The sequence below is a fragment of the Zingiber officinale genome, chromosome 6B (assembly GCF_018446385.1).
Source record: "Zingiber officinale cultivar Zhangliang chromosome 6B, Zo_v1.1, whole genome shotgun sequence".
Lineage (NCBI taxonomy): Eukaryota > Viridiplantae > Streptophyta > Magnoliopsida > Zingiberales > Zingiberaceae > Zingiber > Zingiber officinale.
This window is the reverse complement of record NC_055996.1, coordinates 123,613,985-123,686,073: the sequence shown is the minus strand read 5'-3', so window position 1 is coordinate 123,686,073 and position 72,089 is coordinate 123,613,985. Positions and strand designations below refer to the sequence as shown.

General features: G+C 36.0%; 4 protein-coding genes across 8 annotated transcripts in view; 2 read left to right on the top strand and 2 right to left on the bottom strand.

Annotated features, from left to right (window-relative positions):
• The window catches only part of LOC121989342 (SUMO-conjugating enzyme SCE1), a 15,645-nt gene extending 795 nt beyond the window's left edge, over positions 1 to 14,850 (top strand). Inside the window, exons 3-5 of the mRNA XM_042543327.1 lie at positions 14,101 to 14,253; positions 14,342 to 14,455; positions 14,543 to 14,850. Coding sequence (XP_042399261.1) covers positions 14,101 to 14,253; positions 14,342 to 14,455; positions 14,543 to 14,605 — 330 coding nt within the window. The 3' untranslated portion in view covers positions 14,606 to 14,850. The remainder of the gene's footprint in view (positions 1 to 14,100; positions 14,254 to 14,341; positions 14,456 to 14,542) is intronic.
• A 3,879-nt stretch (positions 14,851 to 18,729) lies between these two features.
• On the bottom strand, positions 18,730 to 23,721 carry LOC121989341 (tobamovirus multiplication protein 2A-like). Of its 2 annotated transcripts, none has more exons than XM_042543325.1 (7): positions 23,594 to 23,721; positions 23,180 to 23,463; positions 21,972 to 22,071; positions 20,777 to 20,857; positions 20,577 to 20,681; positions 19,043 to 19,252; positions 18,730 to 18,948 (listed from the first exon to the last, which is right to left on the bottom strand). In XM_042543325.1, the coding sequence occupies exons 2-7, from the start codon at positions 23,425 to 23,427 to the stop codon at positions 18,841 to 18,843; spliced, it is 852 nt and encodes a 283-aa protein (XP_042399259.1). In that variant the 5' UTR covers positions 23,428 to 23,463; positions 23,594 to 23,721; the 3' UTR covers positions 18,730 to 18,840. The 2 variants fall into 2 exon arrangements, with proteins under 2 accessions (XP_042399259.1, XP_042399260.1); XM_042543326.1 differs by having other exon boundaries at positions 23,180 to 23,460; positions 23,594 to 23,706.
• A 734-nt stretch (positions 23,722 to 24,455) lies between these two features.
• On the top strand, positions 24,456 to 40,666 carry LOC121989340 (phosphatidylinositol N-acetylglucosaminyltransferase subunit P-like). 4 transcript variants are annotated; one of them, XR_006114229.1, is made up of 7 exons: positions 24,456 to 24,724; positions 24,805 to 24,877; positions 26,382 to 26,500; positions 27,107 to 27,250; positions 39,297 to 39,395; positions 39,497 to 39,629; positions 39,724 to 39,853. XR_006114229.1 is itself a non-coding variant. In XM_042543323.1 (5 exons), exons 1-4 carry the CDS (start codon positions 24,511 to 24,513, stop codon positions 27,214 to 27,216), a joined length of 516 nt encoding a protein of 171 aa, XP_042399257.1. In that variant the 5' UTR covers positions 24,456 to 24,510; the 3' UTR covers positions 27,217 to 27,250; positions 37,346 to 37,761. The 4 variants fall into 4 exon arrangements, 2 of the variants coding, with proteins under 2 accessions (XP_042399257.1, XP_042399256.1); XR_006114230.1 differs by lacking the exons at positions 39,497 to 39,629; positions 39,724 to 39,853 and adding an exon at positions 40,649 to 40,666; XM_042543323.1 differs by lacking the exons at positions 39,297 to 39,395; positions 39,497 to 39,629; positions 39,724 to 39,853 and adding an exon at positions 37,346 to 37,761.
• On the bottom strand, positions 38,782 to 41,224 carry LOC121989338 (putative disease resistance protein RGA4). Its single transcript, XM_042543321.1, has 3 exons — positions 41,176 to 41,224; positions 39,039 to 41,027; positions 38,782 to 38,860 (listed from the first exon to the last, which is right to left on the bottom strand). The coding sequence occupies exons 1-2, from the start codon at positions 41,179 to 41,181 to the stop codon at positions 39,051 to 39,053; spliced, it is 1,983 nt and encodes a 660-aa protein (XP_042399255.1). The 5' UTR covers positions 41,182 to 41,224; the 3' UTR covers positions 38,782 to 38,860; positions 39,039 to 39,050.
• Positions 41,225 to 72,089: the final 30,865 nt, after the last annotated feature.

Here is a 72,089-nt window from a genome sequence, read left to right as displayed (position 1 = left end):
ATAGTCATTCAGGAGGGAGGTGGAGGCCTATTGCCGTTGGTTTACTAACCAATGCAGAGAAAGGAACTAGCACCTAAACTATTATTTTTCTTATTTCACTGAACACAAGACATATTTCTGCTACTGTATGTCAAATTTTTTGTTTGGTCTCACACTTAATTCAATCCCCATGCATCTATAGGTGCACAACGTTTACATATAAAGATATAATAGTATCTGTGGTGTGCCATAAATAATTTTGCAGCATATTGTCCTTGTGAGCTCATTGTTGTTTAACATTTCACTTAATTTTTTTCTTCCCTTTAAAGTTGGGCATTCACATTGTTTCCTGTAATATGCATATATTGTTAAGATATGTAATTGATATCATTATCATGATGATGGTGGATGGTTTCAAAAATCTTTATAGAGTTCTTGGTTTTGTTCATGTCTTGAGCACTTCATATGGTGCCTTCTGTAATCAAATTACTTCTGATGAGAGTGGCTTGTCATCTTTGAATGATAAATTAGTTAGGACCATTAAAAACTTAATTCAGTCTTGCTAAGAACATCAATAGCCTGTTACTTGTGTAACAAACTGTCATGGGAATAACTTTTGGCCAACTGAATTTGTAGAATTAGGAAATTGACCTGCCTCAATGGCAGCGGCTGGTGGAACTTGAGATGCCCAGGAGATCCAGATATGAGTACCTCATGTATGCATGTGCACTTGTACATGTGTATTTTATCTATTAACTTCTCTTTTAGTTTGGCTTTCTTTGAAGAGGTTGAACATGCACAGAAGGATGCTGAGTGATTTGGATTCTTTTTTTATATTCACTTATAACTAGACCCTGAATAGTTAGATCAATTCCATGACATTTTGCCCTGTCCTCTATCCGTATCCCATACATTCAGATGAGTTCATTTCTATTCACTTTTCTCTTATCATTAAGTCCAATTTTATGATGGTGCGGCTTTTCATTTTGTTTATGTTTGACTAGGGTTGGGTTGTGGATCAGGGAACAAAATTTATGCATAAAGGAAACATCTTGATGACATAGATACTTGTATCTTGCTGATTTCACCTATTGATCATCTAGCACTTTGTGTTTTCCTTTGGGTTTTCTTTATTAATTTTCTTTCTATCTTCTAAAACACTTCTCTAGAAGTTTATTTTTTTGTTTATTTATCTAATTTAATTATTAGATTTTGTGAAGGGGAGTCTTGGTGCAAAGATAAAATTGCTAGGTTCGAATTGTGGAAACATCATCTTGCAATGCAGGATAAGGTTGCATATAATAAATTTAATATGATCCAACCCTTCTTTGGAACCGCGCATTGGCCAGAGCTTCATGAATCGTGCCCTTTTATTTAAACTAATTATAATAATAAATTTTATTTATCGTGAGAATTTCAAATTATGCAATTCTAAAATTTTTTCTTTTGGATAAAAAGTAAGTGTAATTAGTCATATATATATATAAAATAGATAACTAATTATATATATTCTATGTAGTTATATTCATACTAAGATTTAATTCTGTCACGCCCCGAGGGTATATTTGTCCGCTAAACTGGACGGTACCCCCTAGTGACAATATAGGAAATAATCGATATCAAACAAATTTAAGCTAACACAAACTCCAATGCAATATAATAACATCAAGTCACAAACGACAATGCGTGTATGTATGTATGTATGAATAGGTGATCATATTAAATTAACCAAAAACATAACTACAACATAAATATTCGATACAAAAGAAAACCAAAATTTCAAAACAGCGAAAGGTACACCAACAACTCAAACAACTAAAACAGAAATCCAACTCTAGTGGGATCGACAGCCAGGACCTCTGAGCGATTCAACACCTCCTCCATCTATTAACCTGGAAGTCAAAGGAAAAATAAGGGGTAGTGAGTACAACAACTCAGTGGGTAGAAGAAAATAGCATATGAATAATATACTAACAGGAGATCAAAGGATGCAATCTCAGATAAAGTACTTACTAACCAATGTAAGTGCCCCAACATAATCCTCTGCTAACTAAAAGTATAACCAATAACATGACACTACACTAACCTGCTCAACCAAGTATAACCAACAAATTGGGAGTACATACCGCACATCCAAAACCACCTGCATAAACTCAGCACATAAGAAGCATATAACAAACGTATAACAAAATCTTGACTGCACGCAACAACATGCTACCACGAATGGGTCTCGTGGGCAGCCAGGGTATCTACTATCTGTGGGCGACAATACATACTACCACCATCTGATCCAGTGGGCAGATAGGGTGAGGTAGCTATCTAGCTCCTCAGCTACTGACTGCGAGCGACAATACACGCTACCACTACCTGGTCTAGTTAGCAATCAGAGCACATGAATGCCACTGTTTGCGGGCGACAATACACGCTACCACTATCTGATCTAGTGGGCATACAGGACGTGTAGCTATCTAGCTATAGACTACGGGCAACAATACATGCTACCACTATCTGGTCTAGTGGGCAGTCCTATGTATCAACCACGAATGTGAGACAATAGTCGACAGGATAAACCAACGATCACTAACGACTCTCTCAACCACGAATGAGAGACAATGGTCGTTACGATATACCAACGGTCGATAAGTAGAAAATGAATAGTCACATCCAATATAACACTCTATAGCCACACCTTAGTCTAACCTCACTAGCGTATAGTCATAGGCCTAAATAACAAGGGTCTAGTAGGATACTCACTATCCTACACTACGGTATGAAATAACAAATAAAGCTTTAGCAAGATGCTCGATATCTTATACCTCGGTATGATCATCCTAACAATAAGTACAAATTCAAATCATCTACCAAGGGATCTTAGCAAAGTATCCAATGTCCTACACTATGGTATGGTAATATTGTGCATACATATAAACACAATCACAAATAATAAACAAGACTACCTAGCTATCAACAATAGGTCAAATATATAAGGACAACCAATAAGGTATCAACTCAGGAGCAATATAAGACAGATTTAAAGTAGGCGAGTAACTGTAACCTCATCAAATATAGCAGTAAACAATCATGCACTATAATCAAAGCTATCAAGAAGATAAGCAGTATCTACCCACCTCAAATGTAGATCATATCATAATGGTCTTCAAGTAAAGGATTTGTTTCAAGCTCCAATCCTCTCGTTACTTATTGTTCATCATCGTCGTCGCAAACGGCAGCCGAAGGTCATTGGAGATGGCTTGGGTGGCCGACGGTGAAACAAGTCCGGCTAAAGAGTGAGACGCGACATCGGCGGCGAAGCGTTGCGGCAGCGTCGCACGGCTACTTGACGTCAGATCGCGCGGAGCAACAATGCCTTGAGAAAGAAGAGACGTGGATGAGTGACCGGGCAGTGGGTGCGGCGGCGTGAAAACACGGCACCGATGTTGGGGTTCGCGGCCAATCGGCGCGACGACACACCCACCGGGAACCTGCACGTGCACGAAGAGGAAACAACGAAGGAGCAGCTTCCGGCGGTCGGGGAAGGATAGGGAAACGACGCCAACATCGCCGATCGCGTGGGCAAGGATGCAATGCCGGTGGTCGGAGCGCTGGCGACGTCGCGCGCGGTGGGCAGATGCGGTTGTCGTGCATGTGGGGAGGGAGGAAGGAAATGCTAATTTGAACTTAGGATTTGATAATTGTAAACTTATGTTTATGTTTAATCAACTCCTCCTTGAAATAGATATTTAAAATCTAGAAAAATTTCAGTAAATTTCATAAATTTATATAAACTGGTTTACTGATAAATTATCCATTAAAAATATTTATTTCTCTTAAAATAATTTAATTATATCAATCTTTAATTATTTTAAATCCTTATCTATAATTTTTTTTTGGTATATTACAAATTCAATTAGGAAGGTATCATAAATTGGATTAACCTTTTTCCTTCACTAGTTAAATCAAAGGATTGTTTCTATTCCGTATGCTGGTTTTCCAGTTGGTATATTTATATATTTTTCTTTTTCTAATGCTACCCAGTGCTCATTATATGAAGTGGTATTACGATCACATGTGAAACCCATATTTAATTGGTATTGAACTCATCTAGTAATTTTATTGATGTGATAAAAAAATATGTATGATTATGTACTTATCACTATAAGAGCGACTAGAAATGTAAGGGTGCGTTTGGTACGCGTATTTTTCATTTTCATTTTATGAAAAACGCGTGTTTTCTAGAAAACAGAAAATGACTTTTTGTCATTATCTGTTTTTCTAGAAAACGCTAGTTATTTTTTTAGAAAACAAGCACGAAAAACGCAAACCAAACACCATTTTTCAGAAAACGTGCGTTTTTCAGAAAATGAAAATGGAAAACGCGCGTACCAAACGCACCCTAATAGATGATTTATTTTTATAACCATAGGTTTACATCTAGCATCAACATAAGTTTGTATACTTTTATGTTAGTAGATGAATGCGCCAACCATATATATGTATTTGCAAAACAATATTGTATTAATTGTTAAGAATAGCAATAGAAGGAATTTGAAAGGTGAATTATGGAGAAAAAACTTTAGAAACCAGAGGTTTCTAGCAAGGTTTAAAATATCGACCCATGCCGAGATTTCGGGTTCGTATCGTGCCGTGCCGATATGGTTTCGATATTTTTTAAATATAAAATATATTAATTAAGAATAAAAACTAATCTAAATATTTAAAATACAAAAATAAAATATTTTTTTTAAATATATATATATATATATATATATATATATATATATATATAAAGCAATAATTTTATTAGGGTTTAGTTAAGCCTATTTAAAATATCCATGCTATAGCTAGGAGTTGATTGAAATTATTAAACTATGTTTATTTAATTTTATTGTTTGAACTGTTATGCTTGTGAGAAGAGTCTGCCGTAGTCGCGAGGCTTGCGCGACTAGTCCACCACGATCGATTGCACGATGAGTTTGCCATGACCGCTGGGCTCTCACGATGCATCTGCCGCGGCCTCTGGGCTCTTGCGGTCGGTGGGATCGCGCGATGAGTCTGCCGCCGTGGGACTCGCGCGACGAGTCCACCGCCGCGGGGCTCGTGCGACAAGTCCACCGCCAGGGGGCTCGCGCGACGAATCCGCCGCCGCGGGGCTCGCGCGACGAGTCTGCTGCCGCGGGGCGTACACAACCAATCCGCTACGGCCTCGGGGCTCTCGCAACGAGTCTACCGTGGCCTCAGGGCTCGTGCGACAAGTCAACTACAAGACCGCCGCCGCGGAGCTTGCACAATAAGTCCACTGTGGCCTCAAGGCTCGCACGATGTCTTCTCCGTGGGGCTAGCGTGATGCCTCTGAGTTCAGCCATGGGCCTCTGAACCTTTGGAATGTCGTTGCCGGTTTTGGTCTGCGGGCAGAACGGTAGGTTCCGCCTGTTTTGCCCGGTGAGGAACGGTATTTTAAACCCTGGTTTCAAGTTAAGTGGAACTAAGATTGAGTTTAGTGGTTAAGATTAAGTTAAGTGGAACTAAGATTGAGTTTAGTGGTTAAGATTAAGATGAATAGATATGAAATGTCTATTAGGATTTTATATATATTGGATTATAATTTAATGAGGTATTGATGAAGATATCATTAATATGCTATGAATGAATGTTGAAAACAAAAAAGTGTTTTGAGCCTTGTGTGGTGTGCTCCTCAGTGTTGTTAGAGGCGTGAGGCGCAATGTTGTTTGAGACGCGAGGCGCACCGAGGCGCAAAGGGCTCCTAGAGCCTGAGGTGCTCGTGAGGCACGCCCGAGGCACGAGGCGCGCCCCTCTTGAACATGAGGTTGATTACTAAACTACTAACACACTCATATAATATGTCATATATGATAACTATTAATATTCCACACACACAAATATCAAACCACTAGCCATAAGACACATAATATGACAAGCAAAACAACACCATAATAAAATTAATAAGAGTTTCAAACTTTCAAGTTTCAACTTTCTAATCTAAACTAGCGAAGTTCATCAAAACAAGCGTAATAAGTTAAATTAATCATCAAGTTCAAAATCATCCTTATTGTATTCTTCTTTATCTTAATCTTCTTCAAATTCAATTTCTTCTTCTTCTTCATCTCTAAGTCTTAGAGATGAGTGTCTCATAGAGGAAGATGTATTTGTTGGATCGAGTCGCACGTGAGGGGGGGGGGGTGAATCACGTGGTTTTAAAAAACTTGTCGTTTTCGTTTTAAAAAACAAGAGCATGTAGCGACGGATTTATTTGGTTCGGAGCCACGACTCCAACTCCAAGACTCAGGTCTCGTGAACCTATCGATGGGTAATCCATTAAATATTAAATACCTCTTCTGGAATCGCCGGAAGAGGGGATCAAGTACAAAAAGAGTCGAAGAAGTGTAACACGCTGTGCACTTCTCGTTTGTATAAATTAAGTATAGTAATTAACTTTTGTTGCCAAACACTGTTTGTAGTCGGTCGGCTCGAGCTCGGTGTTTGGGCGACTCCTCAACGGCAATTGGGCGCAGCAGCGTCATAACAGAGTTATAGCAGGAAGCCGGAGCAGTCGGAAGGCCAATCGGACGCTTAGAAGCTCGTATGGAAGTTGTGTTCAAAGCCTTGGGCGAGCACCTCTTTTATAAGATGTGGAAGGCGCCTTCCATAGCGTTGAAGGCGCCTCCAACGGTAAAAACTTATCCCGAACAACTCGCTCCTTATCTGCGACGAAGTCTGAATTTTATCGGAAGGCGTCTTCCATAGCACCAAAGGCGCCTTCACAATGTGAAGGCGCATTCCCATGTACAGGAAGGCGTCTTCCTTCACCTCGAAGGCGCAAAATGTGTTAGTCCAAAACCAAAACATCTAACCTACAAAACAAAGTTTAGCACAGTAATAATAAGCAATAATAATTAGTTCTTGTCCTCCCAGGATCAGGAACTAGTCAAAGTTCCAGTTTAGGGATCCAAAATGGACCTAAACTGGATCGACGCCGAGACGCGTCCTCACTAAGTCACTCTCCTTCAATGACTTAACTCACTTACCAACTTGCTGTCTGTTGACTAGCCTCTTGATCCACCAGGTCTTCATGCTAGTTGTCAGGTCCGCAAACCCAACTTGACTTCAGCCGGTTGTCAGGTCCCGCGGACCCAGGTATCAGGTCCTCCAGACCCGTCAACTCCTGCACACTTGGTAAAGCAATTAGATCACAAAAACACCTAACTTAACTCATTTGTCATTCATCAAAACCTGAGTTAGACCTTTAGTGCAAACTGCACCAATAGTATTTCCCTTCTCGACTTGTTTAGGCCTAGCATGTGAACTAGAGGCCATGGATACGATGTTTTTTCCTCTAGTACAATATTCAGGCTCTTCAGCTCCACTAGCCCTAGCAACGACATTCCATGTCAAGTCATCACCTTCAAAAACCAACTCATCTTCTTCATTATCACTTTCTCCATTCATTCTATCCATCAACCATTTATTATTGTTATCAATATCTGTCAAAGAAATGAGATCAATCTGATCACATGCATCATACCGAAGTTTTTAGGCACGATTGTATTTCACAAATACTAAATTATTTAAGCATTGCGGAGATAGCCTATTCCTTTTTTTACCGTGAATCTACAAAATGTCAAAAATCACAATAAGTATAATAAAATAGCAAAGAATATTTTCTATTTATAAAAGTAACATACTAATAGTATTATACATTTATATTTATTACATACTTGTTCAAATACACTCCAATTGCGCTCACAGCCAGAAACACTACAAGTGAGGCTAGACACTTTAATAGCTAACTTTTGCAATTCTAGGGTATTTGCTCCGTAGCATTCCCACCATTCTGTTGGAGATAATGCTCTTCTATCTCTAATTGCCACATTCCTCTCAAATAGCCCTTCTGCCTTTCGATATATAGAGAGCTGGGTAGTGATTTTATCTTGCTAAGCAGTGCTTGAAACCAATCTCTCCATAGTTTCAAACAAACTATTTACCACTTCTCCACATATATTTGAATCCGTGTATAAATAAAAATATTCTGGATTTAAATAATGTCTTGCAGTATGCGGAGGCCGATGACGTTTGCATTCTCATCTCTGATTAATGATCTCAAACACTTTGTATTTCTCCTCAAAGACCTTCATAATTGTTTCTTTCGCAATCAACCAGAACACGGACACATAAAGGGTCATATATCTTTAAAATATGCACAAGACTGCTCCAAAATCTAGGTGTCATGATGATTTTAGCTATCTTTTTCCCCCTAGCTTCTTTTGTCCATTTACTCTCTGTCCAATCCTTTGAAATGAATATTTTTCTTAAATTTTGCATCTGTAGGTTCTTCCTTTTAAGAGTAAGAAAAGTAGTAGCAAATCTTGTGACACCTGACCGACAAATCTCTTTTTGTCTTGTGAATTGCCTCAACATATTTACCATACATGCATTCACACTCATTGCCTTCTTCAATGTTGCTTTAAGATCAAGTCGACGCAGTGAGCAGCACAAGGAGTCCAATACAAGTGTGACATTTTTGCTTCTAATAACTTTCCTACAAAAGAAATTAAAAAGCTAGATAAGTTTAACATATATAAGAAAAAACATATTGATAAGAAAGAATTAAATAGATTCTTACCAGCAAGCACATTGTTACTTGCATTATCCGTAACAACTTGAACAACATTTGCTTTTCCTACACGTTCCACAAATCGATCAAGCAACTGAAATATTTTCTCTCCCGTCTTTACATAATCAGAAACATCAATCGATTCGATGAAAAACTGAACTTTTAGAAGAATTCACTAAAAAAATTAATCAATGTCCTCTGTCTTTTGTATATCCACCCATTTACCATCAAACTACCACCATACTTGGCCCATTCTGTTTCACACGACTTAATGTAATCATTTGTCACACTATTAACAACCTTTTTTTAGAAAAGGAACCCGCACCTCATGATAATTAGGCCCTTTTAGACCTACATCATATTGGCCAACCAATTCCAACATCCTTTTGAAGCTTGAATAGTTAACGACATTAAAAGGACTTGCCGCATCATACATCCACTCAGTTATGATCATACAAGCTTTTTCCCTCAATTCTTTCTTGTATGCCTAATTTATCGCAGTTTGCCTCTCTTTACCCTTTCCACTTTCAACATTTTTGTGTACATTTGGAGCAAAATACGTATCTATTGGACCTATTTGTCTTGGCTTTTTTTGCATATTCACTGATCTAGAACTCGGCATAGCTTTAGCTCCTATATCATCCATATCAATATCATCACCAAGAGGGTCTACATCCTCAAAGTCCAATGTCGCAAGTTTAATAAGATTACTTTTCTCCGTCTTTTTCTCCATGAAATTTTTAATTTCTTCACGTACATGAGCCAGACATCTTTTGCAAATCGTAGTATTTCGAAACCCCCAACAAGATGTTTTGCATGATAGATACCCCCTTTTGTAACTTCTTGACAAAAGTTACAAATCAAGTCATTTTTGTTATCCGGATTAATTCTTTGAAAATAATTCCATGCTGGATCTTTTGATGCATATGTTGGAGCATCACTATTATCTTCCATGATAATTGAACAAGAAAATAGCTTGAAAAATCAAAAATAAAATAAAATCAACACTCTACCAGCAATAGAAAAACATGACAAAAAAATTGGAAAAACAAGAAAAAAGCTAAAACCGGACAGCAGCAAGAACACGAACCAGCAACTCAACAAGAAGAAAAGAAGAAAAAGAAAAGAAGATACCATAACAATGAGAAGGAGAAGAAGAAGTAGAGAAGAAAAGAAAATAGAAAAGAGAAGAAGAAGATAATAGAAGAAAAAGAAAAAGAGAAGAAGAAGATAATAGAAGAAAAAGAAAAAGAGAAGAAGAAGAACAGGAAAAAAAAATGAAAAAACACATACCTAGGTACGGCGGTGCGACTTACGCAACGGTGGCGGCGGACGGAAATGCTCCGGGTAGGCTCGGGTTCAGGTTTCTTCTTCTTGCGTTCTTTTCTTCTTCCCTTTTATCATTTTCTTCTCCGTGCTCTGATTCCAAACCAAATGAAATGTTTTTTTTTTGGTTAAAATTCCAGAAATTGTTCACGAGACGCCCCTTGATCGCCCCTCAGTTGAGGTGCAAAGGCGCACTAAGCGCGCCCAAGCGCGCGCTTGATGAACAATACCCACCTCGTGTGGGAAAAGATGCTTTTCCCAACGCCTTGTGCTCCTCATGCCTCGAGCGCGCCTTGGGCACGCCTTTAACAACACAAGTGCTCCTTAAAGTAAAAGGAAATTTTGTAAGATTGTGGTATGACATCCCAACAATCGGAGTGCTAGACTATCAGGAGATAATACACATGAAAAGTTAATAAAATATTTATGACAACCCTACCATAGATGTGTTTGGTCACTAGAAATGACAAAAATAAAAATATTGTAATATTAGAGAGAAATTAGCTCTAATAGTTACTAAAATAAACTTAGAGAAAATGAGTTGAAATGGTATATAGACATTTCAAACATAATCAATAGATTGTATGGTTAAAGGAGTTGGATTAGAGCAGGTGTAGAAAGTAGAGGCCTAAGAAAATTTTCTTTAATGTACCCAAAAAAATGATATAGCAGATTTGAATATGCATAAAGCTCAATGGAAGATAAGATGAACCACAACTAGATTTGGATGTTGTGTTAAACTTCTAGATTATTGTTTGTACATGTCGCTTGTTCATTGATAGACATCTTGCTAGATTTTCCTTCCCTTTCTCTTTTACCTCCAAAGGAAGGTAAAGTGTAGTTGGTTTTTTTTTTTCTTGCTTTATTTCGTGTCAAGTTTGCTTCACTCATAAAGCCCCTGTCTTCTTGCTTTCTATTTGTTCATGAATACTTTTTATAGATTCCGTCATTATTACTTTTTACTCTTCTTTCAACTTAATAATTGGTGGTAAAATATTTAGTCAATTAGTGTTGTTTCTATATGATTTTCTCAAACTGTCTCTTGCAAAGTTTGAAATTGATACTGTTCGATTTTGATATTTGATTATATGTTTTGTGTTGTTTGCGCTTTGACACTTGACATATATTAGCATGTTCCAAGCATGCCGAGATGATTTAAAATGAGGTTTGTTCTATAATCCTCACTCACTTAGCTCTTCTATTTCCAAATTGAAATATATAACAATTCAAAAATACATTAAATTGAAACTTTAGAGCAATAATTTTTGAACATTACAAGCGATACGGTGTAAATTATAACATATGATTATATTTTAACTTATAATTGAAGAATTACTTGTGTATTATCTTACTCAATAAATTATTGTTAAAAATAATACTTGTAAATTATAATTATTAGAACATAAGAAACTAATATTGATTAGTAAGATAGAGTTAATTATTTAAAATATTAATATTAACCAATATACATAATATAAATTTAAAGTTAATTGTTAAATGTAGTTTATATTGAAGTTATAAATATAGCTTAATTATTCTGTATAGCTGTTTTAGATTTGTAACTTAACTATAACTTACTATTAGAAGCCAACAAGTCATAACTTATAGCTTAAATATTACTGATTAATTAGTACGTATAGCCTAAAGCCATTGGAGAAAAACAGCTGGGAAAAGAAAAGGGTTAGGAAAAAGTAGTTCTATTGGAACAGAGGGAAGGGAAGATGGATTAAACTTAAATTTAAAACTTTATTTGGTTAAAAAAGCAAATTTAAAATAGATTTAAACAAATAAATTTGTTTTTTTTTAAGGTATGATTTGAGCACCATTGCATGCAAAAGTTTTGTTTTCCTCTCAAATTGAATTTAGCTGGGAAAAGAAAAGGGTTAGGAAAAAGTAGTTCTATTGGAACAGAGGGAAGGGAAGATGGATTAAACTTAAGTTTAAAACTTTATTTGGTTAAAAAAGTAAATTTAAAATAGATTTGAACAAATAAATTTGTTTTTTTAAGGTATGATTTGAGCACCATTGCATGCAAAAGTTTTGTTTTCCTCTCAAATTGAATTTAAATAATATAGAAGAAAAGTGAGAGAAATCCCTAGTATTTTCCTTCCCTTTCTATTTTGCCTCGTAAGGAAGGTAACGTGCAGTTGGGGAATTTTTTCTCTCACTTTATTTCGTGTCAAGTTTCCTTCACTCATAAAACACATGCCTTCTTTTTTTTTAATCTTATTGATAATAATTTTTTATAGATTTCCTCATTAATATTTTTTGCACTTCTTCCAACTTAATAATTTGTGGTCACTACATTATGAAAATATTTAGTCAGTCAGTACCATTTTTATAGAAATGGCTTTCTCAAATTGTCTCTTGCAAATTTTGAAATTGCATACCATTCCGGATTTTGACCTTTGACTATAGAGTTTTGGTATCGTCCATGCCATGCTGACACTCAAGGAACATTAGCACGCTCTGAGCATGCCGAGATGAAGTAAATTGAGGTTTAGTACATTAAATTGAAACTTTGAAACAATGATTTTATGAATATTACAAACAATAGGTTGTAAATTACAACATATAATTAACATTTTAATTTATATCTTAAGTATTACTTGTGTATAATCCTACTCAATAATTATTGTTAAAAATAATACTTATAAATTATAATTTATAGAACATAAGAAATTAATAATAATTATTAAAATAGAGTTAATTATCTAAAATATTAACATTAACCTATATACATCATATACATTTAAACTTAATTGTTATGTTTAGTTTATATTAAAGTTATAAACACAGCTTAATTATTCTGTATAGTTGTTTTAGAATTGTAACTTAATTATAACTTACTACTATAAGCTTACAAGTTTTTAACTTATACCTGAAATATTACTCATTAATTAGTACATATAACCTTAAGGCATTGGGAAAAAACTGGCTAGGGAAAGAAAGGGGTTAGGGAAAGGAAGTTCTGTTGGAGGGAAGGAAAGAGGGAGGAAACTTAAATTTTAAAATTTTAAAAACTTTGTTTGGTAAAAAAATAAATTAAAAATAGATTTGAAAAAATAACCTTGATTTTAAGGTAAGATTTGAGCACAATTGCACGCAGAAGTTTTATTTTTCTCTCAAATCGAATTGAAGTAATATAGAAGAAAAGTGAGAAATCATTAGTATTTTCCTTTCCTTTCCTTTCTCTTTGCCCTTCAAAGGAAGAAAGGTAAGTTGGGAATTTTTTCTCACTTTATTTCATGTCAAGTTTCCCTCACTCAAAATAGATGTCTTGTTTTTTTGTTTGTCGTATTCATTAACAAATTAGGATTAATTAATAGGCACTTATGCTTTATAAATTAAATCTATAATTGTATTAAATAAGTCAGGATTAATATTTTAAACTTCATAATAATTATTATTTGTTATATAAACTTATATTCTAACTTTATTAAACCCCCACTCACCTTGTCAATACCACTCGTTATCTTGGGTACTGCCTACAATGAGCTTTCCTACTGCGAAGAACCACCTTTCTTCCCCTCCCACCTCTCCTGTACTTCTAGTTGATGCTCTTTGCTTCTATATCTGGGTACGAGTATTTACTTTATCCAACCTCTTCTCTTTGTTTTGGTCAATAAGACAAAAATGGGTTAGTATTCTGATACCATTTGGAATTGCCTTGGTTTTGGTCCACATGGATGGCATGAGCAGCAGAGTAGTATTTGCTTATGCCAACCATTGTCTGGTCTCGTTTCCCGCACAGAATGATTAATCTTGGTTGTGCCAGTTGGGGTGGCTCTTGATTTTATTCCATGGTCTCTGACACTTGTCTTTTGGATTTCATCATCGGAACTCGAAGTCGTAGACATGGGATACTTCAACCAATTGTAAATAGACATCTAAGTGAGCAATTAAAATGGCTTAAAATTTCTTCCATTTAAGTTACTTTTCCCGATGACAACTTTGTACCACCTGTGTGTTGAACCAGTGCAATTTTTGTCTCCGGTTTAACATTCAAGAATAAATTGTTTGACAAGTTTTTAGTTACTTTTTAATATTCCCAACTCTTCTAATAAGGAGCCTTTTATTTTATTTTATTTTATTTTATTTTATCAAAAAATTACATACGACTGAAACAAAAATACTGAAGCAATGTTTGCCATTTACTGCTGCAGACGGATTGGGAAGGTGGTTATTTTCCTCTTACTCTTCTTTTCAGTGAGGACTACCCGAGCAAACCTCCCAAATGCAAGTTTCCTGCAGGTTTTTTCCACCCCAATGTCTATCCTTCTGGAACTGTGTGCCTATCAATTCTCAACGAAGACTATGTAAGCGAACCATGGAAATCTTGATGAGATTTCACGCTCTCATCCTTTTTGATGTGAGAATAGCATAATTATTTGCACTGTCTCTCAGGGATGGAGACCAGCCATTACTGTGAAACAGATTTTAGTGGGGATACAAGATCTGCTTGATCAGCCAAATCCTGCTGACCCGGCTCAGACAGACGGTTATCATCTATTTATCCAGGTTTTGGATATTTCATCCTTGGTTCTCATTGATATTTTATCGTCTTTAATAAGATTGGTTCTTTGATAACAGTCGTAGAATTTGCAGGATCCAGTCGAGTATAAGAAGAGGGTTCGTCAGCAAGCTAAACAGTATCCAGCGCTGATCTAATGTGAGCCATGTGATTATATTCGCTACTATTTGTCATCGAACTCTTTGAATGCGATTGGACAAGAACGATGTGTTCTTATACAGCAACAAACGGTATATATTGTTCAAAACTAACTGATCAGGGCATGGTTGTTTTGGTTGCCTTTCACTAGCAAACCTAATTGATGAGTAACTCGTCTGTATTTAAGGTCATCCGCCAGGATGTGGAGTTGTATGCTATTTCACAAGACTGTTGCTTTGGTTCCTGCTTGTTGTGCTGAAATTTTCATATGCGAGTATTCTACAGTGGGAGTCGGAGCATTCTAGCTTCATGGAAGTATTTCTTAATTGCTGTGTTCCAAATGGCCGTTGCTTAGGTACTATCTGTCTTAGGTGGTGCTTAGGCGGTAAAAGATTAGAGGTTGGTGAGGCAGACGAGATGGCAGGTGAGGCAGTAGATGATAGGGGTGACAATTCGGTTCCGGTTCGGATTGGTGGGTTGACAAATGATAATTTGAATTCGACCTGATTATTAATTCAGGTCAAACTAGTCAATCTGAACTTGATCTGTTTATTTGCATTTGATCAGAATCTGATCCGTTTAATCCGAACATGACCTGCATTCATTAAAGAAATTTTATATATTAAATTAAAAATTAAAAATTAAAAATAATATTTATCTACACAAATTAAAAATTCATATCATAAATGATAAGTCATAACAACATTGCAATCAATAGCATATCTCTATGTTTAGGATTTTTAACTTTTTTAATTTTGTAATTTAGTTTAAATTTATAATTATTTATAAATGGGTTCGCGGGTTGTAATTAGGTCATTTCAGGTTGACCTGAACTCGACCTGTTTATTAATTGGGTCAATTGGATCGATCAATTTTGACCCGAACTCAAAATTATCCAACCTTAATATGATTTTTTCGTGTTCGGTTCGGATCGTGTTTTCATGTCGGATCAAAAATTACCACCCCTAATAGATGAGACGGATAACAAAATTTAAAAATCTTAGATATATTAATGCATTTTCTAACCCTTTCAAAATATAAATAATTCCACCAAATTATCATAACTAACCCCACCGCCACTGTCTTGACCTATTATCGCTGTCGTTGCCGTCATTTGTTGTCATGAGCATAGTAGGTTAATAAGTTTTTATTTTTATCTTTTATTTAATTATTAAAAATTAATGGCGGAAAATTAAAAATAACCGGAGATAGAAATTGAAGTTAAAGTCTAATGATATTACTTGAGATTATGAGATATTGTATTGTAAAAAAAAAAAGATTGGATCACATATAAATTATGTGAGAGACTTATTAAGGGTGGAATTTATAGGATGAAGCACCGTCTAGCTATATAAAGAATTAAGGATGGAATTTATCTGATGAAGCACCGTCTAGCTATATAAAGAATGATGACTATTTATAATATTATATATAAAAAATAATATAAAAAATTTTAACTACCTAAGCGATGGGTAGCTACTAATTGTTATACCACCATCTATCCTTATTTACAACACTGCTTAATTGTGCTTTAAAAGGTCTTTAATGGATTTAAAAAGTTATTGGTGGATCTAAAATGTTCTGAATTTGAAAAAGTTTCTAGCCACTATAGTGTTATTTGATTATGATGATAGAAGGATTGCAGATATTTTGCAGCATATCAGACCAGTTTTTCATCTGTTCAGGTAGCCTTTTTGCATTGTTGAGAGGCACTTGTACTTTAAATAACTCTGCAGTTGAGTTCAAATGCCTTGAGAATAAATTGTCTCAAAATGTAAAATAAATGCCTCAAGAAATTTTTTGTTGAATAGCTTGTTATTTATATCTGGTTGATATCTTTCCTATGATTAAGCAGAATTATGTCTTTAACATTCGATTAAGATTTTTTTTTTAAAAAAAATAAATAATTGAAGGCCAAAATAGAGATATAACTTAGAATAAGATTATTTTAATTAGACATATTATGGTTATTTAGGATCCTCTGTGATTTCTTATAAATGTAAAACATATTTTAACATTTAAATAAAATTTAGTTAAAATTTAATGGTACTAAAATAGAGCAATTACTTTGTTTAGATGCATTAATCATATATATCATAGATATTTTGGACCAAATATCTATTGTTTCCCATAATTATTTATATAATTCCGTGTAAAAAAATCATTAAACAACTAAATATACAAAAATAAGATGATAATAATAAATAATTAAATATTCTATATTATTGAGGTATAATGAGGTTTAAAATTAAGAATGAACGTCAAAAAATATTTTAGCTCAATTTTAACCATTTGGTTTGATGGTTAAGTGATTGATTATGTTAATGAATGAGAGCTCTCAACTTTAAAACCCTCTCATTATAATTTTTTTAAAAAATTATTTACAAGTTATTTTAAAAAATAATCTATTGGCCACAAATGATGGTCTAACCTAATTGTCAATGGTGCTAGCTAGTCAACAAGAAGAACTAGCAATGTTTCGTCATGGTGCTCTAACCAATTCACTGTTGGCAATGCTCTAGTCATGTTAAGGAATTTTCTAGGAATATAGTATAAGTGATATTAAGGATTTTAAATTATTTTTTTTTAAAAAAATAATAGAGCTCTAGTAGGACAATTATAAGAAACAAGATCATTCATGAGAAAAATATAGGTCAAAAATCAATTTTTTTTAATCAAATCATTAAATAGATATTCTTTGTTGATTTTTTATTAAAAGATACTCTATCTTCTTATAAAATGACACAGATACATTTTGATCCATTGTTTACTTTTGACACATGCATATTTCTGACACACATCTCCCACCTAAATCTTGATTCGAAATGATGTTACAGTAGCTATGTCATTGCAGCTGTTTTAGCTACGATTTTATAACTATTATAATATGAAAACTAACTATAATAAAGAGGACTAAAGTTTTTTAAAACTCTCCAAAAGATTTTAATTGATGTTTTTTGAATTTAAGACAAGTCGTTATGAATCGAGAAATTAATCTGATATGTATATCTTTAAATTCGATTCTAATAAATTAATCCAAGTCTGAGTTGAAAAACTAATCTGATGTGTATATTTTTGAGTTCATTTTTGATAAACTAATTTGAGTCTCGATCTAAAATCTAATCCAATATGAGTTTTTCAATTGTCAAGGAGTCTTAAAATTCTTCAAAAAGATAATTTAAACTGTGTAATTCTTTCGGAAAATAATGACTGTTAAAAAGCTCTTTGCATTAATAAAAGAGTTTGACCATGTCGTCTAATTAATAAAAGATATGCCAAGAATAGATCTGAAAATCTTTCATCAATATCTTAACTCACCACTCTCAGTTGTAATAACTCTCAGTTGTAGTAATTATGAAAACATAACTCTCATTCAAGATTTAAATGGTATTTTAAGCAGGAGATACGTGTATCAGAAGTAAATATAGTATCAGAAGATAGTCAGATATTATAAATGGATGTGGGATGCCCTTTAAATAAAAAATCATCTCGATGATTCCAAAAAAACACAAAAGACGCTGTTTTCACTTTTGCCCAAAAATATTTATGTTTTATTGTATTTACTTGTTTTACCTTTTCCTATTCTCTTTTGTAAGATTCATAATTCTAACCTACTCACTTTATATTATAGAGGTTGTCAAGTCAAGTAATTTAGTTCCATTGCACTCTTTTCCCGCTACTGAAGCACTGGAAGTTTGGATGAAGATGGGGGCTACATGAAGGATACCATAGTTATCAAGGTAAGACTGATTGGAATCCCATTATTCTGTAGGTTTGTTGACTGCTACAAACAATTTGATCGAGCAATAATCGCACCAATGATGCTTTGTGCCACCCTGAGTTGATGGTACAATGTGATGTTGATGAAACCATCCCAGGTGTGATAGAACTGCAACTCGATGAGCTACTCTAGAAGTCAAAACAGAGATCTTCACTTCGGATAAGTTGTCCCTTTGAAGCTGTGGCAGAAGGTCTCTTTTTGGAGAGAATCCAATTCGATTTTTTCACCCAAAGGGGTGCTGGCAATCAGCATTCAGCAGAAACAGGAAGACAAGAAAAAGTTGCATCACCAACTGACGCTGAAATCATGAATAATGAAACGAAAGAAATCTAACAAAGAGCAAACAGGGAAAACTCTTAAAAGCTTCACATAGAAGAGATGTGACTTGGACACTGTGCATCAAAAAAGTTCACCCAGAAGAAGAACAGTCGTATAATGATACAGCTGCGATGGTCACAAAATGGTACAGCGGCCCTTTTCTTCTGTCTGTGATGCAGTGGCTTGTTGGTATCTGTTTGGGTCTGATGGGTTGTATGTAAACTCAGAAGTATCGAGACCATACTGTTACAAGCATAGGCAAAGAGAAAATCAGTAAGAACAACATTTTTTATAAGTTGCAAAATATATTGAAATAGTTACACAGGAAACAATTTACTTTTTCTCTCATTCTTTGGCTCCAGGCATCATTTCTGCTTGGACGGTGGTCAAGACTGCCAAGCACAGGTGCTCCGCTTGCTGCAGCTCCTTGCCAATTCACTAATGGCTGTCGGATGGTAGATCTTGGAGCAATAAGCTCGTCATCACTGTCGTATTCAGCTGGTCTGTTTGCAGATCTTACTATAAGAGCTAACACAAATACAAAACCCTGCAGGTTGTAGATTGTATTATCATTCTTGGATTGATAAGGTAGCTCAGCATACACATCACATCACATCACACGGTCTATAGGTATATCAGAAATAACGTTCAAATGCTAAGGGACTAAAAATATATAATGCAGCAGCTGCCATGCACCAGAAGGTTAAAATTGACAGGGAAGGAGATATTGAAAAGTAACACAAAATGTATATGGTGATCCATGCTCCATGCATTCTTTTGTATCTTTCCCTTACCCCCGGCGTGGGAGCATGACATCTCTGGCATAATGGCCAGAGGTCGATTCTTAGTTCAGTTCCTGGGATTTACCCACCATGCGCCTAATATCTGTGTACCTAGATTTACCTCATTCTATATCCGTGCGGCCGACACTAGGGGGGCCGTTAAGGTAGCGGACCCCCTCCTATCTTTCCAACCAAGTAAACCTAACCTCAGTGTTGATCTGAATAATTGATTAATAGAATGAAATTGAAGATGATTCGCTCACACAAATAAAGTTGTCTAGCTACTTGCATAAATGGAGAATCACGACTATGCACACAATGTGTCATCAGGTATTCTAAAGATGCAGTAACTCAACAAACAATATTGGGTAATCATAACATTTTGGCTGGGTTTCCTATTTTGCATCTCACCTTAAACCCAGCACGAACCTGATTATCTGGTCATTTTTCCAAGAAATACAGACCCTCAATCTTTCAGTCTCACTCACTTCCAAAAACACAACCGGAATTAACAAGTGTCAATTTTTTGTAGGATTCTTTTGGCAAATTCTTAATACAAGCGCATCCAAAAAGTAACATTAATACGGTAAATATTGAGATGCATTAACCTTGGTTATATAGTTCTATTATCTTATCTTGGCTATACTAACATTTTGTACAGATTGTTTCCTAACTGCCAAACAGCACAACACAATCACAAGATTCCAAAAGATCTTTCATTTTAACTACTCTTTCTTATTCTATAAATGATATCCTCATCAATGCATCCTAGTTGAATAATAAATCCAGATATCTGAAATTCTTGCAAAAAATTCCTATTCGTCCATCTTAATCATTCTTTCACTTCTCTTATGGTTGAAATTACATTTTGTATTTGAAATTAATTTCACTTTAAAGAAGCTATACTTTAAATTATAGTTCAAGTAAAAAGAATTTCTACATGATAATAATTTTACCATGAGAAACGGGTGAATTAAAAGCTCAACACTATCAAAGAACATTCATCAACATAAAAGAAATGAGAATGAGGTACTGATAGAAAGCTCAAACAGTTACCAATAATTCTAATGCTTCATAAACAAGACCTACCTCGAAAATGACAGCTCCAAGAGCAACCCACTTAGCTATCTTCCAGTTATTATCCAAGAAATCATATATTACATCAAAGTCCCCAGTTTTATCATCAGGGATAAGCTGCAGAGTATCTACTGTTAGAATTCGCTAAACAAAGAAAAAAAAAAAAAGACAAAAAAACAAAAGAGAGCAACAGATGTTAAGAAGAAACTCACTTCCTTCCAGCTATGGTCAAAGAATATGAAAGCTGCAACAGCCAACTCAGCTACGATCAACAAAAACACTAGGAAAGCATACTAAATTCATATTAAGGAAAACATCAACTCCAGGACAAGAATGTTTGAGAATAGGAAGTAATCTGCCACATCAAGAAAGATTAAACAATAATATCCTACTTTATACAGGTGAAACGACATTAGTTCATATAAATTGTTGTGTTCCTATAAACAATGCAAACCTATCTGTGTAATGTTTATGTACTTCTAGCACAACAACATAATGAAAAAAAAAGGCAGCCTGGTGCACGAAGCTCAAGCCATGCGGGGTCCCAGGGAAGGATCCACTGTACGCAGCCTTACCCTGCTTTTTGCAAGAGGTTGTTTTCAGGATTCGAACTCATGACCTTTTGGTCACAAAGCAACAACTTTACCGTTGCGCCAAGGCTCCCCTTCCACAACAACATAATGCAGCAAGAAAAATTGCACCCCAAAAACTTGATACTCACTCCACCGAAGAGCAAAAATATTATTAAGTTATCCATTACAAGAATCTTTACTCCTTTTATAAAGAGACTATATGATCAATTCTTTGTAAAATAATGGCCTAGTTTATTTTATAAACATCTCTAGCAGACTTCTCTAAAAATCTAAACAAATATTTAAAATAACTATCAGAATTTTAAAACGAAAAAATTTAAAGGAATCCAAATTGATCCCCAAATCTCAAACTTCTTTAGGATATCTTTCCAGGAAAACTAAAAACATGGTTATTTCACATAAGCAATGGTTTCTATACATATATGAACAAATAACAGCTTGCCAACAACTAACAGTTTACAGTTCTTTCTCCATCCTTCTCACGAAATCATAATAAGAGTTTAATATGAACCATAACTCTAAAATAAGAGGATATATAGAGAGTGAACTTAAATCCAACTATGTTATTATCCAATAGAGAGACAGAGCAGGTTCTCTATTTCTGTATGATGACACTCTTAAGGGCAAGAAGAGGCCATGGATGAACCTTAGGAGTGAAGGGCAAACGAGCAACTAAGCTGTTGAAGACAATGCCATTCCAGTCAACTGTCAATGATAATTTTCCCACAATTCAAATTGGTGTACTTAATTAAGTTTTTTTTCCCAAGTTGATATAAATAAGTTTGAAATCAAAAATAAGTTTGTGTAGGGATACAAAAGACAGGCAGCAACCATTTCTTGACACTGCTCCTATGCAGCCAAAGCATGATATGACAAAAACAACAGCTCCAATGCCAATAAACAAATAAATAAACCTGCACTTGAAAAGATATATTCAAATTAGATAGAAAAAGGCTTGATAATAACAAGTAAAAAGTATATATATCAAACAGTAAGAAAAAGTTTGTCCAAGATATACTATGTTAGTTTGACTGGACAAACATAACTAAAACTAGAAACAATAAGAGAAACACCAACTTTTTTTTATCATAAGATGGAACATTAAAGAAAATTTAAAGAAAATACTAAACCAATGAGTACCTAAATCAAAGTTGAAAAACAAAAATTTAAGAGCACAGAAAAAAAGTACAATAACTGTTTCCTAGATGAATAACAAATACAATGGTGTTGACGATACATTGGAGCATATCCGGCATGCACTCTGAGATTAGACTTAATTAGATCCTAGAATAGGTGTGTGAAAGTAGGATAAGAAGCAATAAACATTTATAGCCTGTCATAGCATCCTTATCCAGTTAATTAACCAGGAGATGATATTGCAGTATATGAAATTGCTTCCATAATGCCTCTTTATTTGCAAGAAGCAAGCAACTGAAATCGAAGCCATTGTAGGATGATTGTCTTTTGATGGTTCCATAAAGCACAAAGAGGCTGGAAAGGAGCCATAGATGAAAGGGCATTGGGTTGCAGGTTTCAGCTTGTCCCATTCGAAAGAGGCTGAACTGAATACTAGTCCAGTTCAACATTAAAAGGAAGTTTGGTAAAAAGCTAATCATATCCAACGGGCAAACCAAGATAGGTCTCACTGGATTGTTCTATTTATAAATGACTAATTTTTTACCCAGACTAGTTGAAGCCATCAAAAACTAATAGTGGATTTGGTTCGCACACTGGTCCAATTTGGAAAACATTATTTGAGCATAATCGCCAATTATTATTTTCCTGACTAATTCAAGCAGGGAATTCTGTTTACCATTGCACAGGATTTCCAGGAAAGAGAAAAGGAGGATGACTAGTAATATAACTCAACACAAAAGCCGAAACAAAATCAAAACTTGTTTGGCAATCATTAAATAAACATAAAGCCTTGACAAACCAAAATTTCATGTTTATTGCAACAAAGTTATCAAATACACAAAATGCTTGACAGAAGAAAAAATAAGAATCAGATCTATTCCGTACCAAGCTTTTGGGAGATGGTCAAGAAAACTGGATGAAAAGGACACAGCAACAAGCATAGGCCGCCCAAGCTTCAAGAATTCCAAATCGTTGCTCGCCGGCGGAGCCGCGTCGTCACCGCCGCCACCAGCGGCAATTTTATTCCACTCTACCAGCAAGTAAATCCCATATCCCACCATCGCTAAACCAGTAACCGTCAATACAAAATTCAAAAGCTTTAGCAAACATTCCCAGAATCCCTTGCACGCCATGATCAGTATCTAAACCTGCTCCCAACTACCGGCCTCCTAGTACAAGACCCGACAGTTTCAATCAAACAAACCCAACAGAAACCTCAGGGGACATATTGGAATAACGCCAATAATTTTTTGTTAACAAAACATTGCAGGACAAATCACGACTAGGAGAGGAGACTACCTGAAGAAATCGTACGTTCCGCCAGAGATTGCGAAGGTTGGCTTGTCGCCCTTCTCTTTCCCTGCCGAAGATCGTGTAATCGTGTTTGCTCTCTCTCCGTCCCCCAACATTTTCCTAGGAATTTATTCATTTATTTATTATTATTATTATTATTTTATTTTATTTGCATTTCGTAAGGTGGAGCCTGGAACAATGTCCCACCACGTGGCGAGCACCGGAGAGGGTGGGCGATGTGATGGACGGTTGAAAAAGTTGAGGAACCAGGAAAGCGGTGGGTCCCACTTCATACATATATGATAACAGTCCAGGAAATGAATGCCACTAGTCGGTGAAATTAACCGGACGCGAAAAGGTAGTTTTCAAAATGATCCTCAATATTTATTTATTTTTTTAAAATGCTCTTTATAATTTGAGTAATATTAAATTTTTTCTTAAGATTTTTTCTTTGGTCATTAAAATACCTTTTTTAAATATTAAATGAATAATTAACAATTTTTAAGTTGTACTGGTATTTGATCGGAAAAGTTAAATGAATCGAATGGATAAACTAAAATATTGTATTGGTTTTCCTTTTCATTACATCATGAAAAAGAAGGAAAGGGATAAAACAAACCGACCTACATATTCCCGCATAAATAAAATATGAGTTAATTATTTAAATTCCCATATGAGTACACAATCCTTAATTCTAATATCATATTTAAAATTTTTAATTAAATATATATTTTGTAAATAAGTCATGTGATTTTCAGAAATCTGTATTCATGGAAGATTACGGAAACCCCCCTCCAACATCTAGACGATTCCAGCGGATGTAATCTTGACGGTCCACAAATGAATGGTCAGGATTAAATATTTATGAACAGAAAAGGAAAGAAAAAGGAAAAGAAAGGGGAAAAGGAAAAAAACAGGAAGAGATGGAGTCGCCACCGTCGTCTCCGACGTCGCTGGTGGTTAATAGTCCTCGGAGGACACTGAGCCTCCTGAGAGAAAGGAGGCACAAGCATCCTGCTATAGATCCAGACGAGAAGCCCGCTGTATCATTCGCTGCGGGGTTCGCCGAGGAGCACGGGCTGAAGCCCTCGGAGGTCTACGGCTTCGTCGGATCCATCACCACTGTCCTTGCCGCTGGTAATCTCCACACAAAACCAAGTTTTTCTTAGAAGGAAATTACTTCTCAAAAAATCTTATTTTCCCCCGTCTGTTGACAGTAATCTTCGTAGTTTGGGCGTACACTCCTGAACCGTGGTTGCATTATTTGGGAATAACGTACTATCCGAGTAAGTAAGTGAGTTTTACTTATGTGATTTCCTTATTACGTGAGAATTATGTATTTGTTTTCAGTGATACGATAAGATTCTTGACATGAGATCTGTGCTGATGTTTATCCGGACGGCCTTTGTAATAATTGCGTTTGTAGAAATGGCTCACTGAAGTTCTCAAAATCAAATTACCATGACTATGTTATTTGGGTGACCAACCAAAATATTTTCGTTTTTATTAATAGTTCATGAATGATATTAACTGAAAGTGATTATCAAGCACGTGTAGCTTTTTGCTTCATATCAATTGGATTTAAAGCACATTATATATTTTGCACCTAAATTTGCATGGAGAGGTTCCATCATTATTATTCATGCATCCCGTCTTAGTTGTCTTAGGGGACCAAAATAAAGCTATGGTTAGATTAAACTTCATCTCTTTAGGAATAGAAGCTTATGTATGCTGTTCAGAAGACTTTGATTCCTGGTCGCTCTTTCACGACAAAATGTTCTATCTATGTATTTAATTCATAGGCTATATCCATTGCACATCTTTCTTCTTTTGGATTCATTCACCCTTCTGATATTTGATAGTACTTACATTGTTGGCATATTCTTCTAGATCTGAGTCTTACAATCTAGATAGAGCCCAACTACTATTGATTTTATCCCTTCACCACTCTTGCAAGGTCTTTTAGCCATGGATTTTTTTTGTCAATTAAAGGTGCAACATTTTGTTTGGACTTAATGGCAGACTGCACAAGACATTCACAAGATTAACGGAGGAATCTTTAGCTTAGAAAGAAGGGAGGCAACCAAAAGTGCAAGTGTTGGACATAAAGTGGTTATGTATTGTACATGAACTCATTGCATTGTTCTTGATAGGATGTACATGAAACTTTGACTGTCGTTAGAGAAAAAACTTATAATGAGCATGCTAAAATGCCATAAGGAGTTGGTTAGATGTTTTTGAATTCATTTGATAATCTCTTTAGCTTTGACAAGATGGAGGTAATACAAATTTGTGTTGCACAAATAGTTTACATATTGTATATTAAGGTTAGCAGTTTCTCTCTGGAAACCATGACCATTTAAACCCTTGTTTTCTTAGACCAAACACTTATAAAGGGTGCTCTGGAATGTCACTAGGACTTGGGGCGATGGTTATGAATTTTAATGGTTCCCTTTTCCATCATTTTTTCTTTCTTGTCCTGCAACTATCATATCGTTATCAGTGACCATAATGGACAAGAGTGACAACTAGAAAGTCCAAGTTGTATAAATCTCTGATTAAAATGAAGAAGAAAAATGTTGTTAATCAACTCTATCATGAAGTTATTATCCTAGTTTGAGTCTCTTTCATTCTTGGCCGCCTTATGCTAATTATTAATAATATATTAACTATTTTGCAATATGACTAAGAAAACACATAATAATGGTAGATTCTGATTAAGATAATTTATTATGCTAATTTTACCCATGATAATGGTTACTAATCTCAGTTTTTTTGTTGGTGTAATAATTAGGTATTGGGCAATTGCAATTCCATCGTTTATAATGGTAACAGTGGTTTTGGCAATGGTATTTTACTTGGGATTGAACTTCATGGTGACACCTTCTCCAACTTCATTTAATGTATTGTTTGGTAAGTGTGCTGTCATTTGAATTGGTAATGTTGTGTTGTGCTTGTTGGTACTTTTCCCTTATGGACTTGGCTCTGTCATCGCAGCTAAATCTAGACATTAGTAATTGCCGCATATAATTAACTCTTATAATCTTAGATATGAAATTTTATTTGTCCAAATTTTGTCAAATATTGGTAGTTTGAACAGAATCATTGTCCACTGATCCAAATAATTAAGACTCATTGTTTCTTACTATTTCTGTTTCAAGAGTGTTAAGAGATGAGAAACAATTTAGTAGATTAGTTCAACTAAGATATAGGACGGCCATAATTTGAGTTCTAAAACTGATGTCTTTGCTTGTTTTATTGCTTATATATCCTCTAGCTTAGAAGAATTTTCACCAAATATGCTGCATAGCTGTTTATTTAGGACTGCAAATCATTTTTTTGAGGTTGTTTATGAGGCTATTTAGAGGTTTGTGTCTATCTTTTGATAGTAGTAATTCCTGATACAAAATAAATATAACTTAAATTTTATTTGTAGATTTCTTTTTATAATTCAATTGAGATTTCAATGTTCAAGAACTACATATCTTTGTAGCTTTTGTAATGTATTACTGTTTGCAGATGAACATAGCCGAGAGCGCCCTTCAGTATCATTTTTAGGAGAGGAACAACCTATAGAGCCCATCTATGATATTCCAGTTGACCAGATTAACAATCTTATATTTGGATGACAACAGAACAAGTCATTGAGCCAAGAAGGAACTAGTATGTATAAAAGTATCTGCACTATATTCTCTGACAATCCAAAATGTTTGAGTCGTGGCAATTTGTCTTCATCTTTATGTATGGTGCTTGCTCACTAGTCACTACGTTAATATTTTGATCCACCTATCAGTTTTTTTTCCTTTTCTTTTTTTTTCTTTTTTTTTTGGTTCCAATGGTGGATTTTGCCTCAATACTAGCTTCCAAATCTAGGTTGTGTATATTAATGCATGTTTTGACTACAAATCTTAAATTGTTCATTACGTATCGAGTCTCCATAACCTTGTCTTGAATTTCCCATCTAATGCAATAGCAATCAATTTTGATGTGCTTTATTGTTTAATCGAATGCTGAAATTTGGAAAATATAGATTGCTGCTTGATTGTCATAGTAGAGATTCATGGGATTTGTAGTCTTAATCTTAAACTTTGGACTAATGCTTTCAACCCAACTTAACTCAGTGGTGGTATTAGTCATTGCTCTTCACTTTCACTTGATCAAGCAACCACATTCTGTTTATTTTTTTCCAAATTATATTTCCTCTAATAAATAAGCAATGGCCTGTAGTATATCTTTCAGCCAAACTCTGGATTATTGTTGTTAGAGTGTATACTAAAAGCCTAGCTTTTGGTATAAACATTTATCTAGAAATAAGAATCACATTGGTCAAATATCTACATTTATGATAAATGTAGTTGTTCAATTAATTTATATTGTAGATAACATGGTGTGTGGTGTCACACACAGAGGATCATGTTATCAGTACCTTATAAATTATAAACAGTAACTCACGACCATAATGGAAAGGAACAAACCATTGGAAGGTCGTAGTGTAATTAGGTATTAGTTTATCTTAACTATATAATTACACTAGTACACTTAGAGTGTATTGAGTAGGACCATTTGAGGTCGTTTCTTTTATACTGGCTTTATAAAGAAACAAAGACCTCGGTTATTATGGAAGTGTGTACTCTTAATCCTAATATAATAACAAGCACATATATTTGATATTTATTTCTTTAATTTATCAATGGGTGAGATTTAGTTCGATAAATCAATAAGCCCGATAAGTTGGGAAATGATATCACTTATAGTGTGTGTTGTTGATTATAGAAGGAAACTGTGTCCTAGAGATACTAGGTTGATAATGTCCTCAAGAGGAGCTCATAAAGATTGTCATGTTAAACCCTGCAGGTGGACTTAGTCCGACATGATAATAAGGTTGAGTGGTACTACTCTTGGACTTAGATATTAATTAAATGAGTTGTCAGTAACTCACTTAATTAGTGGACATTCGATATCTTAAACACAGGGAGACTAACACGCTCATAATAAGAAGGAGCCCAAAATGTAATTTGGGATTGGTGCGGTAGTTCAATAATAGTTCTCTAGTGGAATGAATTATTATTGATAAAATTAAGTTGTGTGTTCGAACACGGGATGATTAATTTTACCGGGAGACCAAAACCAATTCCTCCTCTCGGTCCCTATCGCCACCTCTTATTTATAGAGTACTATACCCAAAAATACCCCCCTTCATCCCCACATTATAGGGGCCGGCTAAGCTAGCTTGGGGACCAAGCTAGGGCCGGCCAAGCCTTGGTCCATGGGTGGCCGACCATTTAAAATACAAAAGTAATTTTAATTTTAAATTTTGTCTTATGTGAAAGATATAATTTATCATAGAGATTAAAAATTAAAATATCTCATTTTATAAGATTCTACAAAAGATTAAGAGAAGAGTTAAATCTCTTTCCTTATTTGTAGATTAGAAAGGATATTTTATTTCTCTTCTTTATAAATTATTCACATGTTGAAAAATTAAAATTATAGAAATTTCTTTTTATAAACCAATCATAAAAGGGATAAAAATTATTGGAGAAATTTTTTATAAAATTTCTGGAGACAAATTAGGAAGTTTTAATTAATTAAAACTCTCCTTGTTTTGTTTTTTAAAGTGGCCGGCCATTGTGTTTAAAAGAAGAAAATTGTTTTAATTAAAATAATTTTTCTTTACATGGAAAAAGAATTAAGGAAATTTTGTAATTAAATTTCCTAATTTGCCTAGGCCAAGGAATATAAAAGAAGAGGTGAGGGTGCCTTCATGGGAACAACCTCTATTATTTTTCCTCCCTCTTTTCCTTGGTGTGGTGGCCGGCCATCCTCTACCTTTCTTCCTCTTTTGTGGTGGCCGAAACTTATCTCTTGATTGGAGTTCTTGTGGTGGCCGGATACTACTTGGAGAAGAAGAAGAAGAAGGAGAGAAAGCTTGTATCCCTTGGAGTTTGGTTGGTGTTTTGTTCTTCGTCCTTGGTGAAGCTTCTTTGTGATTGGCCGAACCTAGCTAGGAGAAGAAGAAGGTGCTTTGGTGGATTCTCATCTCGGAAGATCGTTGCCCACACAACGTCCGAGGTTAGAAGAGGAATACGGTAGAAGATCAAGAGGTCTTTCTAAAAGGTATAACTAGTATTTTTTCTTTCCGCATCATACTAGTTATTTTTGGAAATAATACCAAATACAAGAGGCTTACGTTCTAGAATTTCGAATATGTTTTTTCGAAGTTGTGTTCTTTTGTTTCTTTCTTTTCCTTGTGATTTGATTGTTCTCTTTGGTTAACCTAAAGTTATTTTAGGAAATTAAATATTAGCTTTCTATTAAAGGTTTTGTCTAGTCGGTGGTGGTTGCTCCCATATCCAAGAAGGCCATGTGCCTCGCCACGTCAGTACTGGGAACCTTTTATGGAAATTAATATTTAATGGAATTAATAACTTAAGGAGACTTGGGTCGAACGTGTTAAGTTTCGCAGGAGATCCAAGTCAAAACCTAAAAGAACAAATAGATTAAGTTTTGGATCAAATGTGTTAAGTTCCGCAGCGATCCAAAATTTAATTTAAAAGAACACATGGTAGCTAGGAAAGGTTCGGACCTTTGTACAAAATTTTTGCATAGTGGACCTATAGATTTTTGAGTAGCAACCAACAATTGGTATCGAGCTAGGGTTTTGCTTCATGTATTTGGTATTAGTTTAATTACGCACATGTAATATAGAGGCAGTTAATAGTAGGATGTGCTAACTTTGTGGATCGCAGGATCCAACTATTATGGCTTATAGTTATTATGTGTGTGATTGGACCCTGGATGTCAAGGGCATTTTATTGTGTGCGCATGATTAAAATACAGCAGGAGTCGTATTTAGTTTTATTAGGATTTTATTTTTGATCTAGATACATGTACATTCCTTTTATGGAATATAGGATCAAAATGTAAAATTCTATTTATGTCATGGATCTAATCTTGCAAAGCGTGGAACCTTCGAGGACGCGCAGCGGAACTAGGAGCAAGATGGATCGACAACTAGACCCGATAGCGGTGGCCAAATATGGCGTGATTTGGGATGACAACACACGGAGGATAACTAGAGATAAAACCATAATAGTTGAAAATTAGATTTTCTATTTATTGCTTTTATATTGTCTTTGTGTATCATGTTGGTTTACATATTTAGTAGGCTAGCATAGTTAAAATTCCTCATTTATAAATAACTAAGTGGGAGAGGGATTTTAAGTAAATCCATGGTCTCCATTATTGGTTTGTAAGTGATGCAAACAAGCTGCGCGTTGGCTCTGAGTGCCTTCCTCCATAACGGATGAGCTTGTTTGTGGATCACTAGAAGACTTCCATTTTGGATGACTATAGGAAGTTAATTAAGAGCGTGTGATCTTCCCCAACGGAAGGGGCATAATCTTATTAATGAACTTAGTGTCAAGTAATGGTATACACTTAGACACATCTAATAGTATCCTCCCCATCGGAGTCACTGCTATTATTTGTGTGACCAAAGAAACCAACTATTAATTTGTCATAAACTAGGTTGACAAGATAATAAAATTAAAGGGTTAAAACCCTCTTACAAATGATTGATTTTGTATACGTCCACACTAACGTGGCATACAAAATTAACGGTGTTTGAGATAATTTTATTTGTCATAAAGATACGTTGACAAGATAATTAATGGGTAAAACCCTCCTTTTACAAATGTTGAATTTGTATACGTCCACACTAACGTGGCATGCAAAATTCACGGTGTTTGAGGTGTTGGTAAATTTAAATAATATTGTTTGAGGAATCAATGTTATTTTAAATTCAAAGAGTTTTGACCAAATATTTGATCAAAGACAGATCAACTATTAATTTTATTCGTCATAAAGTAAAGTTGACGAGATAATAAAATTAATGAATAAAATCTTCTCTTCGATTTTGTATACACAAAATTCATGGAGATTTTAAGGAGTTGATCTTGACCAAATGTTTTTGTGATTCTTAGGATGTTTGTCAATCCCTAATAGTCATACTATAGAAAAAGACTTAGTAGTCCCAATTGCAATGATTGGAAATAGGACTTGGACATTAAGGTAGACTGTCTTCTTAGAACTAAGAACAATTTAGGTGTTTTTAATTCATTAGTTGAAACATGTCTAGTGGTGTTATCTACCAGAACCTGGAGTGTAGATACAAGATGCCATTAATCATGTCTGCAATTCATTGCAGGGTTCCAGGAAACCCGACAACTAAATGAAAGGTAAATCACCATCCACATGGGCACTACTGTAAAAGTGGTAACTGTTGCAGTGGGAGATGTTTATCCTTTGATAAGAATAAAATATGGATTATAAGTAATTGTCTTTACGTACCAAGTTTAGAAAGAACCTGATTTCAGTTTCTAAACTATTATAGATATTATGTCTATTTTGATAACAAAGTTGTTATCAAGAAAAATAGGAAAGTTATCTATTCTGGTATGATGGTTGACAATTTATAATCCAATAAACTTCCATGATGCAACAAATGGAAATTAGTAACACATCTTCTAATTTTAAGAGAAAGCAACCTTCGGAAATGAACCAATTATATCTTTGGCATCTAAAGCTAGGTTATACTTGAGTAGGATTCATTGGTAGCTGATGAACTTTTGGGTTCATTGGTAGTGGAAATCTTTCCAACCTACGAGTCTTACTTGGAAGGAAAATAACCAAGAAGCTTTTAAGTCCAAGGGGTATGGAGTCAAAGATATGTTGAAAACGGTTCATTCTGATTTGTGTGATCCTATGACTATCCAGACAAGAGGTAGTATTGAATATTTTGTCTATTTAATAGACAACTATTCAAGATACAAATAAATTTACTTAATGTACCGCAAGACTAAGTACTTTGATTAGTTCAAAGAGTACAAGGTTGATGCGGAGAAATGTTAAAGTAAAAAGTCACTATGGAAGATCGTAGTGGCAAGTACCTCTTGAGAGATTTTAGGAGTCACTTATCAGAAGTTGGATTTCAATCCCAACTAACTGCATCTGGTACACCCCAACAGAATGGTGTAGTAGAAAGAAGGTAAAGGACTCTTATGGAATAATTAGATAGATGATGAGTTATTCAGAAAATTACCAAATTTGTTTTAAGGATAAACTCTGAAAACGAAAGTGAACATAGTACCTTCCAAGTTAGAACTCTCTACTCATATAGAATTGCTGAATAGGTGAAAACCTATTTTGAAGCATATTCGGATTCGGGTAATCCAGCACATATGTTAAAGAGAAACAATGATAAGTTGGATAGAGTTCACTTGTTTATAAGTTATCCTAGATAAACAAAAGTAGGTTTATAGTCTTAAAAATTCGAAGGTCATTGTTAGCATCAATGACCGATTTTTAGAAAAGGATTATATAATGAACCACGTGCTCATAAGTAAATTTGTTCTTAAGGAAATAATAAAGGACATATCTAACCTAGTACCAACTGTACAAGATGAGATACCACAAGAAACCGCAACACGTATCACAAATGATACACAATTGCATAAAGTGTCTTGTCATAGTGGGAGGGTTGTTAGGCAACCTAAATAGGTTCATGTTTTGGGAGAGTTTTGGACTCGATCCCTGGAGGACATAAACCCGATCTCGGACGTATGACGAAGCACTCCAAGATAAATACGAAGATCTTCGCAAAGAGTAATGAATAATAGAATTAGAATATATGTATTCTAATAAAATCTGGAAGCTTATAGAACCACCAAGTGGTGTAAAAGCCTTTGGGTGTAAAAGGTCTGTAATAGGAAAAGAGGGATAGACAGGAAGGTTGAAACCTTCAAAGCAAGGTTTGATGAAAAAGGAAACTTTTTTCACTGGTAGCCATGCTTAAGTCTATCCGGATTCTTTTATCTATTTGGCAAGTGGATGTCAAGACAGCATTCCTTAATGGAAGTCTTGAAGAAAGCATCCATATAAAGCAACCAGAAGGGTTCATTACAAAGTGCTAAGAGCATCTTGTGTGCAAGCTCAATCAGTCTATGGACTGATACAAAGCTTCAAGGTCTTGGAACATCCAGTTTATCAAAGTAATCCACACCTATGGATTTATTGAGTAAACGGATAAAGTTTTGTGTATACAAAAGATGTGATGGAAACGTGGTGGTATTTCTTGTACTATACGTAGATAACATTTTTGGTAGTTGGAAACAATATCAAAATGTTGTCAGAAGTAGGGGTATGGTTGTCCAAATAATTCGATATAAAGGACTTGGGAAAATGTATATATTCTTGAGATCAAAGTAATAAGTGATCGCAAGAAAAGAATATTTTACTTATCCCAAGCTTCATATATCAGAAAAATCCTTGCTCGTTTTAAGCATGCAAAACTCCAAGAAAGGTTTCATAACTTTTCAGGATGGAGTAACTTTATCTAAAGATATGTCTCTGTAGACATCAAAGGAGATAAAAGAAATAAAGGCAGTTCTTTATGCTTCGACTGTCGGAAGCCTAATGTATGCTATGCACGAGATCAGAAATCTGTTTTACCAAGGGCATAGTTAGCAGATATCAAAATAACCCTGGACAAGGACAGTGGATTGCAGTAAAGCATATATTGAAGTACCTTAGAGGCACTAGAGAATATATGCTAGCTATTAATTTGGTCCTTGTGGGTTGCATGGATTTTGACTTCCAATCGGATAGGGACAATAATAAGTCAACCTCGGGATTTTGTGTTTACTTTAGGAGGTAAAGTCATAACTATGGAAGAGTGATAAGCATAGGTGTTTTTCTAGACTCCACCATAGAAGTTTAGTATATGGAAAGCCTCTGAGGTAGCCATAAAAGCTGAATGACTCAATAACCTCAAGATAGACTTAGATATGATTTCTAGTTTGTCCAAAGATTATTACAATTTATTGTAATAATATTGGTGTAGTAGCAAACTCGAAGAAACCATAAGTCTATAAAGGCAAGTAGAGCGCAAGTACCACCCAATACGAGAAATCGTATAAACGAGGAGAAGTTGTTGCCGCCTAGAATGCATCAGATGATGACCTATAGATCTTTTCACTAAGGTCCTTAAGGCGAAAGCTTTTGATGGACATGCTGAAGGGTTGGGAATCAGATGTATGACATCAGATATGGCAGCTTAGTCTTTTAGTATAAGTGGGAGATTGTTAGAGTGTATACTAAAAGCCTAGCTTTTGGTATAAACATTTATCTAGAAATAAGAATCACATTGGTCAAATATCTACATTTATGATAAATGTAGTTGTTCAATTAATTTATATTGTAGATAACATGGTGTGTGGTGTCACACACAGAGGATCATGTTATCAGTACCTTATAAATTATAAACAGTAACTCACGACCATAATGGAAAGGAACAAACCATTGGAAGGTCGTAGTGTAATTAGATATTAGTTTATCTTAACTATATAATTACACTAGTACACTTAGAGTGTATTGAGTAGGACCATTTGAGGTCGTTTCTTTTATACTGGCTTTATAAAGAAACAAAGACCTCGGTTATTATGGAAGTGTGTACTCTTAATCCTAATATAATAACAAGCACATATATTTGATATTTATTTCTTTAATTTATCAATGGGTGAGATTTAGTTCGATAAATCAATAAGCCCGATAAGTTGGGAAATGATATCACTTATAGTGTGTGTTGTTGATTATAGAAGGAAACTGTGTCCTAGAGATACTAGGTTGATAATGTCCTCAAGAGGAGCTCATAAGGATTGTCATGTTAAACCCTGCAGGTGGACTTAGTCCGACATGATAATAAGGTTGAGTGGTACTACTCTTGGACTTAGATATTAATTAAATGAGTTGTCAGTAACTCACTTAATTAGTGGACATTCGATATCTTAAACACAGGGAGACTAACACGCTCATAATAAGGAGCCCAAAATGTAATTTGGGATTGGTGCGGTAGTTCGATAATAGTTCTCTAGTGGAATGAATTATTATTGATAAAATTAAGTTGTGTGGTCGAACACGGGATGCTTAATTTTATCGGAGACCAAAACCAATTCCTCCTCTCGGTCCCTATCGTAGCCTCTTATTTATAGTACTATACCCACCTATACCCACCTTCATACCCATTATAGGGTGGCCAAGCTAGCTTGAGGATCAAGCTAGGCCAAACCATTGGTTCATGGGTGGCCCTAGCTTGAACCCAAGCTTAGGTGGCGGCCCTATTTAATTTAAAGAATTTTAATTTTAAAATTTTCTTATGTGAAAGATATAATTTATCAAGAGATTAAAATTAAAATATCTCTTTATAAGTTTACTAAAGATTAAAGAAAGAGATTAAATCTCTTTCCTTATTTAGATTAGAAAGGATATTTTATTTCTTCTTTATAAATTATTCACATGTTGAAAAATTAAAATTATAGAAATTTCTTTTATCCAATCATAAAGGGATAAAATTATTGGAGAAATTTTTTATAAATTTGAGACAAATTAGGAAGTTTTAATTAATTAAAACTCTCCTTGTTTTGTTTTTAAAGTGGCCGGCCATTGTGTTTAAAAGAAGAAAATTGTTTTAATTAAAATAATTTTTCTTTACATGGCAAAAGAATTAAGGAAATTTTGTAATTAAATTTCCTAATTTGCCTAGGCCAAGGAATATAAAAGAAGAGGTGAGGGTGCCTTCATGGGAACAACCTCTATTATTTTTCCTCCCTCTTTTCCTTGGTGTGGTGGCCGGCCATCCTCTACCTTTCTTCCTCTTTTGTGGTGGCCGAAATTTATCTCTTGATTGGAGTTCTTGTGGTGGCCGGATACTACTTGGAGAAGAAGAAGAAGAAGGAGAGAAAGCTTGTATCCCTTGGAGTTTGGTTGGTGTTTTGTTCTTCGTCCTTGGTGAAGCTTCTTTGTGATTGGCCGAACCTAGCTAGGAGAAGAAGAAGGTGCTTTGGTGGATTCTCATCTCGGAAGATCGTTGCCCACACAACGTCCGAGGTTAGAAGAGGAATACGGTAGAAGATCAAGAGGTCTTTCTAAAAGGTATAACTAGTATTTTTTCTTTCCGCATCATACTAGTTATTTTTGGAAATAATACCAAATACAAGAGGCTTACGTTCTAGAATTTCGAATATGTTTTTTCGAAGTTGTGTTCTTTTGTTTCTTTCTTTTCCTTGTGATTTGATTGTTCTCTTTGGTTAACCTAAAGTTATTTTAGGAAATTAAATATTAGCTTTCTATTAAAGGTTTTGTCTAGTCGGTGGTGGTTGCTCCCATATCCAAGAAGGCCATGTGCCTCGCCACGTCAGTACTGGGAACCTTTTATGGAAATTAATATTTAATGGAATTAATAACTTAAGGAGACTTGGGTCGAACGTGTTAAGTTCCGCAGGAGATCCAAGTCAAAACCTAAAAGAACAAATAGATTAAGTTTTGGATCAAACGTGTTAAGTTCCGCAGGCGATCCAAAATTTAATTTAAAAGAACACATGGTAGCTAGGAAAAGGTTCAGACCTTTGTACAAAATTTTTGTACAGTGGAACCTATAGATTTTCCGAGTAGCAACCAACAATTGTGATTCTTCATACAAATGGCTTTTCCTGATTATCCTTTTAAAAATTTCATAATCCTTCCTATTTCCATCATGTGACTTGTGAAAGAGGATACATGAATTTCTAATTCGGCTAACAAGAAAAAGAATATTTGCTCGAGTGAAAAGTAGCTTAATGATCTTATACTTGCTAAAGATGCTATGTTTTTACCCCTTTTAAACTTGCAAAAATTCATGTATATGTTTTGTTGTATCTGCAGTGGAAGTTTATCAATATATATTTTATAACAGAACAGTCTTTTACCCTGAGGATGTGATATATGATCTGAGGTATGCTTAGATTCCTGATCATTCATAGAAAGCCATTATATGTAATATATATATGTCATTCTTTGATCGAGTTAGGCCTACTGAGAGATGAATTTTGGTGGCCATAGACAAGTATGCACAGCCTTTGCAGCCTAAAAATTGATTCTTTCTTCTCCTCACTCTACTCCTGAGCTTGAAATACATTTTCCCTCAGGGAGTTTTAGTTTCCTTTTATCAAGGATTGAAGATGGCAAATGCTCACATGTTTCTATGGCATATAGGAATGATCTTTGCGATTAATGGAGCAGTATTGTAAGCTTGTGATTTTCTCTCGTAAATGTTTATCAATGAGATTTTCACAAAATAATTTTAGTACCTTTTGTACAAAGATCGCCAACCTCTTTAAAATGGTTGCAAATTAACACAAAATAGGCCAAATTTCCAACTCATGTGAGTTGCCCTTGTCTTCTCCCAGAAGAAGCTTGTGAGCTTTGATGGGTCTTAGCTTCCATGTTCTTTATAATTTTAGTCAATTTTATAAACATCAATGTGGAACAAGGCTTCTCACGGTTCTGGCTGGCGTAACATAAATACCAAAGAAGTTAATTCATTCATTTGCGTGTAACCTTAGCTACCAATCTATCCTTATTTTTCTTTAAATACTACCTTCTTTCTGTTTTTCTGGAATACCTACTTGCGACAAATTAGTTTGCTTCTTATTGCTAAATGAATTAAGAGCCACATTAGTAGCTTCTTTGAAAGAGGCACATCTGGTTATAACATAACTAACCGCTTTGAAAGTGGTAGAACCAAAACTATTGTAGCAATTGAAATTTGTGAAGTAACCTTTCTTACAAGTTGATTCACCCAACAGCATAAAGAAGTTTGTTTCAAATATGTAAGTATTTTAATGTGAAGTAACCTTTCTTTAACTTGAATGCTCTTTTGAACATTGTTGTTATAAATATTGGATTTTCTTAAGTTCATGGACTTTGTACTTTGTACTTTGTAAAGGCATTAGCTTTATCACATCAAAGCTGAAATTTCTTGACTTAATATTTTTTAAAAATTTTTATTTAAAAAAAACATTTTGATAGAACCTTCTCTCATCTCTATTTTATACAAAAGGGCATTGTCATATAAGAAAAAAAATGACAATATATACAAATAACCAATATTAAATCAAAACTATCAACCCAATATCAAGTAGTTTATGCATTACACGACATAATGTATCCAACAATAAAATAAAGTCTAGTGTGACATATAATAAATCACATATATAATACAACAACAACTAAGCCTTATTCCACTAGGTTGGGTTGGCGAAAACCACATATATAATATCTGAAAATAAAAACTAAAACAAATTTTATTGCAATACAAAGACTTCATAAGAGGCTACATACACACCTTTGAGCAACAACTAAGATATCATGCCCAGTCTTGACCCTCAGCTTGCAAATCTAGAGGTCAAAGAAAAACAAAGCACAAATGAACTTAATGAGTCAAAAGAAAATCATGATTAAATATTACAATAACAACAACAACCAAGCTTTATCCCACTAGGTAGGGTCATGATTAAAAATGAAAGAAAAAAAAGGTATATATAATTGAATTACTGCATATCCAATATGATCTTACCTGTCACTATTATCACATTTGAATTACAAATGCATTTATGTTGCACATGCTCCTTAACTCTTTCGGTAGCTCTTGAAGTTCCTCATTCCAACTAAGATTGAGATACTGTAAATTGTGGAGAAGGGTTATGGAGTTGGGTAGAACTTCAATATTGTTCCTAGATAAGTTGAGGTACCTCAACTGTATCAGATTTCCTATTGATTTTGGCACCTTCTTGATCTTATTACTGCTTAAATCTAACACCCTCAAGAATTTCAGTTCTGAGAAGATGATTTCAAGTAGATTTGCATTCAGATACAAATAGCAATCACTCAATATAAGGGTGCGCAAGTACAATGGCTTTCTGAGTAAGGCCTGGTAAGCATTTGATAAATTTTTAACATATAAGAGCAAATGATATGTTCTGTTTCCAATATCTGTCACCAAGTCTTCTTTAACATTCCAATATACATCTCCAGACACTGATCGTGCCAGGTCATGCATCAAATCATGCATCATGCACTTGGTTACATGACTATCATCTCCAAAATCATGCTCCTTGGAAGGTGTCAAGAGAAAGAATGACCTCAGTACTAGATCATCAAAGACACGGTTGCCCATTGTTTTAGCATCGACATTTCCTTCTGATTGTACAAAACCATTTGCCATCCACAATCTTACCAATTCATCCTTTTCGATCGTATAGCCCTTTGGGAATAGGGAGGCAAATGCAAAGCACTTCTTTGACTGTGGAGGGAGAGTGTCGTAGCTCCATTTTAGCGCAGCTAACACTTTTTGTTCCTCATCTCTGAGCTGCCATATTTTACTGTTCAATACCGAGGACCAATGAGTTTCATCTTGAATGTTGTGAAGCATGCTGCCAAGGGATATGATAGCCAAGGGCACACCACCACATTTCTCAACAATCTTTCTGCCAATGTCCATCAACTTTTGATCCTTTTCTTCATCTCCAAAAGCAAATTGTTGAAACAAGGGCAGACAATCATCTGGGGGCAACTGTTGTATTTGGTGGGTAATGAATGAGTTCATTATCGAAGAGACATGTAGGCTACGACTTGTCACTAAAATTTTACTTCCTCTTGCCCCACATGTTAAGGCTGCTCTCAGTTCACCCCATCGTGTTGCATCTTCATTCCATACATCATCCAACACGAGCAGAAATCGTTTCCCTGATAATGTATGTTCGAGCTTCTGCCTCACTGAATTTATTTCTGTGACGGTGGACGGTGCATTAGTAGCCTGTTCTAAAATAGACTTCATTATCTTTGTGGGATCAAATTCCATCCCAATAACTGTCCACATTCTCCAGCTTGCAAAATGAGCTTTTACCTTCTCATCATTGAAAACAAGCTGAGCAAGTCTAGTCTTCCCCAGGCCACCCATCCCAACGATGGCGATGACCTTCATGGTATCTTGGTTGTTTTCGACATCATCATCATCAGTTAACAAGTCGACAATTCTCTGCTTCTCTGTTTCCCTGCCCATAATGTCTGAGCTAATACTGGAATGCGTCGTTTTGTAGTCACTTGGTGATATGTAGAAATTGCCTTGTGACAAATTCAAAAGCTTTGACTTTTGCAGTAAAATTGAATCCAGACTATCTGTTACAGCTTTTATCATGCTGCCTAGCCTACTCCTAAACAAAATTTGGTTATTAGAAGAGAAGAAATCATGCACCGACCTAAAAGAAGCTCTTGATCTCTGCTTGCGCAAGACTTCAGTGTCATAGCAATCCACAACATCCTCTAGATCGTAGACCAAGTACCTGAGCTTCCTTGACAAGATCTTCACATCATAAGTGAAAGGGCGGGACTCGACATCTTGGATCACCATGTTAACAATCATCAACAACTCCTTGAGCTTCTCCATCTTCTCTTCAATATCAGTTATCTCCTTGACGTTCTTGTTGCGTCGGATGAGAATTGCCACCTTCTCGCCCATGATGCGAGTCATAGCAGTTACCAAAGCTGATTCCATAGCTGTCTGAACCTGGAAGAAACAAAGATTCAGAAGCTCTTCTTCTTCCTTGTGCCTGAAAGAGTCTTTTTGTGAATGTAAAAGAGGCACTAATTTGAACAGACTGTAACGTTTATAATATGCATTTTCATATACATATAAGAAAGTCTCGTATACATACAATCATTATACATATATTGGTCAACTTCTTTAGGCTTCGTCACATGTACATAATTTAGGTTTTATAGTTTACATACCTCCCCCTCTATATATATGTTGGTCAATTCCTCTAGACTTAGTCACTAGCTAGTACATACTTTATCTCCGATTATGCATTCTGATTAAGATTGTTTACCTACTATACCCTATAGTCATCTTGCCATTGAGACAATTAAGCGGGTCGTTCTTTCTCTCTAGTTTTTTATTTTTATTTTTTAATAATCCATGTGTCTTCCGATCCAATTAGTCTGGGAGGAGGATGGCCAACGTCTAAGATTTTTCATTCCACTTAATAAAATTATTTTACAGTATGCTTAGTTAGAATTTAAATCGTGAATACTTAAAAATTTACTTGAGCACCTTACGCTTGTTCTTTCCCATGGAAGAATGGTTACGTATGTTGTTAGAGTAATTACTACGAAAATGCATAGAACTTCGGCTCCTATTACAAGGAATGGAAATACGATTTGAACAACTGCAGCAAAAGTCAACTTTTCTTTGGAAAACACGACAAGTTAAGGTATATTAATGTATGAGTGTTTTTTTTATATTCCTAGATTTTATTTTTATTTATTATGATTATTTTAAAAAGGTGAGGTGTGTATGGAAAATTATGCTACACGCTATAAGGCGATCCATTCCCGATCGGAGCACGTAAGCAACTTTTTTAAAAAATAATACTTAAAAAAATGCTGACCTAATTAAGTTGTTATAATCTATATGATTAAAATTTTCTCTTTTCCACCATCGTCATTCTCTCTCTCTCGATCTTGGTCATCGGACCCGAAAAACCTCTCATTTATATATATTCATAATATTATTTACAATTATGATTCCATATAAATTAATTTTTATATTACAAAATTAAACTAAACTCTTATATATATTAATATGAATTTTCTATTTATTTTCCATTCACATTATCAGTGTTATATGATGAGCTTTTAGGTTGATCATCGTGTGTTTTTAATTTATCCTGATGATCGATGAAAAATTTTCATAGGACCAGATCGATCATCTTAAAAATAATTAATAAAATTAATTAAAATTATTATTTTTTTAATCATGGACCAGATTCGAAATATGATTCAGGCCCAGATTAATCGTCCGTTAACTAGCGCTTTTTTTTCTTTTAAATATTCGAATTGGTTTTTCTTTTTTTTTTAATATAGATATAAAAAAGAAATGTGTTAAGAATTTGAACATAATAATAACTAATCAATATTTTTTTTACTATATTATTATTATTATTAATTAAAGAAAATTAGGAGAAATAGTTATTCATTTATTAATTAATTTATAATCATTTATTAAATCGGTAAATGATTTCATATATTAATTATCTATTTAATAATAAATTAATAATTTTTATTATATAATTATTTGTAATAATTCCAACAACATTAGGGTCCGACAAATAATTTTATAAATTTATATTTTTTAAAAAATAATATAACAATCTTGAATCCTGATAAATCATGATGAACTATGAATCATAATCATCTTGAATGGTTAAAATTAAGGGTCGATCCTACGAGAACCGTCAAATTAATAATTTTGAACTATCAAAAAATATTTATTCTAAATAGTCGATTCTGAATTAGGTCAGCTGACAAACTAGCATATGTAATTTTCTAATATTAATTTGGGAATTTATAATTTATTGTTAAATACACCAGCAATTAGAATTAATTATTAAAAATGAATTAAAAAAATTATGTTTTTTTATTTTCTGTTATGCTTTCTTTATGCTATTTATTTTTTTCCCTTTTTGTTTCCTTTTCTTTTTCTCCCCTCCTAATTAGCATATTAAAAAATAGAAAAAGGTAAATCAAACGAGAATATTTGAGGTAGAAATTAAAGTGCCATGTTGTTTTGATATTTTTGGAAGAAAAACTAAATAAACAATGAATTGAGTCCATTAAACAATGTTAATAAAAGATATTGAGGGAGTTATGAATAGATTTATTTATGAATTAATGTAAATTTTAATTGTAAATATATTTATTAATTTTTTATATTCGAATAAATAAAAATATAGTAATTCATAAAATTTTACTATCTAAAGTGTTACGAGTACAACGGATAAGAGCGTTAGTACTTTCTCCATCCGATTACATGGAATTGCTAAAATCACCGTTGCATTAGGGATTTACGATTGTATTAGGGACTAGATCTCTAGAACTTCATATTTATAGTGAAATGTCTAATAAAATACTTTTAAATTTAGTAATACAACTTTTTAATTTTTCAAAAAAAAATATTGTTTTACTATTAGTTATTTAATTAATTATTCCTTTTATATTTGGTAATTAAATTTTAAAATTTAATGTTAATAATTTTAGATTAGTTCTTATTTTACAATTTAACTTGAAAAAAAAAACAAATTTCAAAGTTTTCCCTTGCAACACGCTATTAATTTTGTCATTTTCAATGTTTTAAAATATTAAAGTATAACTCTCTTAATCTCTTTAAAATTTAAGGTTTCAAAATATTTTTTCTACGGTAGACCGTAGATTAAGAAAGTAACAGATTTGAATATGATTGTATTTATTCAAATTGAATGTTGTTCATTAATTTTAAGTAACAGATTTGAATATATATGTTAGCAATTAAGTAAATTAGCATCATGTCATTTATGTTAACGTAACATTATATAAAAAAATTATATACTCATCCAAAATTAATTTGCATGATCTAAGAATAATTAAAATTTTAAAAGAGTAATTTACACTTACAATTTTTTTTTAAAAAATAATTTACTTGATTTAGGAGATTTTTTTTAAAACTTTATTTTTGAAGTTTTTTTTCTTTACGTATTTTTTACATTTATTAGTTTGCATAGGACTCATTTTATATCCCAATAATTAATCCTGATCCTCCACGATTATAACACTTATAAAGGGCATTTTCAAAATTGCTGAGATTGAACATATTCATTGTTTATCATCATAAAAAGTACTCTGAGTGTTAGAAGGAATTTGTGTAATAGTTATAAATTTTAATGATTCACTTTTTCTATCATTTTTTTTTCTTTCATGTCTTGCAACTATCATATCGTTATCAATGACCATAATAGACAAGAATGACAACTAGAAAGTTCAAGTTGTATAAATCTCCGATTAAAATGAAGAAAAAAAATGGTGTTAATCAACTCAACTATCATGAAATTATTATCCTAGTTTAAGTCTCTTTCTTTCTTGGCCGTCTTACGCTAATTATTAATAATGTATTAATTATTTTTCAATACGACTAAGATAACATATAATAATGGTAGATTCTGATTAAGATAATTTATTATGCTAATTTTACCCATGATAATGGTTCTAATGTCAGTGGCGTTTGGTTAGAGATTTGTGAATGAGGGAATGAATTTATTTTCAAATCTTGTATTTGGTTGATGAGAATGAAATCAAGATTTTGGAATGAAACTAAAAAACTTAGGTATTGATGAAGGACATTGCTAAATAGATAGAATCTGGCCAACCAAAATGAAATCCTTTACATTTATTTTTTGGTTGACATGTATTAATTAAGATTGCATACAACAATGACACACTTTATATTTAGATTCTGGCTGGCTAGATTCTGGCCATTGAGATTTACCAATTGATGAAATCCACTTATTCCCTTGAGTTTTGATAGAAATGAGAATGAAAATTAAGTTTTGAAAAAAATACCCTTAATATATTTGTTCAATTTTTCTTTCAGTTCACTTTCTCTCTCTCTTTAATCTCTTTCATCATACTTTCTCTCTCCTCATTCTCTCATCATATTTTCTCTCTCCTGATTCTCTCTCATCACACATTCTATATCATTTTCTCCGTATTCTCTCTCATCACATACTCTCCTTCCTCATTTTCTCTCTTTATTCTCTCTCTTCCCTTGAGTTTTGATAGGAATGAAAATGAAAATTAAGTTTTGGATAAAAATATCCTTAATATATTTGTTCAATTTTTCTTTCATTTCACTTTCTCTCTCTCAACATACTTTCTCTCTCCTCATTCTCTCTCATCACACATTCTCTATCATTTTCTCCATATTTTCTCCCATCACACACTCTCTCTCCTCATTTTCTCTCTCTTTATTCTCTCTCTTCCCTTGAGTTTTGATAGGAATAGGAATAAAAATTAAATTTTTGACAAAAATACCATTAATATATTTGTTCAATTTTTCTTTCATTTCACTTTCTCTCTCTCCTTAATCTCTCTCATCATACTTTCTCTCTCCTCATTCTCTCATCATATTTTCTCTCTCTTCATTCTTCCATCACACTTTCTTTCCCATTTCACACTCTCTCCTAAGTTTTTCATCATATTTTATCTCTCATCATACTTTCTCTCTCCTCAATCTCTCCTATCATACTCTCTCTCCTCATTTTCTCTCATCACACTTTCCCTCTCTTCATTCTCTCCTATCATACTCTCTCTCCTCATTTTCTTTCATCACACTTACCTTCTTTTATTTGTCTCATCACACTTTCTCTCTCATCATACTTTATCTCTTCTCAATCTCACCTCATTTTCTTTCATCACACTTTCCCTCCCTTCATTTTTTTCCCATCACACTTTCTCTCTCAGCACACATTCTCTCTCATCATATTCTCTCCTATCAGTCTCTCTCTCCTCATTTTCTCTCACCACACTTTCCCTCTCTTCATTTTTTCCTATCATACTTTCTCTCTCATCATATTTTTCCCTCACATTCAACTTTCTCTTACATCTAATTTTTTTTTATTTTCCTCTAAGGGTAAAAAAGAAAATTTAAGTTCATTCCAATTAAAAATATTCAACTAACCAAATATTATTTTTAAAAATAATATTCAAACTTATACTCATTCTCATTCTGATTCTAAAAGTGAACCAAAGGTCACCTCAGATTTTTTTGTTGGTGTAATAATCAGGTATTGGGAAATTGCAATTCCATCGTTTATAATGGTAACAATGGTTTTGGCAATGGTATTTTACTTGGGATTGAACTTCATGGTGACACCTTCTCCAACTTCATTTAATATAATGTTTGGTAAGTGTGCTGTCATTTGAATTGGTAAGCTGTGCTTGTTGGTACTTTTCCCTTAGAGCATCTCCAATGCAAGTTTTATTAGAGGTTTGTAAAATTAAAAAACCTCACCAAAAAGAGCTTTTATGGTTGTGTATATAAGATTTGGGGTTTTTAATTTAAAAGCAGGTTTGAGTTTTCAAACCTGTTTTTTTCTCTTAAACATAAAGCTAATAATTAATGTCAATGATTGCCATAATGTTTTATTTTATAAATAATTAATAATAAGTCCACTTATGGAGAGAATTAATGCGCATGAGCCATGCAATTACATGTGGAGAGAATTACAAAAAAGCTCACTTAGAGCTTTAACCATTAGGAATATTTCAATGAGTTTTTATAATGTTGACGTGGCATATTGAGATCTTCAAAAAAGCTCATTCAAAGCTTTAACTATTGGAGATGCCCTAAACTTGGCTCTGCCATCGCAGCTAAATCTAGATATTGGTAGTTGCTGCATATAATTAACTCTTATAATCTTAGATATGAAATTTTATTTGTCCTAATTTTGTAGGCTATTGGTAGTTTGAACAGTTCGATTGTCCACTGATCTAAATCATTAAGACTCGTTGTTTCTTACTATCTCTGTTTCAAGAGTGCTCAGAGACAGGGCCGGACCTTCCATGAGGCCAAGGAGGCGACCGCCTCAGGGCCCACCACAGGAAAGGGCCCATTTTAAAAAAAAAATTATAAAAAATAAGGGCATGCCGATAAACCCTATTCTCATGGAGGCAAACACCGTCGATTCTCAGTTTCTCACGGAGGCGGCACGCACCGACGTTGCGACACACGAGCACACGATTTCTTTAATTCTTCTCCGGCATTCTTCCCACTGAGGCATAAAAATAAAGATTGGGTGCAGGATTTGGTTAGGCTTTATCTTTTTGCATCATTTTCTAAACATTTAAGTTGAATATTCCTATCTCTGGTTAGGCTTTATCTTTTTGCATCATTTTCTAAACATTATGAATCTTCCTATCTCTGCTTTACTTTTGTGTTGGATGGTATTTCTCATGAATATCCTTCTTTACTTTATGGGATTTTGATTCTGTTCTTTCTTATCTCCGCCTTGTTTATTGTTCTCTAATTATTTAATTTCGGTAGTCATGTGAAGTTTGATATTGATATTAGGCACTTTATTTTATTTGTCGAATACTAAATTTAATAAACTCGGTCTTCTTTCTGGTAAAGGTTGAACCTAAATTGCAAAAGTATTTTATTGTTCTCTAATTATTAGGGACTCTTTTAATAATTTACAGGTATAATAAAAAAATATTGAAAATGCCTCCTAAATATCTATCTGGAGCTCAAAAGAGAAAAATGAAACAAAGGGAGGAAGCATTAATTCAAAGTCAAGCTGGTGATATTAACAAATATTTTATTAGAAGTAGCAGAATAGAAAGAGAGGAATTAGGGGATAATTTGGTGATTGAAGAACAAAGCCACAATAAAAATGAAGAATTGGTTGAGGCTGCCAATTTGATTGAGTCGAATGAAAACTTAGAAGAAGACTCTCAACCTGGAAAATTAAATTCGACTATGAATTTGGAGGATCCTGGAAATTGGAATAACATTGATCAAAAATTGAGAGATTACTTAATCGAAATGGGTCCAAAAAGAGTGAATGATTTGTTGTTTCCTAAGGATAGTGACAATAGGCATTTTGATTCATCACATTATACACGGGTAATGGCAAATGGACAAACATTAGATAGAAGATGACTTGTATATTCTATTTTATTGGATAAAATATTTTGCTTCTGTTGCAAGTTGTTCAAGACTGAACAAATGATGAGTAGAATGGGGAATTTGGGTAATGATGGATACAAAGACTGGCGTAATATGCATAGAAGTCTTAAACAACATGAAGCTAGTAGAGACCATATGGATTGCATGATTGCTTGGGTTGAATTAGAAAAGAGGCTGAAAAAAATCAAACAATTGATTACAGTATGCAACTTCAAATCAACAAAGAAAGACAACATTGGAGGCAAGTGTTAACAAGAATAATTTCCATTGTGAAAACACTTGCCAAAAATACTTTGGCATTTCGAGGGGATGATGAGAAACTTTATGTCGAGAACAATGGACTATTTTTGCAAATGATAGAAATGGTTGTTGAGTTTGATCCAGTGATGGAGGAGCATGTTCGACGTTGTGAAGCAAGGGAATCTCAATATACATATTTTAGTCCAAAAATTCAAAATGAACTGATAAAGACTTTGGCAAATGAAGTGAAAAGGGCAATCATTGCAGAAGTTAAACATGCAAAATATTTTTCAGTAATACTTGATTGTACTCCAGATGCAAGTCATCAAGAACAAATGTCTCTAGTGCTACGATGTTTGGATGATTCGACGGACACACCAAAAGTAGAAGAATATTGGGTTGAGTTTTTGAAGGTGGATGACACATCAGGTCTTGGGTTATTAAATGAACTTCTAAATGTGTTAACTAGAGTTGGGCTTGACATTGATGACATAAGAGGACAGGGGTACGACAACGGGTCTAACATGAGTGGAAGACACAAAGGTGTACAAAAAAGATTGTTTGAAATAAATCCGAGAGCCTTTTACACACCATGTGGTTGTCATTGTCTTAATTTGACCTTAGTTGATATGGTGGAATGTTGTCCTAAAGCCAAATCCTTCTTTGGAGTGGTGCAACGCATCTACACATTGTTTTCTTCCTCTACAAAGAGATGGAAAATTTTTAAAGATAATGTGTCTGGTTTGACCGTTAAGCCATTGTCACATACCCGTTGGGAAAGTCAAAGTGTTAAAGCTATAAAAGAGCAAATTGTAAATATAAGAGATGCTTTACTTGACTTGGCAGAAGTTGCTGAAGATTCTAAAACAAAGAGTGATGCGGAGACCTTAACACTATATGATCTTGAGAGTTTTGAGTTCTTGCTTGGAATGATAATCTGGTATAATTTGTTACGAGCAATAAATACTGTGAGTAAGTTTATTTAATCTGAAGATATGGATATTGATATTGATATTGCGATCAACCTTTTACAAGGACTTGATCAATTTCTTGATAAGTTTAGAGAAGAGGGGTTTGCTAGTTCCATGAATGAAGCTGTGCAAATCGCAAGTGAAATGGGGATTGAACCTAAATTTCGAGAAAAACGTATCATTTGAAGAAAGAAACAATTTGATGAAAGTGACAATAATGATGTGACACGATCAGGTGAAGAGTCTTTTAGAGTTGAATATTTTCTGTTTATAATTGATCAAGCTTGATCTTCTGTTCAAGTTCGATTTGAACAATTTAAACAATATAAAGAGATTTTTGGATTTTTATTGAATTTGGAAAAGTTAAAGAGTGAGCCTTTAACTAGCCTGATGAAGTCTTGTATGCAGCTTCAACAATTTTTGAGTCACGATAGACGTTCAGATATTAATGGTGATGAGTTGTGTTCAGAGTTGATGGTCGTGAGATGCTATTTAACAAATGAAAAAAGAGCAATTGATATGCTACAATGTCTAACAAAACTGAATGGTTTATTTCCAAATACTTACATTGCCTATAAGATTTTGTTAATAATACAGTAACAATTGTATCCGCAGAAAGAAGTTTCTCGAAGTTGAAGTTAATTAAAAATTATCTTCGATCAACAATGTCACAGGATAGACTAAATGGGCTAGCAATGTTGTCGATTGAGAAAGAAATAGTCAGAGAATTAGATTATGCAAATTTGATAAATATTTTTGCTTCTAAAACAGCTAAACAAGTAATTTTTATGTAATTATTTCAAATATGTATTAACTTTTTATTGATATAATATATTATTTTTGGTTTATTTATGTATTTAGTGTATTGTTATGTGTAAACTGAGCATTACATTTATTTATCGTCACAAAAAGGTCACTTTTTATTTTCGCTTCAGGCCCCGTCGAACATTGCTTAGAGATGGGAAACAATTTAGTAGATTAGTTCAACTAAGATACATGACGACCATAATTTGAGTTCTAAAACTGATGTCTTTGCTTGTTTTATTGCTGATATTTCCTCTAGCTTAGAAGAATTTTCACCAAAAATGCTGCATAGCTGTTTATTTAGGGCTGCAAATCATTTTTCTGAGGTTGCTTATGAAGCTATTTAGAGGTTTGTGTCTATCTTTTGATAGTATTAACTCCTGATATAAAATAAATATATCTTAAATTTTATCTGCAGATTTCTTTTTATAACTCAATCGAGATTTTGATGTTCGAGAACTACATCTCTTTGTAGCTTTTGTGATGTATTAGTGTTTGCAGATGAACATAGCCGAGAGCGCCCTTCAGTATCGTTTTTAGGAGGGGAACAACCTATAGAGCCCATCTATGATATTCCAGTTGACCAGATTAACAATCTTATATTTGGATGACAACCGAACAAGTCGTTGAGCCAAGGAACTAGTATGTATAAATGTATCTACACAATATTCTCTGACAATCCAAAATGTTTGAATCATGGCAATTTGTCTTCATCTTTATGTATGGCGCTTGCCCACTAGTCACTACATTGATATTTTGATCCAGCTTACATTTTTTTCTTTTCTGTTTTTTGGTTCCAATGGTGGATTTTACCTCAATACTAGCTGCCAAAGCTAGTTTGTGTATTTTAATGCATTTTTTAACTACAAATCTTAAATTGTTCATTACATATGGAGTCTCCATAACCTTGTCATGAATCTCCAATCTAATGAAATAGCAATCAATTTCGATGTGCTCTATTATTTAATCGAATACCGCAATTTGGAAAATACAGATTGCTGTTTGATTGTCATAGTAAAGATTCATGGGATTTGTTGTCATAAATCTTAAACTTTGGACTAATGCTTTCAACCTCACTGGTGGTATTAGTCATTTCTCTTCACTTAGCTTCTTCACTTTCACCTGATCTAGCAATCACAATTCTGCTTCTTCATACAAATGTCTTTTCTTGATCATCCTTCTAAAAATTTCATAATCTTTCCTATTGCCATCATGTGACTTGTGAATGGAGGATACATGAATTACTAACTCAGCTAACAAAAAAAATAATATTTGCTCGAGTGAAAAATAGCTTAATGAAATAGTTTGAAAAACAGTATTAATGCTTTCGCCCACCTAGTTTGAAATAGTCGACTATCAATGATCGGCCATTATGATCCAGATGATTACAGATCCGCCATCAACATCCAAGGTCAATCATTAATGTGTTTGTTACACAATTGAACAAACAAAAAATCAATCCAAGTGATAAAGCATTGATTGATCTGCTTAGATGATCCTTTATATTTATATATATATATAAAGAATTGAGTCCACTAAAAATGTTCATAAAAGTTGATCTTTAATATATTAAGAACGGTGAGAAAGTCATGAAGAATTTATGAATAGACTTATTTATAATGTAAATTTTAATTATTAATTAATTAATTAATTTTTATATTCAAATACATAAAAATATGGTAACTCATAAAATGTTACAATGTTAAATTATTATAATATGTTAAAAAAATATATATAAATTATATATATTAAATAAATATTTAACTTAAATTATAAAATAAAAATATTATTAATTAAGTTCCATAAAAAAATTCAGGCTCCACAAAATTTTTAATAAATAAATTTAACAAACTCAATAAAATAAATAAATAAATTTAAACATAGTTAAGCTCAACTAGACGCAATTAAAAGTGGTCATTCATATCTTCCCTCTCCTACTTTCATTTTTGTTCTTCTATGGAAGTTATACTTAACATGATGTTCTATCCTTATATACATATATACACACTGCATACACAACATTAAATATTACAAATCCTATCTATTATGCATTCATAACCAATGTCATGTTACATTAGAAAAAAACCAGAGGAAAGTATTTGGTTTACAATTATTGCTAAACATGGAAAAAAAAATCAAAACCTAGCAGGAATTCGAAATTCAACAAATTCTTCTTATGCCCAAATATAATTCCACCCGAAATATAGTGAGTTTGGACGTGGCTCTGCTGCTGACTCGATGAAGACTCTGTGTTATCCTATAACATAAGGAGAATTAGTATCGAGTCAGGGAAGGAATCCTTGACGTTAGCTCTCCGACGTTGAAGTTAATGCTCGGTTTAGGAGAAAAAAATAGTAAACTATAGTAAATGACGTGTGCAAATAAGAAACATCGCATACCTCCGTATGTAGATGGACAACCCTTTTATAATGTCACTGTTGCATTTTGCGTGCATATCAAAATATTAACATGTTTCTCAAAACTATCCTACGACAGAACAAATCGTAAAATACTTTTGACATCTTTCCTAGCTTGCAAATCCCTATGCCCCACTAGGGACTCATTATTTTCCTCGTATAGAAATAGCCCTAGGCGGGCATGTCCTCGGCAATGCCCACTTGGGTGAACTTAGTCGACCCTGTGCTCCCACAAAGGAGCTCACGCGAGAGGAAGCATCCTTACCAAGCCATTCTCTTTAACCTCAACCTCTAACCACTCTGACAGGCAACAGCTGCAATATAATCACCGTATGATCATGCGGTTGTCAGAGTGGTTCCCGACTTACGTGGAAGCCCACGTAGACTTCCTTCCTCACCGGTATAAGCGGGTAGGTAAAGGTTGGCAGAGGTAAGCTTCTCCTCTCTTCTCTCTAGCACGAGTTATACCATTCTCAGCACCATTCCTCGCGCACTCGTAAGCTTCATTCTTTCTCAGCCCTGACATGACCATCGAAGGCCCGCTAATGAGTGTTGATGTACAGGATTGCAAGTTCGGCTGAGAAGCAGTCGAAGGAGTGAGGAAAGGAAGGAAGGGAAGGAGAGGTCTGGGCATGGAGGGGAACCATCAATTGTGTAACCAAATTGCAGTATCCTTTCCAAGTTTAGTTAATAATAATATATACAAGTGTCATCTATATGTAGTAGTAGGGATTCTTTGTACGTGTTACCAATAAGTTGGTATCTTTTTCCTAATTTAGTTGATAATGGGTTTATAAAAATGGCGTCGTGTACATATCATAGGGATACTTTTGATTAATAAATTTTTTTCTTTATTAATTTTTGTGTGACGCCAGATTCATTTTCTTTTTTTTTGAGATAATTATTGCCTTCACTTCATCAATTTCATCTAAGTTTCTATGAAGTTCATCGGTTAACGTTGCATCACCAATCCAACTTTCAACATTTACATAGTTATACACAATTAAAAAGTAATAATACAAAAATGAATTGTTCATTAAATAGAAGACAAAATTAACCATTATCCATATTACAATCTATCTTCAAATGTATAAATCAGTTATACAGAATCACAAGGAAATACTACATGAAATTTGAGTTCATATGGGTCAAAAACAATCATGTGAATCAGAAAATAAATACCAAAAAATTAATTTGCATATGTAGTCAAGCATCAAACGTGTTAAACTAATTGCCGTTTTGTTTGGAATTAGCAATCTAATATCATCTCCCATTTGAACCAATTTCTAGGCTCCTAGTTGATATTGGAAATCAAGCCCGACATTTAATTCTTCGATTTTGTGCTTAAGGGCAAGCACACCTCTCAAAGAGAGGAGCGATGTTACGGCCCTCTCTACCACATCAATAACTAGCTAAAGTACAAGTCACTTGAATTAGTATGGAACAGTGGACTAATAATATTGTTCCTTTAATTCCCCCTATTTGATAGTTTTACCACTAGTTGCCAAGCCATTATACTATTAGACTTTTCATTACAAACAACCACAAAGCGTGAATTGAAGAAAAGTAAATAAATATCAATAACAAGTTAATGATATACAAAATTAGAAACAAGATCATAAAAAAATAAATCAAAATACATAGCAAAAAAATTGTACCATTAATGGGCACAACCTTTGGATTCTTCTCGTGTGATCCAGATTTGTTATTTAAAGATTTATTACAGAAGATTATAATCTCATAAAGAAATGAACAAAAGGAAAGAGAAATTTACTGAATGAAATGGAAATGATACATCCAAAATCTCAATCATTCAAAACTCGAAAACATATAACATGGATGTATTTGCTAACAAGTAATTTAATAGCATTAATCAAAAGGATATTCCTCCTTACATTAGCCGTGCCTGAATTAGAAAGGAAAACATGCGTGTACCAACCAAGGAAGGAATTCAACTTTTTTATTTTTCAAACCAAACTACAAAAAGAATGATATAAATAAATATATATATTCTTATTTAGTTCATTTTGACTTTTATTATATTCAATAGTAAAAAAAGTTCAATTTGTATTTCTTTAGAAAGAAAATCCACTTGAAATATTAATGGCTTTAAACTGTCAAAAAAGTTTAGTTTGTACTTCCTTATAACGAAAATGCATTTGAAACATTTAGTAGCTTCAAAGTATCAAAAAAAAGTATAGTTTGTACTTCATTATAGAGAAAATCCACTTGGAATGTTTAGTGGCTTCTATACTAAACCATCACCACGTAAGTAGGGATAAGCATTCGGTTAATTCGGTGCATAAATTAACCGAATTAATCGAAAATCGATTTAGTGTTGGTTAACCGAATCAAATCAAAATTTTACTAAAACTGAATTAACCAAATTAATTATTTCAGTTAACACCGAATTAACTAAATTTGTTTAAAATAATAATAATAAAAATTTATATAAAATTAATATCAAATTAATCGAATTAACTGAATGTTCACCCCTACATGCAAGATACAAAAAAAAATTTTGAGATGGTCACGAAGACCACTCTTCCTCTTGAAGATCCTGAAAAAAAAATAGTTAACAATGTATTATTATTATTGATAAAGTTACAGAAGAAGTAGGAATGAAGAAAATATACTTGTTGCAAATTTTGCAAGCGTTTCCATTATTTTGAGGATTTTTCTGCGGTGACTTCCCCTTCGTGGTGGGATTCTTGCCTCGTTTCTCTTTTTTTTTTTTCCATAAGACCCTACAAGCATGCATATTAATTTTCAACAAGCTTAATTTCACTTACTCCCCTTACAAAAATATTACTAAACATCTAGCTACCTGGTTTCTGCTTTCCAAAAGGAAAATCATCATCCTCAGAATCGAACTCCTGAAACTTAGCCTTTGCCTCTATACCATTTAAGATAAAGCAATAATAATAAATCACATTATACAAGATAAAAAAGAACAACATAACAATATAAGTTAAAAAAAATGGATGATCTAATGCAGGACATCTACCTTAAGTTATAAAAGTTATAAGTAACTTAATCTACAGATCATTTGAATAGCTTTTAATTGTTTTAATTTTGTTAATAAAAAAATACACTACAACAACAACAACAATAACAACAACAAGTCTTTTCCCACTAGGTGGGATCAGCTGTATGAATTCTTTTACGCCATTGAGCTCTATCTCCTATTATATCATTATCTATATTTAAATAAATTTTATCTTGTTTTATTGTTGCTAACTAAGTCTTTTTTGGTCTTCCTCTTCCTCGTTTGATATGCATGTTTATCATAGTTTCACATCGCCTAACTGGAGTATTTATTGGTCGTCTAAGTACATGTCCGTACCATCTTAAACGTGTCTCTCGGAGTTTTTCCTCAATAGATGCAATTCCGACTTTCTCTCTAATGCTCTCATTTCTTATTTTGTCCATCTTCGTATGCACACACATCCACCTTAACATCCTCATCTCTGCAACTCTCATCTTCTGCTCGTGTGCTCGAGTCATAGCCCAACATTCAGCTCCATATAACATAGCAGGTCTAACTGCGGTTTCATAGCCCAACATTCATCTCCTATTATTTTTAATAAAAAAATACACTAAAAGTGAAAATTTTGAATTGTCCAAAAGAGATTTTATTAAGGAAAATCAAAGAATTGAGAAGAAAAATGAGATTTTAAGACCTAAAAATCATAAGAAAATACACAAAATTTTAAATTTTTTGAAAATATTTGAAATTCCCTTAGGGAAAATGAAAAATAAGTGATGGAATATTTTGAGATCAAAATCAATAGAAATAGCCTACTGGAAATTAAAAGAGAATTCAGAAATTAAAATGAAAGTGAGCTAAAATGCAACTTGAACTTAAAAAATTGATCCTTTAAGAAGCAGATATTGAAAATGAAGAAACTTAATAGCATTAATGAAGATTTTGAGCTTTTGAATTAAAATTGACTGAGAAGGAAGTTTTAAACGAATTTCATTAAAAAAATTGGACATTTAAGAAGGCTAGATGGTTGAATGCAAGTGCCTTTTCATTAGAAGTGCCTCTCTAGTGACTAGTGGTGGCACCTTAAGCGATCCAAATTGTTGCAAAAAGAATCAACGGAATCAACCTCACAACTTGAGACCGTGACAAACAATGATACATTAATGAAAGCACGAGAGGGACGGAGTTTATATACCCTGTTCCATGGCAAGATGCCCGAAGTAGGGTAGATCCGACGAAGGAGGAGAGCTCGATCGCGACAGGGGAGAACTCGATCGCGACGGAGGACAGCTCAATGCTGAAATGGGGCGGAAATCAGAGCGGAAGGGGGCAGTGGTTTGAACGGGTTATAGTTGCGGGAATTTAAACGTAGTGATGCGTGCCGAGCGGAAGGGACACATAGGCTCTGTTTACTCCTAAATCCTTAAAACAAAGAATTCATTAGGGAAAAAATGTTTAGCGAAAAAACAAAGAGAAGAAAAATAGAACTAAAATAGAACAAAAGAGAATCGTGGCTGTTAGGATCCTTCGTACGGCTAGAGAGGGGGGTGTGAATAGCCGACCCCAATCTTTCGCGTTTCTTCCTACGATTAGGTTAGTGCAGCGGAAATACAACGTAGAAAGAAAACAGGAGAAGAAAGACAAACTATATAACGAGGTTCGGAGATGAACTCCTACTCCTCGGCGTGTCCGTAAGGTGGACGAAGCCTACCAATCCGTCGGTGGATGAGTCCCCGGAAACCCGGCTAATAGATACTCCTTGTGGGTGGAGAAACCTCACCACAATCTTTGCAACAGCAATAGGAGTACAAATAGGGACAAGAAAACAAGCAATGTAAACAACACTTGCTTGCCTTCTTGAAGTCGGCGGGAACCCAGTGAAGCGGCCTTCTCGGATCCAAGCCTAGCTAGAAAACCAGGGAAGAAGCTCACGAGCTTTAGCACCCAGAGCTCAACAAAGCTCGGCGGAAGAAGAAGCGAAGCTTGGGGAGAGAACTTCCGAAGGAAGAAGAAGTAGCTAAAGAAGAACCTTCACCAAGTCCTGTAGCCCTCTTTTATACTGCGAAGAAGAAGAGCAGAGAACTAGTGACTCAACAGCTAGAACTGGACCGATCAGGCTTGACCCTGAACGGCTGATCGGTCGGGGACCGATCAGGCCCTGTGCTGATCGGTCCCCAGACCGATCAGAAGGCTTCACAGAGAGTTGCCCAACTCTCTGTGTGGAATCTGATCGGTCCTCGGACCGATCCCAGCGTCCCTGATCGGTCCCGGGGACCGATCAGGCTCCATGCTGATCGGTCCCCAGACCGATCAGTAAGCCCACAGCCAACGTATCACTGGATCGGTCTGCAGACCGATCCAGAGCTTGATTTTTGCCCAAACCAAGTCTCAAACCTTCCAAACCAATATCCGGTCAACCTTGACCTATTGGTACTTCATCCCTAGCATCTGGTCACTCCCTTGACCTGCTAGAAATCCTCGCCAAGTGTCCGGTCAATCCCTTTGACCTACTTGGACTTATTCCACACCAGATGTCCGATCATCCCTGATCCATCTGGATTTTCCCTTGCCTGGCTTCACTCACCCGGACTTTCACCTGGCTTCACTCACCAGGATTTCCACACTGCCTGGCTTCACTCACCAGGACTTTCCAATTGCCTAACATCCCAGTTAGGACTCTCCCACTGCCTGGCTTCACTCACCAGGACTTTCCACACTGCCTAACATCCCAGTTAGGACTTTCTCACTGCCTGGCTTCACTCACCAGGACTTTCCACCTGCCTAACATCCCAGTTAGGACTTTCTCACTGCCTGGCTTCACTCACCAGGACTTTCCAACTGCCTAGCATCCCAGTTAGGACTTTTCCGTGCCAAGTCTCCATACTTGGACTTTTCTAGTGCCAAGTCTCCATACTTGGACTTTTCCCGTGCCAAGTCTTCATACTTGGACTTTTCGCGTGCCAAGCTCCCTGCTTGGACTTTTCCAGTGCCAAGTCTCCCTACTTGGACTTTTCCCATGCCAAGCTCCCTGCTTGGACTTTTCCGTTGCCAAGTCTCCATACTTGGACTTTTTCCCGAATCAGGTCAACCAGGTCAACCTTGACCTACGGTTGCACCTACAATCTCCCAAACACCTATTCTTGTCAAACATCAAGAATAGAACTCTCTCACGAGTGTCAAACATCAACATGCAACTCAACTAGGTCAACCTTGACCTAAGGTTGCACCGACAATCTTTCCAAGTCAAACATCAAAATACAACTCGAGTCACGTCACCTCGAGTCGGGTCAACCAGGTCAACCTTGACCTAAGGTTGCACCAACAATCTCCCCCTTTTTGATGTTTGACAAAACCCATAATCAAGTTAGGTTAACCCGATAACCTAACTTAGGTTTTCCAACCATCTTCCAATGTCCAATGTTCTTTCCTTGAACATTCTCTGGACATTCTCCCCTTAGGTTAACCCGATAACCTAACTTGGGTTCTCCAATAATTCTCCCCCTTTTTGACACACATCAAAAAGAATTCCAATGTTCTTCCTTGAACATTCCTTGACATTCTTCCCCTAGCTTAGGTTAACCCGATAACCTAACTTGGGTTCTCCAATAATTCTCCAATGAACACTCTCCCCTTTTTGACACACATCAAAAAGAAAAAGGAGGGTATCAAGGTCAAGAGTTTCTTCCTAATGAAAGTCCCATACCTTTCATTGAAACTCTTAATTTCCCCCTTTATACTAAACTCAACAATCAACTTAGTGATAATCCCATATCACTAATCCTCAAAAGTCTTAAGGAGTAAAAACTCCCCCTAAAAGTCAACTCTCCCTTGACTAATAGGTAAAACTCCCCCTAAAGGTTAACTCCCCCTTGACCATTGCACCAACAATGTCTTGGTGAGTTTCAAACCTTTAGAAATCCAAAGCACCAACTCCCAGCTGAAATTTCAGACAAAACAGTCGAAAAATCAGCATTTGGCACGCCCTGATCGGTCACAGGACCGCCCTGGATCGGTCACGGTGACCGATCCGGCATCGGACCGATCAGGCAACCTCCTGATCGGTCCACAAGTCTGATATCAGATTTCTGATTTCTTCTCCCGAAATTCAGAAACCTCTAGAAAATCACAGAAAATTTCAAAAATTGTAAAATTTTGAGGATACATTCCTCATAACATACACTATCAAGGAAAAATAGTTTTCTATGAAAATAGTTTCCATTTTTCAATCTTGATACAAAGTTCAAAAACTTTGAAATAGTTCAAGTTTAACTCAACTTTGTATCACAATGTTCAATGATGAATGCTATCACTAGGAAAGTTTCATCAAGGTTTTTCAAATCAATTTTAAAATGCTTTTAAAACCATTTGAATTTAGGACCATAATCTTAGGGCTAGATGTACATGACTTGTACACAAGCTTTCCCTATGATCCTCCATTTCTTGAATTAGGCTCATCTAGGTACAAGAACTATGCACCTTGATCCTAATTCATGATCCTAATATCTCACACACATCTAGGGTGTATCAAACCACATTCAAGTCAATTTGATGTGAGATATGGGTTAAGGTCAACTTAGGCTAAGTTCTCATGCATTTTTTAAACACCAATTTGATCTCAATATCAAATTATATGTTTGTCCTTAAATCAATTTCATTGATTATAATGCAAGAGATGATGACATGGCATATAATGATATCATAAGTAAAAACATGTGCCAATGTCATGATGTCATGGCATAAAGTTTGAAAACTTAAATAAAGCATGACATATAAACTAGCCTAAGCATTATCATGACATTTCAAATGATAATAAAATAAATATGATGTCATGACATGGCATATGACAACCAATCATGGCAAGTTAGCACAAATAAAATACCTAAATTCCCTATCTAAGTATCCTTAGCCTTAGCTAACTTAAAATCTAACCCTAGATTGCCCATATATCCCTAAGAGAAAACCAAAATCCCAATTATGGTATTTCTCTAGGTATTCTTAAATTGTGCCAAATAAGATTAAAATCGATATTTTTCAAATATGGCACAATTTACTCTTCAAGGAGTAAATAATAATTCTTTTTCATTTTCAAAGGTTATCAAAACCTTGAAAATGCTCCTTGAGTGTCAATTTCCTCAAAGTTGGGTTAACTACCCTTCTAATTGGAGTTGACACTCTCTAACCCATTTATGGGGTAGAGAAGATGCTCCTAGGAACCCAATACCTATTTGAGTTCATTGGGTTCACTAAATATTCACTAGGGATGACTTCCCTAGTAACCCTCCTAATGACCCTCTTAGGCTTTGAAGCCTTGGTCATTTGGGCCTCATCAAGGTCAACTATAGGGGTGACTCCCCTTGTAACCTTGGTAATGGTCTTCCTAGCCCTAGGTTTTGTTCCATAATCGAATGGAACATTATGATAAGTGGGCTTGACCACTTGGGACTTAGGTTTGTGACCCAAACCTTTCTTGTCCTTGGACTTGGGTTTTTGACCCTTAGACCCTAGAGATGACTTCTCTAAATTCTTTAAGGCCTTTTCTAGAGTGTCAAGTCTTGACCTCAAGACTTGATTTTCTTTCTCTAAAACCTCAAGTTTTAATTTATCATTCTTTCTTGAGGTGTTCCTAGGCATATGTCTAGTTGATTTAGGATTCCTACCTAGGTTTTCCTTAACCTTAGAAGTGTTAATCCTAGGGTTAGCATTCCTAGTAGTATCCCTATCTAGGTTGACATGTTTAGCACCTAAGCACATGTGTTGATTTCTAGTGTTAACATGCTTATCATTATTGACTAATGCAATAAAATTACTAGCATGTATCCTACTAGAATTGCACGAATGAGCCTTAAAAGATACCTTAGGGTTTGCCTTAGCTCCCCCTATCGATGTGCATCCCTTGTCCTTGTGAGGTTTCCTCCCCTTCGGACATTGGCTCCTATAGTGTCCCCGTTGCTTGCATTGAAAGCACACCACGTGCTCTTTGCCTTTGCGTGTCGGGACTCCGGCTTTCTTGACCTTTGGCGCCGGTGGAGTCTTCTTAATCCTCTTTGGACACTTACTTTTGTAATGCCCAAATTCCCTACACTCAAAGCACATTATATGTAATTTACTAGAAACTAAATGGCTTGAGTTACCTAGAGTTGAGGATGGATGAAGGCTCTCTTCCTCATCCCTTCCAGAGGTAGATGCTTCTTCTTGCTCCGATCTTGAAGAAGAGACCTCCTCCTCTTCTTCCTTAGACGTTGAGTGACTCTCAATTTCTAATTCGCTCCCTCCATGATGTGAGCTACTTGGCTCACTTGACTCCTCTTCATGACTTGAAGTGGAGCTCTCCTCATGAAACTTGGCCAAGTTGTTCCACAACTCCTTGGCGTTGTTGTATCCTCCTATCTTACACAAGATATCACTAGGTAATGAAAATTCAAGGATTTTCGTTACCTCGTCGTTGATTGTGGATTGTTGGATTTGTTCTTTCGTCCACTTCTCCTTCTTGATAGATTTTCCTTCCTCATCCATCGGAGGGGAAAACCCTTCTTGTACACAAAACCAATTCATTATGTTAGTCATAAGAAAGTACTTCATCCTTACCTTCCAATACGCGAAGTCACCGCATTCGTAGAAGGGTGGAATGGTGACATCTTCTCCGAGTAGATCCATCCTCTAGCTCATGCTCCCCGGGTGTTAATCCGATGAAGAGCAAACCTTTCTCTGATACCACTTGTTAGGATCCTTCGTACGGCTAGAGAGGGGGGTGTGAATAGCCGACCCCAATCTTTCGCGTTTCTTCCTACGATTAGGTTAGTGCAGCGGAAATACAACGTAGAAAGAAAACAGGAGAAGAAAGACAAACCATATAACGAGGTTCGGAGATGAACTCCTACTCCTCGGCGTGTCCGTAAGGTGGACGAAGCCTACCAATCCGTCGGTGGATGAGTCCCCGGAAACCCGGCTAATAGATACTCCTTGTGGGTGGAGAAACCTCACCACAATCTTTGCAACAGCAATAGGAGTACAAATAGGGACAAGAAAACAAGAACAGAAATGTAAACAACACTTGCTTGCCTTCTTGAAGTCAGCAGGAACCCTGGTGAAGCAGCAGCTTCTCGGATCCAAGCCTAGCTAGAAAACCAGCAACAGGAAGAAGCTCACGCGAAGCTTTAGCACCCAACGAGCTCAACAAAGCTCAGCAGGAAGAAGAAGCAGAAGCTTCAGGCAGGAGAGAACTTCCAGAAGGAAGAAGAAGTAGCTAAAGAAGAGAACCTTCACCGAAGTCCTGTAGCCCTCTTTTATACCTGCGAAGAAGAAGAGCAGAGAACTAGCCGTTGCGTAGCAACGGCTAGAACCTGGACCGATCAGGCTTCAGCCTGATCGGTCTGGGGCTTGCCTGATCGGTCGCGGGGACCGATCAGGCCCTGTGCTGATCGGTCCCCAGACCGATCAGAAGGCTTCACAGAGAGTTGCCCAACTCTCTGTGTGGAATCTGATCGGTCCCCAGACCGATCAGTAAGCCCACAGCCTTCTGTTTGTTATCTGATCGGTCACCAGACCGATCAGATACACAAACGTATCACTGGATCGGTCTGCAGACCGATCCAGAGCTTGGTTTTTGCCCAAACCAAGTCCCAAACCTTCCAAACCAATATCCGGTCAACCTTGACCTATTGGTACTTCATCCCTAGCATCTGGTCACTCCCTTGACCTGCTAGAATTCCCCGCCAAGTGTCCGGTCAATCCCTTTGACCTACTTGGACTTTCCTCAACACCAGATGTCCGATCATCCCTGATCCATCTGGATTTTCCCTTGCCTGGCTTCACTCACCCGGACTTTCACCTGGCTTCACTCACCAGGATTTCCACACTGCCTGGCTTCACTCACCAGGACTTTCCAATTGCCTAACATCCCAGTTAGGACTCTCCCACTGCCTGGCTTCACTCACCAGGACTTTCCACCTGCCTAACATCCCAGTTAGGACTTTCTCACTGCCTGGCTTCACTCACCAGGACTTTCCAACTGCCTAACATCCCAGTTAGGACTTTTCCGTGCCAAGTCTCCATACTTGGACTTTTCCAGTGCCAAGTCTCCATACTTGGACTTTTCCCGTGCCAAGTCTTCATACTTGGACTTTTCGCGTGCCAAGCTCCCTGCTTGGACTTTTCCAGTGCCAAGTCTCCCTACTTGGACTTTTCCCGTGCCAAGCTCCCTGCTTGGACTTTTCCGTTGCCAAGTCTCCATACTTGGACTTTTCCCGAATCAGGTCAACTCAAGTCGGGTCAACCAGGTCAACCTTGACCCAAACACCTATTCTTGTCAAACATCAAGAATAGAACTCTCTCACGAGTGTCAAACATCAACATGCAACTCAACTAGGTCAACCTTGACCTAAGGTTGCACCGACAATCTTTCCAAGTCAAACATCAAAATACAACTCGAGTCACGTCACCTCGAGTCGGGTCAACCAGGTCAACCTTGACCTAAGGTTGCACCAACAGTGGCCGCACGGGGTCAGTCTTGGTGAGGTCGCGATCGCACAAGCAACATCGTGGGGCCACCTTGCCATCGAACTTACAGGACCGTCGTCCACAGCCGAGCAAGGCCAGTCGAGAAGGAATTCAGCTTTGCACAGGCATTGTAAAAAAGGAGAGAAATTGATTTCCATCCGATTTAGATGAAAATAAAAATAATTAAAAATTATTCCGCCGATGGATTCACAATCGGTTTATAGTCCTTGCCAATGAGTTTTATCCCTCCTTTTTTTCTCTTCTTCAGCTTTGCTAATCTATTATTGGTATTTTTCCTTTTCACATTGAATTTTTTTTCCCACTACTTATTCCTTTCTCTTCTACCTCAATACTTCAGGGTAAACAAAGTTTTAAGAGCTCACCACACAGAAGTCGACATTAATGATTAGTTGACCTTTCTAACCTTAGGAGAAAAGTCGACCCTTTATGATCTGTTGTTTACTTGGGATGAACCGTTGCATCGTAAAAAATACTAGAGGGGGTGGATGAATAACGATCATCGAAAATCAAGAATTAAATCGACTATGCAGCGGAAGAGAAAAATAAGTACAACGCTAACAAACTAAGTTTTACTTGATTCGGAGCTTTTGTCGACTCTTACTTGAAGGCTCACACTCATCGAGTGCTTTCGTTGGACAATCCACTAATAATTCACAAAAAGGGTTACACGATAAGTACAAGAACTAAAGTATAAAATTACCGACAACAAGAAAAATAAAAACCAGAATCGCAAGTTGTTGGAGAAGTTTCACAGCGTCACAGGAGCGTCTTTAGAGCAGTGCGCAAGAAGGCAATTGCAGAAGAAAGTTGTGTAGCGCTTCTGGTGGAAGGTTGCTTATAATGGCAATTCCGGGTACTTGGATTCATTCCGGGCGTCTGAACCCCCTTTTCCAGCTTTTTCCTACAAGAGAAGGTTAGTCCAAGGCAATAAAAATTATACCACCCTACAAAACAAAGTTAGCACAAAATAATAAATAGAGTAATAATTAGATTCTGTCTCCTCAAGATCAGAATCTAGTCAAGATCTCAACTTAGATTTCCGAAATAGATCTAAGTTGGATCGACACCTACTGTTCTCTCAAACGGAGAATGCGTCATCACCAAGTCACTCTTCTCCAGTGACTTACCTTAACTTACCATCTTGCCAGACATTCGGTCAGCCCATCGATCTATCTGGACTTCATGCCAACTATCCGGTCAGTCCATTGACCTAGCTACACTTTCATGCAACACTGAGTTAGCACAATGGATAAAACAGTAAAATAAGGCAGTGTTAACAGATTTCAAGATTCGCTGATCCGGTCGACCGAAAACTAGTTGGTCACATATAACCCAGGGTTACCTCCCCTAGGGCTGCTCAGCTTCACTCACTAGGACTTCCATTGCCTGGCTTCACTCATCAGGACTTTCACCTTGCCTAACCTCCAGTTAGGACTAGCCACTCAGTAGACTTCTCACCTACCTATCCTTTGGTTAGCACTCACCTTTGCTAGTCATCTGATCCTGACTAGACTTCTCTCTTTCAAATATCAAGTCATATTTAGATCAACCCTTGGTCAAATTGACCAAACTTCGGTATATTGTCAAATATCTAAACCCTAGAGGTTGATTGCACCAACATGAACTAGAGGAGGAAGAAGAAGAAGTTGAAGTTTTGAGCCTAAATTTTAACAAGTCAAAGGAATAATCTTCAAAGGAGCTCAACTTCAAAATGAAGCCTCGAGATGGATTTGAATACGATATTAGTGTTAGGATCCTTCGTACGGCTAGAGAGGGGGGTGTGAATAGCCGACCCCAATCTTTCTCGTTTCTTCCTACGATTAGGTTAGCGCAGCGGAAATACAAAGTAGAAAGAAAACAGGAGAAGAAAGATAAACCATATAACGAGGTTCGGAGATGAACTCCTACTCCTCGGCGTGTCCGTAAGGTGGACGAAGCCTACCAATCCGTCGGTGGATGAGTCCCCGGAAACCCGGCTAATAGATACTCCTTGTGGGTGGAGAAACCTCACCACAATCTTTGCAACAGCAATAGGAGTACAAATAGGAACAAGAAAACAAGAGCAATGTAAACAACGCTTGCCTTCTTGAAGTCGTGGGAACCTGGTGAAGCGGCTTCTCGGATCAAGCCTAGCTAGAAAACCGGCAGGGAAGAAGCTCACGAGCTTTAGCACCCACGAGCTCAATAAAGCTCGGCAAGAAGAAGCGAAGCTTGGTGAAGAGTACTTCAAAGGAAGAAGAAGAAACCTGTAGAATCCCTCGACCCCTTTATACTGCGAAGAAGAAGCAGTGAAGAAACTGGCGTTGCGTCGCAGCTAGAACTCGATCGATGCGACCGATCGGGAAGAAAATGGATGCGTCTACGGTCGTGGACCGATCGAGAGAGGTGAATCGGTTCGAGACCGATCCCTTCCTTTCCTTCTCGCGATGCTGCGTCTACGATCGGTCCACAGGCCGATCGGGACATCTTTGATCGATGCGTGGACCGATCGGCTGCTCTTTCGCCTCTGTTAACACTAATCGGTCACCGGACCGATCGGTAACGAACGAGCTTCTGATCGATATCTGATCGGTCACGGACCGATCGAGATAACTCATCGATATCATCTTGATCGGTCACCGATCGGTCACGGGCCGTCGGATGAGCCATGTCATTGGATCGATGCGATCCAAACTTCTCACCCTAAACCTAAGGCTTCCACACCAACATCCGGTCAACCTTGACCTGTTGGTACATCATGCCTAGCATCCGGTCACTCCCTTGACCTGCTAGCACTCCCCGCTAAGTGTCCGGTCAATCCCTTTGACCCACTTAGACTTTTCCACACCAGATGTCCGATCATCCCTGATCCATCTGGATTTTCCTCTTCGTGCCAAGTATCCGATCACTCCCTTGACCTACTTGGACTTTCCAACACCAAGTCCGATCATCCACATCCCATTAGGACTCTCTCACTGCCTGGCTTCACTCACCAGGATTTCCACACTGCCTAACATCCCAGTTAGGACTTTCTCACTGCCTAACATCCCAGTTAGGACTTTCTCACTGCCTAACATCCCAGTTAGGACTTTTCCTCGTGCCAAGCTCCCTGCTTGGACTTCTCCGTGCCAAGTCTCCATACTTGGACTTTTCCAGTGCCAAGTCTCCATACTTGGACTTTTCCCGTGCCAAGTCTCCATACTTGGACTTTTCGCGTGCCAAGCTCCCTGCTTGGACTTTTCCGTTGCCAAGTCTCCACACTTGGACTTTTCAGGTCAACCAGGTCAACCTTGACCTAAGGTTGCACCTACAATCTCCCAAACATCTATTCTTGTCCCATATCAAGAATACAACTCTTCCACGAGTGTCAAACATCAACATGCAATTCAACTAGGTCAACCTTGACCTAAGGTTGCACCGACAATCTTCCCAAGTCAAACATCAAAATACAACTCGGTCAAGTTACCTCGAGTTGGGTCAACCAGTCAACCTTGACCTAAGGTTGCCAACAATCTCCCCTTTTGATGTTTGACAAAACCATAATCAAGTTAGGTTAACGATAACCTAACTTAGGTTTTCAATCATCTTCCATGTCCAATGTTCTTTCCTTGAACATTCTGGACATTCTCCCTTAGGTTAACCCGATAACCTAACTTGGGTTCTCGATAATTCTCCCCTTTTGACATACATCAAAAGAATTCCAATGTTCTTCCTTGAACATTCCTAGACATTCTTCCCTAGCTTAGGTTAACCGATAACCTAACTTGGGTTCTCCAATAATTCTCCAATGAACACTCTCCCCTTTTTGACACACATCAAAAAGAAAAAGGAGGGTATCAAGGTCAAGATTTTCTTCCTAATGAAAGTCCCATACCTTCCATTGAAACTCTTAATTTCCCCCTTGATACTAAACTCAACAATCAACTTAGTGATAATCCCATATCACTAATCCTCAAAAGTCTTAAGGAGTAAAAACTCCCCCTAAAAGTCAACTCCCCCTTGACCATTGCACCAACAATGTCTTTGAGAGTTCCAAACCTTTAGAAATCCGAAAACACCACTTCCATAACTGAAATTTCAGACAACAGCTGAGAAATCAGAAATTCGGCACGCCCTGATCGGTCCCCAGACCGATCAGCCCTTCACCAGATCGCACTCGTGCTACTGGAACTCACTGGATCGGTCTGCAGACCGATCCACAATACTCTGGATCGGTCCGCAGACCGATCAGATCTTCCCTGGATCGGTCCCCGGACCGATCCAGCTACTGAAATCAGAACTTCTGATTTTCTCCCCGGGAGAAGTTCAGAAACTCACAGAAAATTACAGAAAATTCTAAAAATTACGAAACTTTGAGGATACATTCCTCATATCATACACTATCATGGAAAAATAGTTTTAGATGAAAATAACTTCCATTTTCAAATCTTGATACAAAGTTCGAAAAGTTTTGAAATAGCTCAAAGTTTCAAAAACTTTGTATCACTTTGTTCAATGATGAATGCAATCACTAAGATGGCTTCATCAAGGTTTTCCAAATCAATTTTAAAATAATTTTAAACCTTTTAATTTAGGACCATAATCTTAGGGCTAGATGTACATGACTTGTACACAAGCTTTCCCTATGATCCTTAATTTCTTGAATTAGGGTCATCTAGGTACAAGGACTATGCACCTTGATCCTAACTCATGATCCTAATATCTCACACACATCTAAGGTGTATCAAACCACATTCAAGTCAATTTGATGTGAGACATGGATTAAGGTCAACTTAGGCTAAGTTCTCATGCATTTTCTAAACTACACTTTGATCTCAATATCAAAATGTGTTTTTATCCTTAAATCAATTTCATTGATTATTAATGCAAGAGATGATGACATGGCATAAAATGGTATCATAAATGAAAACATGTGCCAATGTCATGATGTCATGGCATAAAGTTTGAAACTTAAATAAACATGACATAAAAACTAGCCTAAGCATTATCATGACATTTCAAATGATAAAATAAATATGATGTCATGGCATGACATATGGCAACCAATCATGGCAAGTTAGCACAAATAAAATACCTAAATTCCCTATCTAAGTATCCTTAGCCTTAGCTAACTTAAAATCTAACCCTAGACTGCCCATATATCCCTAAGAGAAAACCAAAATCCCAATTATGGTATTTCTCTAGGTTTTCTTAAATTGTGCCAAATAAGATTAAAATCGATATTTTCCAATTATGGCACAATTTACTCTTCAAGGAGTAAATGATAATTCCATTTCATTTTCAAAAGTTCTCAAAACCTTGAAAATGCTCCTTGAGTGTCAATTTCCTCAAAGTTGGGTTAACTACCCTTCTAATTGGAGTTGACACTCTCTAACCCATCTATGGGGTAGAGAAGATGCTCCTAGGAACCCAATACCTATTTGAGCTCATTGGGTTCACTAAAAATTCACTAGGGATAACTTCCCTAGCAACTCTCCTAATGACCCTCTTAGGCTTTAAAGCCTTGGCCATTTGGGACTCATCAAGATCAACTCTAGGGGTGACTCCCCTTGTGACCTTGGCAATGGTCTTCCTAGCCCTAGGTTTTGTTCCATAATCAAATGGAACATTGTGGTAAGTGGGTTTGACCACTTGGGACTTAGATTTGTGACCCAAACCTTTCTTGTCCTTGGGCTTTGAAATTTGACCCTTAAACCCTAGAGATGACTTCTCCAAGTTCTTAAGAGCCTTTTCCAAAGTATCAAGTCTTGACCTCAAGACTTGATTCTCCTTCTCTAATACCTCAATTTTTGATTTGTCATTTTTCTTTGAGGCATTCCTAGGCATGTGTCTAGTTGATTTGGGATTCCTACCTAGGTTCTCCTTAACCTTAGATGAGGTAATTCTAGGGTTGGCATTCCTAGTAGTATCCCTATCTAGGTTGACATGTTTAGCACCTAAGCACATGTGTTGATTTCTAGTGTTAACATGCTCATCATTATTTGCAATAGCAATAAAACTACTAGCATGTTTCTTATTTGAATTGCAATAGTATGCCTTAAAAGGTACCTTAGGGTTTGCCTTAGCTCCCCCTATCGATGTGCATCCCTTGTCCTTGTGAGGTTGCCTCCCCCTTGGACAATGGCTCCTATAGTGTCCCCTTCGCTTGCATTGCAAGCACACTACGTGCTCCTTGCCTTTGCGTATCGGGACTCCTGCTTTCTTGACCTTTGGTGCCGGTGGAGTCTTTCTTACCCTCTTTGGACACTTACTCTTGTAGTGCCCAAATTCCCTACACTCAAAACACATTATATGCAATTTACTTGAAATTAACATGTTTGAGTTACCTAGGTTTGAAGATGGATGAATGCTCTTTTCTTCATCCCTTCCGGAGGTAGAAGCTTCTTCTTCGTGCTCCGATCTTGAAGAAGAACTCACTTCCTCTTCTTCTTTAGATGTTGAGTAACCCTCAACTTCCAATTTGCTCTCTTCATGATGTGAGCTACTTGGCTCACTAGGCTCCTCTTCATGGCTTGAAGTGGAGCTCTCTTCATGGTACTTGGCCAAGTTATCCCATAATTCCTTGGCATTGTTGTAACCTATCTTACACAAGATGTTAGTAGGCAATGAAAATTCAATTATTTTCGTTACCTCTTTGTTGATTTCGGATTTGTGAATTTGTTCTCTTGTCCACTCCTTCTTCTCAAGTGGTTTTCCTTCCTTATCCACCGGAGGAGTAAATCCTTCTTGTACACAAAACCAATTCATTATGTTAGTCATAAGAAAATACTTCATCCTTACCTTCCAATACGCGAAGTCGCCGCATTCGTAGAAGGGTGGAATGGTGACATCTTCTCCATAGAGATCCATTCTCTAGCTTTGCTCCCACGGGTGTTGATCCGATGAAGAGCGAACCTTCGCTCTGATACCACTTGTTAGGATCCTTCGTACGGCTAGAGAGGGGGGTGTGAATAGCCGACCCCAATCTTTCTCGTTTCTTCCTACGATTAGGTTAGCGCAGCGGAAATACAAAGTAGAAAGAAAACAGGAGAAGAAAGACAAACCATATAACGAGGTTCGGAGATGAACTCCTACTCCTCGGCGTGTCCGTAAGGTGGACGAAGCCTACCAATCCGTCGGTGGATGAGTCCCCGGCTAATAGATACTCCTTGTGGGTGGAGAAACCTCACCACAATCTTTGCAACAGCAATAGGAGTACAAATAGGAACAAGAAAACAAGAACAGAAATGTAAACAACACTTGCTTGCCTTCTTGAAGTCGGCAGGAACCCCAGTAGCAGCTTCTCGGATCCAAGCCTAGCTAGAAAACCAACAGGAAGCTCGCGAAAAGCTAATTTAGCAGGTAACCAGCTACCTCAAGAAGCAGAAATTGAGAGAACTTCCAAAAGAAGAAGAAACCTGTAGAAGCAACAAGAAGAAGAAGCATCAAGAAATGGCAATCGGATCGGTCTATCGACCGATCAGGCAACCCGATCGGTAGTGATCGTCTCGATCGGTCGTGGACCGATCAGAGAGGAATGAATCGGTTCACGACCGATCCCTTCCTTTCCCTTCTCGCGATGCTGCGTCTACGATCGGTCCGACCGTCGGGACATCTTTGATCGATGCGTGGACCGATCGGCTGCTCTTTTCGCCTCTGTTAACACTAATCGGTCACCGGACGATCGGTAACGAGCGAAACTTCTGACCGATATCGATCGGTCACCGGACCGATCGAGATAACATCGATATCATCTTGATCGGTCGATCGGTCACCGGGCCGATCGGATGAGCCATGTATCATTGGATCGACTGCAGTCCGATCCAAACTTCTCGACCCTAAACCTAAGGCTTCCACACCAACATCCGGTCAACCTTGACTGTTGGTACATCATGCCTAGCATCCGGTCACTCCCTTGACTTGCTAGCCCCCCTAAGTGTCCGGTCAATCCCTTTGACCCCTTAGACTTTTCCACACCGGATGTCCGATCATCCCAGATCCATCTGGATTTTCCTCTTCGTGCCAAGTATCCGATCACTCCCTTGACCTACTTGGACTTTCCAACACCGGAAGTCGATCATCCACGATCCATCTGGATTTTCCTTGCGGCTTCACTCACGGGACTTTCCACTGCCTCACTCAGATTTCCACCTGCCTAACATCAGTTAGGACT

Excerpts from the sequence above, each read along its gene's own strand:
- LOC121989341 (XM_042543325.1), bottom strand. The coding sequence starts at position 23,427 with ATGGCGTGCAAGGGATTCTGGGAATGTTTGCTAAAGCTTTTGAATTTT. Across the intron at positions 22,072-23,179 it reads GACCATCTCCCAAAAGCTTG|GTTTATTTATTTGTTTATTG; the intron begins GTACGGAATAGA and ends TTTCAAGTGCAG. Across the intron at positions 18,949-19,042 it reads GCCAAAGAATGAGAGAAAAA|TATGGTCTCGATACTTCTGA; the intron begins GTAAATTGTTTC and ends TGCTTGTAACAG.
- LOC121989340 (XM_042543323.1), top strand. The coding sequence starts at position 24,511 with ATGGAGTCGCCACCGTCGTCTCCGACGTCGCTGGTGGTTAATAGTCCT. Across the intron at positions 24,725-24,804 it reads CACCACTGTCCTTGCCGCTG|TAATCTTCGTAGTTTGGGCG; the intron begins GTAATCTCCACA and ends GTCTGTTGACAG. Across the intron at positions 24,878-26,381 it reads ATAACGTACTATCCGAGTAA|GTATTGGGCAATTGCAATTC; the intron begins GTAAGTGAGTTT and ends TGTAATAATTAG.